General features: G+C 33.8%; 5 protein-coding genes and 2 pseudogenes across 8 annotated transcripts in view; 4 read left to right on the top strand and 3 right to left on the bottom strand.

The window, feature by feature from the left end:
• Positions 1 to 3,696, top strand: part of LOC132609912 (1-aminocyclopropane-1-carboxylate synthase-like) — a 4,090-nt gene extending 394 nt beyond the window's left edge. Inside the window, exons 2-4 of the mRNA XM_060324119.1 lie at positions 361 to 492; positions 954 to 1,114; positions 2,291 to 3,696. Of these exons, the coding sequence (XP_060180102.1) occupies positions 361 to 492; positions 954 to 1,114; positions 2,291 to 3,290 (1,293 nt within the window). The 3' untranslated portion in view covers positions 3,291 to 3,696. The remainder of the gene's footprint in view (positions 1 to 360; positions 493 to 953; positions 1,115 to 2,290) is intronic.
• A 15,776-nt stretch (positions 3,697 to 19,472) lies between these two features.
• On the top strand, positions 19,473 to 25,469 carry LOC132609910 (1-aminocyclopropane-1-carboxylate synthase-like). Its single transcript, XM_060324117.1, has 4 exons — positions 19,473 to 19,763; positions 20,225 to 20,356; positions 20,809 to 20,969; positions 24,122 to 25,469. Exons 1-4 carry the CDS (start codon positions 19,593 to 19,595, stop codon positions 25,119 to 25,121), a joined length of 1,464 nt encoding a protein of 487 aa, XP_060180100.1. The 5' UTR covers positions 19,473 to 19,592; the 3' UTR covers positions 25,122 to 25,469.
• Positions 25,470 to 26,412: 943 nt separating this feature from the next.
• On the bottom strand, positions 26,413 to 27,666 carry LOC132608772 (heavy metal-associated isoprenylated plant protein 39-like; annotated as a pseudogene).
• An 8,921-nt stretch (positions 27,667 to 36,587) lies between these two features.
• On the top strand, positions 36,588 to 40,598 carry LOC132609909 (1-aminocyclopropane-1-carboxylate synthase-like). Its single transcript, XM_060324116.1, has 4 exons — positions 36,588 to 36,878; positions 37,335 to 37,466; positions 37,921 to 38,081; positions 39,186 to 40,598. Exons 1-4 carry the CDS (start codon positions 36,708 to 36,710, stop codon positions 40,183 to 40,185), a joined length of 1,464 nt encoding a protein of 487 aa, XP_060180099.1. The 5' UTR covers positions 36,588 to 36,707; the 3' UTR covers positions 40,186 to 40,598.
• Positions 40,599 to 41,493: 895 nt separating this feature from the next.
• Positions 41,494 to 42,564, bottom strand: LOC132608771 (heavy metal-associated isoprenylated plant protein 39-like). The gene is made up of 3 exons (XM_060322513.1): positions 42,413 to 42,564; positions 42,193 to 42,268; positions 41,494 to 41,923 (listed from the first exon to the last, which is right to left on the bottom strand). The coding sequence occupies exons 1-3, from the start codon at positions 42,416 to 42,418 to the stop codon at positions 41,616 to 41,618; spliced, it is 390 nt and encodes a 129-aa protein (XP_060178496.1). The 5' UTR covers positions 42,419 to 42,564; the 3' UTR covers positions 41,494 to 41,615.
• A 7,504-nt stretch (positions 42,565 to 50,068) lies between these two features.
• On the top strand, positions 50,069 to 58,721 carry LOC132609908 (uncharacterized). 4 transcript variants are annotated; one of them, XM_060324112.1, is made up of 4 exons: positions 50,069 to 50,209; positions 53,855 to 54,297; positions 55,195 to 57,060; positions 58,377 to 58,721. In XM_060324112.1, the coding sequence occupies exons 2-4, from the start codon at positions 53,948 to 53,950 to the stop codon at positions 58,453 to 58,455; spliced, it is 2,295 nt and encodes a 764-aa protein (XP_060180095.1). In that variant the 5' UTR covers positions 50,069 to 50,209; positions 53,855 to 53,947; the 3' UTR covers positions 58,456 to 58,721. The 4 variants fall into 4 exon arrangements, with proteins under 4 accessions (XP_060180095.1, XP_060180098.1, XP_060180097.1 ...); XM_060324115.1 differs by having other exon boundaries at positions 58,356 to 58,721; XM_060324114.1 differs by having other exon boundaries at positions 50,080 to 50,209; positions 53,904 to 54,297.
• Positions 58,722 to 59,777: 1,056 nt separating this feature from the next.
• On the bottom strand, positions 59,778 to 63,017 carry LOC132608770 (heat shock protein 82-like; annotated as a pseudogene).
• Between the last annotated feature and the right edge of the window lie 9,072 nt (positions 63,018 to 72,089).

The following is a 72,089-nucleotide window of genomic DNA, read 5'->3' as shown; positions in this document are numbered from 1 at the left end:
CGACACAAAATATACACAACTAAAAAAAAGCACGAATTTCCAAAGAACGTCCCCGTTGAAACATCAACGTTTTCGACCAGCCAATTTCAGACGGACTCGTTGGAATTCGCTATTTTATTTTTTATTTTTGACAAGTATACAAAAAATCTATAAAATTTAAACATATATTTCATTCAACCAAAGTTTCAAAAATATAATTTGTTCAAGCTAAGAATCTGAGAGGTTGGACTTGTTAAGTTTAAATTTTGGCTCTGCCTCATCGTTGTCTCTTTCCTTTTCTTGTTTAGATAGATATTTCTACACAATACAATCCTTGATCACACACTAAACAATTTGTGTTTTCTTGTGATGTTTTTGCAGCTTTGCTTTGATTTAATCCAAGAATGGGTAGTCAATAACCCAAAAGCTTCCATTTGCACATCTGAAGGAGCTCAAGATTTTAAGGATATTGCTATTTTTCAAGACTATCATGGCTTGCTAGAATTCACGAAGGTATGAGAAACATGAAATCTAGTCGTGATCAAATCCAGCATTTAAAGTCAGTCATTTAATTCTTTATGTATAAATCACAAGTAAAAACATGCGAATTTCCGAGGGAAATTTTTGAAGGAGGCCATCGGAAATTGGCTCGTCGGAAGCTTTTCCAACGGAAATTCCATATACTATTTGGTAATTTTTCTTCAGACACACATAAGCTGAGCTAGACACGGTCTAACTGCCCGACTCTAGTCTAGATTCGCCGAGGGCGGATTCAAAGCATATGGTAGGGGTTCGGCAGAATCCAGTAGCAATTTGGCTAAAATCCTATATCTATGTTGAGAAATTCACTAAATATGTATATATAATAAACTGTGAATTTAGTAGCATAAATAAGTCGTGAGTTCAATGGCGAGCAAAAAAGCGTCATACTCGTATACTTCAAATTCTAAATCCATTACTTTGTAAATGTTCAGGCTGTTTCAAGATTCATGGAGAAAGTGAGAGGAGATAGAGTGACATTTGATCCAGAAAGAATAGTTATGAGTGGAGGAGCAACTGGAGCTCATGAAACTCTGGCATTTTGTTTGGCTGATCCTGGTGATGCATTTCTAGTTCCTACACCATATTATCCAGGGTAAGAATTCACTTTTTTTAAAAAGAATTAATTATTCTAGAAGAATATTAAGTCTAGCATGTCATAATAAAAGATAGCCATCCATAATTAGTGAAATTACTAACTGCTGCCGCAACAAGTTAAATTATACTGCCATACGATAGGTAGCAGTTTACAAAAAGTGAAATTAATAACCTAAAAAATAAGATAACGATCTGCCACAACACAGACTTTAAGAATGATTATAAGATTCTCTTCTCTTCTTTAAATTAAAATTAAATTTGCAGTTATTTTGGTACTTGGACCAAGTAAATTATTGGTGTGGGACATGAACACAACGACTTCTGTTCAAGAAACAAAAAAGTAGGTCCTATAATAGCAACCTAAATGACTATCGGGCTCTAAGTGACAAAGACCATAAACAAAAGACAGATCTGATACATCTACCTTTTATTAGATTGGACCTTAATGAATTATTTATTATTTTCCCGCAAAAGCAGCCATAATTATAGAAACATAGACCCAAAATTAAAGTCAAAGAAAACTCAAGAGATCTAGAGAGAAAGTTGACTTTTGATTAATTTTCCACCATAGTGAATTATTTATCATTTGTTCCCAAAGCCATCTGTAACTATATTTAGACTAGAAGACTTTTAATTAAATAACATATTAGAAGACTTTACTGGCCTCCTTAGCAATAGTCCAGTCAAAAGATTTTTTAGATCATAGTTCTATTAAACATGACGCCCATATAAAGCAATGTTTTCTAAGCTAAGGAAAACATTAAGAAATGGGAGGGGAAAAAAATAGAAAAGTTGAATAATGAATAATTAAGTTGGATTTACAACTTATATATATCATGATGTAAATAATATTTATGTTATCAGTGTATTTTAATCTGTTATAGTAGGTTACCTGCTTTATTTTCTAGGTTACTTATCTCACTTATCATGAACGGACACTTACAGACTTACAACTATCTTTTAAGTTACCAGATAATGTAACAAAATCTTTTACTACATTTTCGTCACTAAAAAAAAGATAGACAAACAACTTCAGTAGCTAAACAACAAAAAATCGTCGCTAATCTATGAATTAGCGACGGATTATTAAAAAACATGTTAGCTACTTACTAGTTATTTAGTGATAGCTTAATTAGCGATGAATTTTGTAACTAATTCTTGTTATGTATTGCAGATTTGACAGAGATTTGAGGTGGAGAACAGGAGTACAACTTTTTCCTGTTGTTTGTGAGAGTTCTAACAATTTCAAGGTTACAAAAGAAGCTTTAGAAGATGCATATGAGAAAGCTCAAGAATCTAACATCAGAGTCAAAGGATTACTCATAAACAATCCATCAAATCCATTGGGCACAGTTTTGGACAGGGAAACATTAAAAGACATACTAAGATTCATCAATGACAAAAACATCCACCTAGTATGCGACGAAATCTATGCTGCTACCGCGTTTAGCCAGCCCTCCTTCATCAGTATCGCGGAAGTTAAAGAGGAAGTTGTTGGATGCAACGAAAATTTAGTGCACATCGTTTATAGCCTGTCGAAAGATCTAGGGTTCCCTGGATTCAGAGTCGGAATCATTTACTCATACAATGATGTTGTGGTGAATATTGCGCGAAAAATGTCAAGTTTTGGGCTCGTTTCAACACAAACGCAACGATTGATTGCTTCCATGTTATCGGATGACATCTTCGTTGAAAATTTTATCGCGAAGAGCTCAGTTAGGTTATCACAAAGGCATGGTTTGTTCACTAAGGGACTAGCTCAAGTTGGAATTAGCACATTGAAGAGTAATGCAGGACTATTTTTCTGGATGGATTTGAGAAGGCTTCTTAAAGAGCCAACATTTGAAGATGAATTGGATCTTTGGCATATAATTATTAATGAAGTGAAACTCAATGTCTCTCCTGGTTGTTCATTTCATTGCTCTGAGCCTGGTTGGTTTAGAGTTTGTTTTGCTAATATGGATGATGAAACTATGAGAGTTGCGTTGAGAAGAATTAGGCACTTTGTGCTTAAAGAAAATAAGGGACTTGAAGTTGCATCCAAGAAACAATGCAGGAGGAACAAACTTGAAATTAGTTTATCTTTTAGAAGATTGGATGATTTCATGAACTCTCCTTTCATGAATTCTCCTCACTCTCCAATGTCTTCTCCTATGGTCCAAGCTAGGACTTGAAAAAAGGAAGAGCTCATCATCAATATTAGTTTTTGTCGATAACGGTGCATCTAGATCAGCTTGCGCACAAATCGACTGTTTCACCGAGTACCTGATAGGCGTTCAGTTTAGCATCTGGGCACACAAGAATTTCACCAAGTACCTGATACGACTGTCTAATTGAAGGAGGGTAAATTATTTAATTGTAGTTGTTGGTAAGTCTAGTTACATAACATAGAATGGAAGTTCATAGAGATTCTTTGAATTTTTTAATTAAGACTTTTTGCCTATACTCTGATTGCAAAAAGCAATCAAATATGCTCCTATATATTGTTGAATAATTTTGTTCTTGGGTTTTTTGTATACCTTCTTGTAATGAAGGAGATCAGTTGTAACTTGTTTTTAAGAAGCAAGTGTATTTCTCAGATGTTTACATTTTGTTTTTTTATTTGGTTAGACTGTCATCCAATAGATTAAGAAATAGTGATACACCAGAGGTTTGTGACTTTGTCAAAGATAATCTTTACACCATTATATCATTACCTAAAAGATGATGACAAACCAGTATAATGATTGGATGTGATTCTTCTATTCTTAACCCAAGACTCCGGATAAACTTTTCGTAAGGATTTGAATTAGTTGGGTCAATGAATTTCGGATATCAGATGCTTAAAGCAAAAAAAAAAAAAAAAAGTACAAATAGTTGTCCATAATGTATGAGATTAGTACTCCCTCGTCTCAATTTATGTGATACTTTTCACGTTTGAGAGTCAATTTAACCAAATTTTGAAGCTAAATTTGATTAGATTAACTCAATATAAAAGTTATATATATGAAAATTACATGAAAAGTTAAGTTACAACTTTTCTCATATCAATTTAATGAAAAATACATCTGAAAATTTGCTATGTTTAAGCAAAAACATAGCACACGTGTTCAAGAAGATGACAACCACTAGTTTCATTGTTCGTTCCCACAAGTCAGTGGTAATTATTTTAAACTAGTTTAAATTTAGTATACTGATATGGTATAAAAAAAAAATTCATAACAAACCTAATAAGATAATTTGAGAAATAGAGTAATACTCTTCCGTCTTATAATAAATGTCATCTTAGCCAAAAACATGCATATTAAGAAACCAATAATGTAATGTGAAGTTTATCAAATTACCCCATATAGTAAAAACAAATTATTTTGCCTCTTGATTAGAGCATGCACAAGAAGTAAACCTTTTGACATTAGGAATCCAACAATACCAAGTTACTATGTGGCTTTTCCAATCATCACTTAGATGTTACTTTATTGTCCAAGGGTAGAATTGAAAAAGAAATAGACTATTTATGTCTTGGTTTCCTAAGGTGACACTTATTATGGGTTAAAAAAAGTTGGCTCAGGTGACACTTATTATGGGACGGAGGGAGAATATCGCTCACGAAAAAAACTAATTTTAACGTCAGACTTTGATGAGTTTAACTATGGACATATTACCAACGTAATAACAACGAAAATAGATAGTTAGAATGGAATTAAGCAGTTTAGCGACGAAAATGTTCTCATTAGCTAATTTTAGTGTTTTTCGTAGTGATAATCTCCTATAACGAATTAAATTGCATTAATGATATAAATTTTCTTTACATCATCAATGTATAACTAAAATCTCATTTTCTTTATATCTGTTGGGGTGTTAGTGACATATTAAGTATTTTTCTCTAGACTTAAATATTCAGGTATACCGTTACATGTATGTTGCAAATTTAATTTGGATAGAACCAAATTATTTTCTGTATCATCGTCATAGATGCAGTATTAAATTGGAGATAAGGTACGATTTTCCTACTAATTCTCTTTTAATTCAAAATAAGAAATTATAAAAATATACATATCCGATCCCACAACAGTGTGACGAAAACCTAGAATGTAGTTTTTGTCAAAAAAAAATAAAATGCAATCAAACAGCCCAGAATATACTTATATTATACTTTATATTTTTGTTGGCATGCAATGGTCATATCCTCGACATGTTATTACACATTTAATGTCGTTCATGATTCAATCCAATTTCCGAGTTAAAATATTCTGATATACTAAGTTGCAAGCTCCTTTTCACTCAAACGTAATTAAATCAGCTTAAATGGAAAAGAGCGAGGCAGTAGAAGTCCTTTTTTGGCGTTGTAGTTATCTTTTAAATGATCTGATTGTGTAAATATTTTTAACACGGTGAGTGCACATGCATAAAACTTTAATTCTTTGTCATTGATTTACGCGAAGTCCCCTTTTTAGGTCAACATTTAGATTTTGTCTTTATTTTTAAAAATTATGAAAATACAGGCCTTGAAAAATTACATTTCCGCACAACTTTAGACTCACGTCTAATGTTTTCTCACATATTTCTCAACGTTACAAACAAAACATTGAATTGTTGTCTAACGATTGTAATAACTTATAAAATTGTAGACGGCGATCTAATATTTTTCTGGTAATATTTTCAATTTGCTTAAAAGAAATCTTTAAATATGATCTAAAAAGTCCATACATTACAAAAGAATTTAAATGAAGATCAGTTACTAAACAACTATCCGGAAAAGGGATAACCTGCAAAAATTTCACTAAACTCTTAGCTAGGAGAATAATTAAAGATGGGACGATTCCCAGTTCATCATTAGTGCGCTATTACCATATTGATTACGGACTAATTAATCAAGCAGTCATATACCTCCATAAAACAATTGTCCTGTTAAAGTCTAAGTACTCTATTTCATGGAAATTTCTTTACCACAAAATATCTATGGAGTCAGAAACAAAGTCTATAAATAGGCCATCACTTCGTCTCGATTCTACCAACTAACATCTCAAAGTCTTTTTAACTTCTACCAAAAAATTCTCTAGCAAGTTATCCTCCCAAAAAAAAAAAACACTTCATTTTTTCTTGATAAACTTTGAGTTTTACTAAGAAGATGGGATTCATTTCAGGCAATAATAAGAAACTTCTTTCAAAGATAGCAACTAATGATGGACATGGAGAAAACTCAGCATATTTTGATGGTTGGAAAGCTTATGAAAATGATCCTTTTCATCTAACACAAAATCCTAATGGTGTTATTCAGAACGTCATAAAAAGAATACCCCCATGTATCATAAGTTACGTGTCATAATTTTCTTTGTAATCTGCCCCTAAAAAATTGTCATACTTCTTTATTTGGAAATACTATAACCTTAAACTTTTCATTTTATCCTTGATGCAATAATTTATAAGCACACAAATGTCTATAGCTTATTTTAAACTACAAGTTTTTATATTTTTTTCTTAAACTTTGTGCCAATTCAAATACCGCCCCACAAATTATGAGCGGCAGAGTTTTAATTTGTATACGCCCTATAACGACTAACATTTTAAATGATCGTAAAAAGTCAAACTTGCTAGGGGGGGGGGGGGGGGTTAATTTATTTCCAACTTAGGCATAATATATTATATTTAACATATATTAATTTTGAACAACAATTCAAAGAAGACTCAGTCAATTTGTTTGAAGATCAGAGGCATAATATTTCTGATCTGTTTCCCATTGGCTGTGAACTATTTGCCTATGATATTAGCTAATTAATTAAGCTACCTTTCCCTTTCCACACACATATGTTCCTATAATTTTTCTTAATCAACAAATTTCCCGTCTAGTGACTAGTCTTCATGTTGAATAATGGCCAAGTCTGCTAGCCAAGAGTAGAAACGTGGCCTTAAAAATTGAACAAAAAATTAAGTATAAGCTCCAGCTTTGATTAATCCTAGTTGAAGTTTCTTTTTTAGGTTACCATATGGTCTTGTTTGCCTAGTATTTGGACATTTCCTTATCTATCGTTTGGCTGGATGGATTAGGAAATAAAATCTCATCATAAAATTTCGCATATAAAACAATTAATATGATGTTTGGCAGCTCGATGCACAAAACATTCCGCGTTAGCAGGGTCCGGGGAAGAACCGCATTTCAAGGGTATGATGTAGGCAATCTATCCTAATACAAGCATTAATACGATGTTTAGTTAGAGATATTAGGACAAATAAGTTTCGCATAACTAAGACGTACGACGGTTACTTGATTGCACAAGAAAAAAATAATCCCCAGGTAACTAACAGTACAATGTCTGGTTGGCGACGTTAAATAATATTCACATTAAGTTACGCATGAATATATACATTATTTCATTCGAGATAAAATGTGAAATATGAGTAAGTGTATCAGTAATTATACGGAAATAAAAGTACTGAAAGTCAAAAATGCTACACTACAAAAAAAAAATTAGCTATTGAGTATTCGTCGCTATCTATCGTCAAATAACCAATAGTTAACATGTTTTTGTGATAATTCATTACTAATTCATCGTTAAATAGGATTTAACAACAAATTTTGCTATTTGCTGATAAAAGTTGTCAGTCCCTAATTGCTTTTCTGGTGAGGTAAATTATATATACAAAATATTAATTCCCTTATCTTGTATTATTACTTACCGTATAACATTCCTTTCTACTTTTTCGGTTTTTCCATTTACGGTTCGGTATCCATTTTTTTGTGTGGATTGATCTTCAAACGCACTGGTCTTTAATTTTTGGCCTTCGCTTAAAAAAGTGACCAAAAATACCCGAGGTTTTGGGTTCGAACCTCGCTCAGTAAAAAAAAAAAAATCGCAAGGCAAGGCTTTCGCGAAACCTCTGCCTTAAGGCCTTATATTTGCCCAAAATTAGGCCTATTCGGGCAAAAGTTAGTCTTAATGCAAACCTCTATCTTAAGGCCTAACTTTTGCCCGAATAGGCCTAATTTTGCTACGAAATTCTGCCTTGCACCTTTTTTTTTTACTAAGCCGGAGTTCCAAACCAGAACCTCGAGGTATTAGGCGAAGGGCAAAAATTAAAGACCAGCAATTTGAGGGACAAAAATTAAAGACCACCCCCGAATAAGGGAACTCGTGCAAATTGCCCATCAATATCTTCATTGGGGCCCGATTAAATTCGAATATATGTCCGAAAGTCCCACGGTGGGAACCAAATGACTCCTTAACATGCAGGTTTTTGGAGGAGAATGACAGGAAGTGGAGACCCAATATGTGACATGTCATGTGAAGGATTTGACCAAAGAATGGTTCTGGAAATGGAGACTCAATTCTTGAAAGTAATATATCATGTGAGGAATTGACCGAGAATTATTTAAATGCAGTGCTAAAATAAGTCCAACATTGCCCAAAATAGTTAAATTTCTGACTGAGATTTTACGAAGGTTGATTGTCTACTTTCAGCACAAAGTATGACTGCATTTCTAGCTAGATCTATATTGACCTGTCTAGAAAACCAATGTTGAAACTAAAATGTGTATCTTCTTTTAACTATTCAGCATCACATAAGCGATTCGACTAATTCAGATTCTCGCCAGATGCTTCTTACTAAGAATTTCTCCATTTCAAAGAGTTGGAAATATATTAGGTCGGGTCCACCAATAAATGGTGCTAGACTATATCCTAACTGATTGCCTCACTACAAGAAAAAATATATATGGCAACAATTTTTTTTTTTGTTGCCATAGATTGATTATTATTGCAAAAAGTACTTTTGGCACAAAAAAATATATTTTGTTGCATGAACTTTTCCTAACGGCTGTTATTGCAACAACGTGGAACAATTTTTTTTTTGTTGTCAAAAGTACTTTTTGCAACAATAATTAATACTATGGCAACAAAATTAAATTCTTTGGCAACAAAAAAATCATTTGCCAACAATAAAACTAAGTTATTGCTAAATATAAAAAAAATTGTTGCGATTTCTATACTTTCTTGTAGTGCCTGTAGATACACTATTATACATGGGAGCAGAAAATAAGATATTCTTAACATTTCTTGTGAGAAACAAACGACAGGGTTATCTATACAAAAGTATTCATTGCATCACTGAGGATATTTAGGTTGTCAAAATAAGGGAATTCATTAGTTTTGTGAGAATTTCAATGACCGTTGATTCAAATTGTTATTGCAATATACCTACTTTTCCAAGTAGAAACCGTAATTCTTTTGACCTTGTATTTACATTAAAATACTATATCAAAACTCTAACCAGAATTAAAAGTGGAAAAATATCCCAACTATCCCACCACACCCCTTCGCGGTCAAATTTTGTATATTAGAAAGTCAGAGCCAAGCAATTCAATTTGACTATTGGAAATTATCATAACAAAAGTCATCCACATGATGTTTAACCATTTTATCCTCTTATTTTACTTTACTTGTTTTTTTCTTTTCAGTTTTTGGTACAAGTTCAATTCATGTTCAATGTACGAACCAATGCCTTTCTTTCTTATGAATCACATGTTTCACTTTTTCCCTCACTTGCGTAGTCTTCAAATATTCCTCTTACTTTTAACCAAAATAGACTAAACATTTAAATCGATTTTTTCTCACGTTGTTTATTTATGAGAATATTGACCAAATATTTTTCTTCGTAGAGCTTTGGACTATGGTAGTTTTGAGCAGACTATTTGATTCTTCAGAAAGAAAAAATTTCACTTAATTAAATCGTGTGCACACTGAGTGGATATAATTTAAATTCTCATAATTTCCAGGAATACTGATGATAATATAATTAACCACTATAGAGAAGCAAACGAAACTAATTCAAGTACAGTAAATGAATGAAAAATTAACATACACCAAAATACAAAGAATTTATTATTAATCAATAAACGGTTATTAACACCATCTGTGCGATCTAAGGCCTCATTTGTTTTCATTAAGATTAAGACGTCTGAATCTGAATGCACATCTCAATGATTAAGATGTTGTCTCTAGATCTGAACACTGAATGATTAAGACTGTTTGTTTTTCAACATCTGAATGTGCAGAACATATTTATTTAAACAAAATAAATATACAATTCAAATAAAAAAGTAACTAAATAAAAATTTAATAAAATAAAAATATTATTTGACAAAAAAATGAAACATTTATGTTCGCTAGTGATGGTGGAGATGCTTTGTAGTGATGGTGGGTAGGGTAAGTGTGTGGTGGTGGGTTAGGTGGGGTATGGGTGGTGGTGTCGTGGGTCTGGGGTAAGGGGGTGGTTGGAGGTAAGGTAGGTGGGTGGTGGGGGGGTTAGGATGGTGTTGGTGGTGAGTAGGGGGGGAGGGATGGTGGTGGTGGTGGGGTGAGTCGTGGTGGTGTGTTGGTGAGGGTGGTGATGGTGGGTGGGTTGTTGGGGTGGGTGGGTGGGTTGTTGGGGGTTGGGGTGGTGTTGCTGGTGAGTGGAGGTGTTGGGGTGGAGCCGGTGGTAAAAATTATTCATAAAAAAAGTACCTCTTAATCAGGGGCGGAGCTACTTGGTCCCGAGGGGTGTCAAGCGACACCCCTTCGCTGAAAAATTACGTTGTATAAATATGTGAAATTCTGATTTTATACATATATGTACTACTATTGACACCTCTTGTAATAAGTTGAGGGCTTAGCCGAGTGGTTAAGGGGTGTCAAAGGTTCAGGCTAACAAGGTTGCGTGTTCGATCCCAGTTCTGATGTGGCTTATGTTTTTGTTGGCTTTTTCGCGTGTTTACTTCTTTATATTTTGACACCCCTTAATAAAATTCCTGGCTCCGCCACTGCTCTTAATGATGTTCAGACTTTGTTCAAGATCTTAATAATTAAGACCTATTCAGACCAAATAAGTTGTTAGATCTTAATGCAAACAAATGCACTTAATGGTATAAGGTCTGAACCATTCAGATTCAGACCTCCATTAAGTGCAAACAAATGAGGCCTAAATGTGTTATAGTATATTAGTTATCATTTACTCAAGATTATTAATTAATTTTTTATTTTATTTTTGGCTTCTCATCATGTGTTCGGTATTCATATTGGACCCGAGTAAATACGAATTTGCATCGGAAAGTCTCAAATTGAGGTAAAACACTCCCTAACAAAGGTGACTCCACACCTAGAGCTCGGACCAAAGATTTCTGATTAAGAGTGAAGGTATACTTACCACTCCACCAAAACCCTTGTTGATCGATTGTTAATCAATTCTTATCAAATAAAGTAATCTGTAATTACTACTAATTTTATATAATCTGATGGTGTAAATATTTTTTATACTGTCAGTAGAGAGTCTTAATTTGATTCGACCAATGGTTGCTTAAGGCTAGAGCTGTCAATATGGGCTTGGCCCGCGAGGCCGGCCCAACCCAACCCTTCATTTAAGTAGGGTTGGGCTAGGATTTCTTTGGCCCATATAGAAGTGAGGCTCAAAAGCCCAGCCTTTCTTGGCCCGCCGGCCTCAAGGGTTGGGCTGAGGCCAGCCCTTGAGGCCAGAAAAGAATAATAAATTAATTAATTTTTAAAAAAAATATAAGTAAATTAAAAAAAAAGATAAAAGTAATGATTAAAAAAGAATGTACTTACTACTAAGTAGTAAATTAGAAAATAAAGTAATACTTTTTAGTCTTAGAATTTATATTATGTTTAATTTCTTTTGAACGTGATCTGAATTAGTGATCAAAAATAATAATTTATATTTGTTCTCTTAAATTTTTTTCTTCTATGATATGATTTTGCTTAAGAATGGTGTGGTAGAAGATTCTATTTCATATTGCATAAGTTTCATGTTCAAATTGTACCAAAAATCACTTAGAAAATATTATTTCGGAAGACGAAAAAATTTAAAGGGTTGACCCGTCCTAACCCGCGGCCCGCTTAGGGCTGGGTTGGGCTGCCATTTTGTAGGCCCTTCAATTAAAAGGGCCAGCCCGTCCTAGCCCATTTAATTCTTTGGTCCTTTAGGGCTGGGTTGGGTTGGGCTGGGCTGGGCCAGCCCATATTGACACCTCTACTTAAGGCTAGTGGACCGAGAAAAACCAACCACCACATGTAGTTCACTGTTTGAATTTACATAAGTCAAAAGCCTATACTTGTTACTTCTTGTAGCAAAAAAGTTTCATAGGGAACGCACTACGATCTTGCTGAAATATAGTGCATGCATGATTTCAGGAACAAGTTATTCTTCGCTGTCCTTATTTTAGATTCTTTCGCTATCTGCTTGGTCTGATATTCGCTTTGGAGCCTGATTAATTCAAATTTACCTAGAAAAGTCTTACTTGTGGAGTTAACATATTTCATAATAAAGGTGACTTCATATCCAAAACTCGAATACGAGACCTCTAATTAATAACGAAGGAGTACTTACTACTTACCATTCCACCATAACCTTTCATGGTTAGTTTAGATATATGAATAATGCAACCCTTGTAAGAGTGATTTAATTGTTTGAAACAAGTTTTTCAACCCATCACCGCCAGGATCACATGCATGCCAATTTTATAATATGTCGTGGTTGTGTGATGGTGACCAATGGTGATAGTTGTGCATAGTGACAGAGCCACTTGCAATCAAGGGATTTGGATCTCTTTTGAATAAAGTTTGTGCGTGTATATATATATATATATATATATATATATATATATATATATATATATATATGTGTGTGTGTGTGTGTGAAGTTGAGAAGATATTCAAGCCATTTTCTACTCAAAAGCGGAAAGAAATAAAAAGAAACTTTTTTCTTTCTTGGTTTTCAAGTGTTATTAGGATTTAGATCCTTTCTAGGAAAGGATTAGACCTAGTAGTATAAATACATGCTAGCTAAGATTTATTAAGTAGGACAGAACATAGAACCTAAGAGTATTCAATCTTGTAACTTACTTTTTCCCTTGATATTAATAAAAGTGTCGGCCGTTCTCCGTGGACTAGGATCATATCGATCCGAACCACGTTAATTACTGTGTTTTTATCGTTTCAGCGCTAACAATTAGTATCAGAAGCCTACAGGTCGTGAGATCTAGAAGGCGAGGAGACTATGGCATCTATGAAGTTTGAGGTAGCGAATTTTGATGGACGAAGTAATAACTTCAACATCTGGAAGATCAAGATCATGACGTTGTTACGGAGAGAAGGATCAGTCTATGCTTTGGACGACTCATATCCCGAAAATACGAAAGAGGCCGAGAAGCAGAAGATTGAGATGGATGCATTTAGCTCAATTCAATTATCCTTATCAGACAGTGTGTTATGTGAAGTCAGTACCGAGAAAACAGCTGCGAGTTTATTGAAGAAACTTGAAGATCTCTATCAGAAGAAATCAGTAACAACTAGAATGTTGTTAAGGCAGCGTTTACACACCTTCAAGATGAAGACAGGTACACCTTTACAGGATCAACTTGATGCTTTAAATAAATTGGCTATGGATCTTGCCCATACTGATATTAAAATGGGAGATGAATAACTAATGTGCACTCTAATGTTTTTATTATCACCGGCGTACAAAGACGTAGTTAATTCAATGATGTATAGTAAGGAGATGGTCACGTTACAGATGGTAAGACATGCATTGAATTCGGATGAATTAAGAAACCATATCAACAATGGTGAGAAAGAGGACCATGGTGAGGGTTTGACGGTTAGAGGTTGCTCGAGCCAAAGTGGGAGAGGCAAATCAGTTGCTAGGTCAAAGTCTAGGAAAAGGGTGAATAGGAAGAATGCTAAATGTTGGGATTGTCATCAAAAAGGTCACTTTGAGAGGGATTTCCTGAATAAGAAGATTGATAAAACAACAGCCAATGCATCTACGGTTCAGGTAGCTCAGTCATCTGGAGAAGATTATGTGCTAATTGCTTCAACAGATGACATTCAGACACACAAGTGGATTTTAGATTCAGCTTGTACCTTTCACATGTGCTTCAGAAAAGATTGGTTTACTAGCTACGAGCAGACGAGCGGGACTGTACTTATGGATAATGATGCAGTATGTGAAATAACAGGCATTGGTTCAGACCGTACATGGTGTCATAACGGCATCATAAGAACATTGTCTAATATTCAATATGTTCCTGATATGAAAAAGAATTTGATCTCTCTTGGTACTATTGATAAGCTCGGATATAAGTATGTGGGTGAAGGTGAAATCTGCAAGGTGACCAAGGGTTCTCTGGTCATGTTAAAGGACAAATTGGAGGGTGGTCTTTATGTACTTATGGGCAGCACCATTCTAGGTACTGCGAATGCTGCAACCTCAAAGTTATCAGATGATGATAAGGCTAAGATATAGCATATGAGATTAGGTCACATGAGCGAGAGGGGGTTGGCAAGTTTGAGCAATCGAAACCTTTTAAAAGGTAAGAAGATTAACACACTTGATTTTTGTGAGCATTGTGTCCTTGGAAAGCAGAAACAGGCCAGCTTTAGCACGGGCAAGCACAAAACCGAAGGGGTACTTGACTACATTCATTCAGATTTATAGGTCTATCTAAGGTTCTATCCAAGGGTGGAAAGAGGTATCTTCTTACTTTCATTGATGATTTTTCACGCAAGGTTTGGGTATACTTCTTAAAGGCTAAAAGTGATGCCTTTGAGAATTTCAAAAACTGGAAGACATTAATTGAAAATCAGTGTGACAGAAAGATTAAGTGTCTTCGAACAGATAATGTCTTGGAGTTTTGCAATGAAGAGTTTGACAATTTCTGCAAGATTCATGGTGTATTGAGACATAGAACTGTTAGTCATACACCACAACAGAATGCACTGAAAGGATGAACCTCACTGTTCTTAAGAAAGCACGACGTATGCTCTCTAATGCTAAGGTGCCTAAGGAGTTCTGGGCGGAAGCAGCAAATACTGCTTGTTATGTTGTTAATCGTTCTCCAGCGTCGGCGATTGACTTCAAAACTCCAAATGAGGTATGGACAGGTAAACCGTCTGATTACTCGTACTTAGGAATCTTTGGATGTCCCGCATATTATCATGTAAGTGATGGAAAACTAGAACGTAGATCTCGAAAAGGTTTATTTATGGGATATGCTGAAGAGGTAAAAGGATATAGAATATGGAGTTTAGATCCTCTTAAGTTTGTAATCAGTAGAGATGTTACTTTCGATGAGGCCTCTATGCTTGATCCTGGAAAGATTTTTATTGAGTTTACAGGGCAGAAAGTTCTTACAACAGAAACGGTGGAGGAAAATGTGAAACTCACCGAGCAGGAGGATCAAGTGAGTAAGGTGGAGTCCGATAATGAAACTCAAACAGTAGTACCTGAAGGTGAACCATACAGTATAGCTACTGGAAGGGGCAAATGAACTCCGAAGCCTAATCCAAAATATTATCGTCAGCCTTCGCAAGCTAATCTTGTGGCCTATGTATTAGCTACTGCCGAGGAGGAAATAAAGGATCTAGAACCCTCAAGCTATACAGAAGCTGCTATGTGTGGTGAAGCTGATCAACGGCGTTTAGCCATGACCGAAGAGATGGAGTCTCTGCACAAGAACCAGACATGGGATTTAGTGAGTCTACCAAAGGGTAAGAGAACTGTTGGTTGCAAATAGATTTTCAGAAAAAAGGATGGCATTTCGGGTGTAGAAGATGATAGATACAAAGCAAGATTGGTTGCTAAGAGCTTTTGTCAGAAGGAGGGAATCGACTACAATGAGATTTTCTCACCAGTCGTGAAGCATAGCTCAATTCGTTTGTTGCTAGCTTTGGTTGCCCATTATGACTTGAAGCTTCATCAGCTTGATGTCAGGATTGTATTCTTACATAGTGAACTTGAAGAGGTGATCTTCATGAATCAGCCCGATGGTTTCCTTATTGAAGGAAAGAAAGACCAGGTTTGTCAATTGAAAAAATCTTTGTATGGTTTGAAACAGTCACCATGATAGTGGTACAAGAGATTTGATGCGTTCATGATTACTAAAGGTTTCTCGAGAATTGCATTTGATAGCTGTGTATATCACATGACGGTATCTGGTGATTCAAATAGTTATTTACTGTTATATGTTGATAATATGCTTATTGCTGCTAATAGTATGACAAAGATGAATGATTTGAAGAAACTTCTAAGTAAGAAGTTTGACATGAAATATTTAGGTAAAGCTAAGAAAATCCTTGGAATGGAGATTCACAGGAAGAACGTTGAGGTACATCTCTCACAAAAAAGTATATTGAGAAGGTAGTTCAGATGTTTAGCATGAATAAATGTAAACTCGTTACTTTACCGTTAGCACAATATTTCAGACTTTCTTCTTTGATGGCACCGCAATCAAAGGAAGAGGTGGAGTACATGTCAAAAGTTCCTTATTCTAGTGTAGTTGGTAGCATTATGTATGCTATGGTTTGCACTCGGCCTGATATTGCTCAAGCAATGAGTATGGTAAGTCGATTCATGTTTAATCCGAGTAAGACACATTGGGAAGAAATTAAGTGGATATTGAGATATCTTAAAGGCTCTTCGAATGTTGGTCTAACTTTCTGTGGGATAAGACATAAAGGCTTCTCGGTCCTTGGTTACGTGCATTCAGATTTTGCAGGTGATCTTGTTAGAAGGAGATCAACAACGGGCTATATCTTTACTCTTGCAGGTAGTGCCATAAGTTGGAAGGCAACTCTCCAGTCTATAGTTGCTTTGTCCACAACAGAAGCTGAATATATAGCAGCAGTAGAAGCAGTAAAGGAGGCTATATGGTTGAAAGGTTTGGTCTCAGAATTGAGTAGGGTTCAACATAAACCAACTCTAAAATGTGATAGCCAGAGTGCTATTCACTTGATAAAAAATTAGAGATTTCATGATCGCACCAAACATTGATACCAGATTCCATTTTATTCGTGATGTTTTTGAACAAGGCACAATTAAGGTCTTGAAGGTTGACACAAAGGACAACGCAGCAGATATGTTGACCAAGGTGGTTCCTCTTGTCAAGTTCAGTCATTGTATGAATTTGGCGGGAGTTCGCATCAACTGATACGACAGGATGGAGAACGGCAGGGCAAGGTAGAGCTACTAGTATGTACAAGGTTTCGGTTAGTGTCTCTTGTTTCCTACACGGAGTTAGCTCACGTAGGCTTAGAGACATTGGACTGAATGACGTTCATATGGAAGCTCGAAATTCATCTCAAGGTGGAGATTGTGAAGTTGAGAAGATATTCAAGCCAATTCCTACTCAAAAGTGGAAAGAAATAAAAGAAAACTTTTTTCTTTGTTGGTTTTCGGTTATTATTGGGATTTAGATCCTTTCTAGGAAAGGAATAGACCTAGTAGTATAAATACATGTTAGCTAGGATTTATTAAGTAGAACAGAACATAGAACCTATGAGTATTCAATCTTGTAACTTACTTTCTCCCTTAATATTAACAAAAGTGCCGGTCGTTCTCCGTGGATTAGGATCACATAGATCCGAACTACGTTAATTATTGTGTTTTTATATCTTCAGTGCTGGCAATATATATATATATATAATTCCCATAACATAAGAAAAATATGAGTTCGAATTCCCCGAGGGACACACTTGGACTTTATTAATCGTCTTGTCACAATTCTTGATTTCACCACTATTTATACGCGCGGTAATAATGGACATAATGTCGTGAAATATCACATTTGCCGGGATCTTTAAGCCATGAGCAACATCTTAATAGTTTTAAGACGACAATACAAAATGTGAGTGAATCAGACCTACTCACAAAAAAAAGTGACAATAAGAAATAGATGCACTTAATTGACTGAAATTTGAACGGTTCAAATTCAAACCCCTCAAAATTACAAACGGACCCTAACTACTTCAGGAATCTGGATCGAAAATTCTTCACTATATTTATTTTGGAGAAAAAGTGGATAAAGTTTGATAAATCCATACAGTAATGAGTAGTATAATGAATTTAGTGAATTACCTTTGTAGTTGATTGATTGATATGTTGAGAAGAATTTGAACGAAAAGATTGTCCCACCGCATATCCTATAACTATTAGAGAGTTTGCAAACGAGTTAAATGAAAAATGGATTAATCATATTTCTTTTCTATTTTTGAAGATACCCTTGGCCTTCAACATGTAACGTGTGGGTCCAATTAATTCAATTTCTAACTCTATGTTTAAGCAAAAACATAGCACGTGCTCAAGAAGATGACAACCACGAATTAAATTGCATTAATGATATAAAATTTCTTTACATCATCAATGTATAACTAAAATCTCATTTTCTTTATATCTGTTGGGGGTGTTAGTGACATATTAAGTATTTTTCTCTAGACTTAAATATTCAGGTATACCGTTACATGTATGTTGCAAATTTAATTTGGATAGAACCAAATTATTTTCTGTATCATCGTCATAGATGCAGTATTAAATTGGAGATAAGGTACGATTTTCCTACTAATTCTCTTTTAATTCAAAATAAGAAATTATAAAATATACATATCCGATCCCACAAGAGTGTGACGAAAACCTAGCATGTAGTTTTTATCAAAAAAAAAAAAAAAATGCAATCAAACTGCCCAGAATATACTTATATTATACTTTATATTTTTGTTGGCATGCAATGGTCATATCCTCGACATGTTATTACACATTTAATGTCGTTCATGATTCAATCCAATTTCCGAGTTAAAATACTCTGATATACTAAGTTGCAAGCTCTTTTTCACTCAAACGTAATTAAATCAGCTTAAATGGAAAAGAGCGAGGCAGTAGAAGTCCTTTTTTGGTGTTGTAGTTATTTTTTAAATGATCTAATTATGTAAATATTTTTAACACGATGAGTGCACGTGCATAAAACTTTAATTCTTTGTCATTGATTTACGCGAAATCCCCTTTTCAGGTCAACATTTAGATTTTGTCTTTATTTTTAAAAATTATGGAAATACAGGCCTTGAAAAATTACATTTCCGCACAACTTTAGACTCACGTTTAATGTTTTCTCACATATTTCTCAACGTTACAAATAAAACATTGAATTGTTATCTAACGATTGTAATAACTTATAAAATTTTAGACGGCAATCTAATATTTTTCTCGTAATATTTTTAATTTGCTTAAAAGAGATCTTTAAATATGATCTAAAAAGTTCATACCTTACAAAAGAATTTAAATGAAGATCAGTTACCAAACAACTATCCGGAAAAGGGATAACCTGCGAAAATTTCACTAAACTCTTAGCTAGGAGAATAATTAAAGATGGGACGATTCCCAGTTCATCATTAGTGCGCTATTACCATATTGATTACGGACTAATTAATCAAGCAGTCATATACCTCCAAAAAACAATTGTCCTGTTAAAGTCTAAGTACTCTATTTCATGGAAATTTCTTTACCACAAAATATCTATGGAGTCAGAAACAAAGTCTATAAATAGGCCATCACTTCGTCTCGATTCTACCAACTAACATCTCAAAGACTTTTTAACTTCTACCAAAAAATTCTCTAGCAAATTATCCTCCCAAAAAAAACACTTCATTTTTTCTTGATAAACTTTGAGTTTTACTAAGAAGATGGGGTTCATTTCAGGCAATAATAAGAAACTTCTTTCAAAGATAGCAACTAATGATGGACATGGAGAAAACTCAGCATATTTTGATGGTTGGAAAGCTTATGAAAATGATCCTTTTCATCTAACACAAAATCCTAAAGGTGTTATTCAGATGGGTCTTGCTGAAAATCAGGTATGTGAAACAGTACTTACACTGAACTTCGAATCCGCTTAGCCGGAAAACTGCACTATATACAAACCTCTTTTCATGGATTCAGCTAAACCTAGTATTTTCGACACAAAATATACACAACTAAAAAAAAGCACGAATTTCCAAAGAACGTTCCCGTTGAAACATCAACGTTTTCGACCAGCCAATTTCAGACGGACTCGTTGGAATTCGCTATTTTTTTTTTTATTTTTGACAAGTATACAAAAAATCTATAAAATTTAAACATATATTTCATTCAACCAAAGTTTCAAAAATATAATTTGTTCAAGCTAAGAATCTGAGAGGTTGGACTTGTTAAGTTTAAATTTTGGCTCTGCCTCATCGTTGTCTCTTCCCTTTTCTTGTTTAGATAGATATTTCTACACAATACAATCCTTGATCACACACTAAACAATTTGTGTTTTCTTGTGATGTTTTTGCAGCTTTGCTTTGATTTAATCCAAGAATGGGTAGTCAATAACCCAAAAGCTTCCATTTGCACATCTGAAGGAGCTCAAGATTTTAAGGATATTGCTATTTTTCAAGACTATCATGGCTTGCTAGAATTCACGAAGGTATGAGAAACATGAAATCAAGTCGTGATCAAATCCAGCATTTAAAGTCAGTCATTTAATTCTTTATGTATAAATCACAAGTAAAAACATGCGAATTTCCGAGGGAAATTTTTGAAGGAGGCCATCGGAAATTGGCTCGTCGGAAGCTTTTCCAACGGAAATTCCATATACTATTTGGTAATTTTTCTTCAGACACACATAAACTGAGCTAGACACGGTCGAACTGCCCACTATAGTCTAGATTCGCCGAGTGCGGATTTGATAGGGGTTCGACAGAATCCAATAGCAATTTGGCTAAAATTCTACATCTATGTTGAGAAATCCACTAAATATGTATATATAATAAACTGTGAATTTAGTGGTATATAAATAAGTCGTGAGTTCAATGGCGAGCAAGAAGTATCATATTCATAAACTTCAAATTCTGAATCTACTAATTTGTAAATGTGCAGGCTGTTTCAAGATTCATGGAGAAAGTGAGAGGAGATAGAGTGACATTTGATCCAGAAAGAATAGTCATGAGTGGAGGAGCAACTGGAGCCATTGAAACTCTGACATTTTGTTTGGCTGATCCTGGTGATGCATTTCTAGTTCCTACACCATATTATCCAGGGTAAGAATTCACTTTTTTAAAAAAGAATTAATTATTCTCAAAGAATGTAAAAGATAGCCGTCAATAATAAGTGAAATTACTAACCTAAAAGAAATAAGACAGACGACCAGTTGATTGCCTCAACAAGTTAAATTATACTGCCATACTATAAAATAAGACAAGACGATCTGCCACAACACAGATAAGATTCTCTTCTTTAAAATACTTGGACCAAGTAAATTATTGGTGTGGGACATGAATACAACGACTTCTGTTCAAGAAACAAAAAAGTAGGTCCTATAATAGCAACCTAAATGACTATCTGGCCCTAAGTGACAAAGACCATAAACAAAAGACTGATCAGATACATCTACCTTTTATTAGATTGGACTAGTACTGTCAACCGGTTGGAACCGGAACCGGTTATGGAACCGGTTAGAAAACCGGCCGGTTCCGGTTCCAAAACCGGAACCGCCTAACCGGTTCCGGTTTAACCGGTTCCGGTTTACCGGTTTTAAACCTCAAACCGGAACCGGTCCGGTTTGGAGTGATTAAAATCTATTTTATTTTTGTTTTTTGTATTATATATATATATTATAGTATTTATTTGTATATTGTAGCTATATTTTCATATGTTATACAACTTTATAATTAAAGTTTAAATATTTACTGACTAACAGCCTAACAGCAAGTCACCAATACAGAATAGTGCTTTTCGTATACATATATATGTATAACTTACATATACTTATATATAAATATGTACTATATACTATATATACTTATATATATGTATAACTTAATATATATACTATACATACTTATATATATGTACTATATACTATATATACTTATATATATATGTATAACTTATTATATATACTATATATATGTATAACTTAATATATATACTAAATATATGTATAACTTAATATATATACTATATATATGTATAACTTAATATATATACTACTTAATATATATGTACTATATACTCTATATACTTATATATATGTATAACTTAATATATATACTAAATATATGTATATATATGTACTATATACTAAATATATGCATAACTTAATATATATACTATATATATGTATAACTTACATATACTTATATATAAATATGTACTATATACTATATATACTTATATATATGTATAACTTAATATATATACTATACATACTTATATATATGTACTATATACTATATATACTTATATATATATGTATAACTTATTATATATACTATATATATGTATAACTTAATATATATACTAAATATATGTATAACTTAATATATATACTAAATATATGTATAACTTAATATATATACTATATATATGTATAACTTAATATATATACTACTTAATATATATGTACTATATACTCTATATACTTATATATATGTATAACTTAATATATATACTAAATATATGTATAACTTAATATATATACTATATATATGTACTATATACTATATATAGGTATAGCTTAATATATATACTAAATATATGTATAACTTAATATATATACTATATATATGTACTATATACTATATATAGGTATAGCTTAATATATATATATATATAGATATAACTTAATATATATACTATATATATGTATATATATGTACTATATACTAAATATATGCATAACTTAATATATATACTATATATATGTATATATATGTACTATATACTATATATACTAAATATATGCATAACTTAATATATATACTATATATATGTATATATGTACTATATACTATATATAGGTATAGCTTAATATATATATATATATATAGGTATAACTTAATATATATACTATATATACATATCTACTATATATACAATATATACTTAATATATATACTATATATACAATATATACTTAATATATATACTATATATACAATATATAACTTAATATATATACTATATATATGTATAACTTAATATATATACTATATATACATATCTACTATATATACAATATATACTTAATATATATACTATATATACAATATATACTTAATATATATACTATATATATGTATAACTTAATATATATACTAAATATATGCATAACTTAATATATATATATATATATATATATATATATATATATATAAGTATAACTTAATATATATACTATGTATACATATCTACTATATATACAATATATACTTAATATATATACTATTTTTTTTTTAATTTTAACCGGTTTAACCGGTTTAACCGGTTCCGGTTCCGGTTTAACCGGTTTAACCGGTTCCGGTTAAAAAAAATTTGGAACCGGACCGGTAAATTAATATCCGGTTAACCGGAACCGGTTAACCGGTATAACCGGTTCCGGTTCGGTTCCGGTTTAACCGGTTCCGGTTACCGGTTAAACCGGTTACAGTTTAACCGGTTGACACCTTTAGATTGGACCTTAATGAATTATTTATTATTTTCCCCCAAAAGCAGCCATAATTATAGAAACATAGACCCAAAATTAAAGTCAAAGAAAACTCAAGAGATCTGGAGAGAAAGTTAACTTTTGATTATTTTTCCACCATAGTGAATTATTTATCATTTGTTCCCAAAGCCATCTGTAACTATATTTAGATAAGAAGACTTTTAATTAAATAGCATATTAGAAGACTTTACTGGCCTCCATAGCAATATTCAAGTCAAAAGACTGTTTAGATCATAGTTCTATTAAACATGATGCCCATATAAAGCAATGTTTTCTAAGCTAAGGAAAACATTAAGAAATGCGAGGGGAAAAAAATAGAAAAGTTGAATAATGAATAATTAAGTTGGATTTACAACTGATATATATCATAATGTAAATAATATTTATGTTATCAGTGTATTTTAATCTGTTATAGTAGGTTACTTGCTTTATTTTCTAGGTTACTTATCTCGCTTATCATGAACGGGCACTTACAGACTTACAACTATCTTTTAAGTTACCAGATAATGTAACAAAATCTTTTACTACATTTTCGTCACTAAAAAACAGATAGACAAACTACTTCAATAGCTAAACAACAAAAAATCGTCGCTAATCTATGAATTAGCGACGGATTATTAAAAAACATGTTAGCTACTTACTAGTTATTTAGTGATAGCTTAATTAGCGATGAATTTTGTAACTAATTCTTGTTATGTATTGCAGATTTGACAGAGATTTGAGGTGGAGAACAGGAGTACAACTTTATCCTGTTGTTTGTGAGAGTTCTAACAATTTCAAGGTTACAAAAGAAGCCTTAGAAGATGCATATGAGAAAGCTCAAGAATCTAACATCAGAGTCAAAGGATTACTCATAAACAATCCATCAAATCCATTGGGCACAGTTTTGGACAGGGAAACATTAAAAGACATACTAAGATTCATCAATGACAAAAACATCCACCTAGTATGCGACGAAATCTATGCTGCTACCGCGTTTAGCCAGCCCTCCTTCATTAGTATCGCGGAAGTTAAAGAGGAAGTTGTTGGATGCAACGAAAATTTAGTGCACATCATTTATAGCCTGTCGAAAGATCTAGGGTTCCCTGGATTCAGAGTCGGAATCATTTACTCATACAATGATGTTGTTGTGAATATTGCGCGAAAAATGTCAAGTTTTGGGCTCGTTTCAACACAAACACAACGATTGATTGCTTCCATGTTATCGGATGACATCTTCGTTGAAAATTTTATCGCAAAGAGCTCAGTGAGGTTATCACAAAGGCATGGTTTGTTCACTAAGGGACTAGCTCAAGTTGGAATTAGCACATTGAAGAGTAATGCAGGACTATTTTTCTGGATGGATTTGAGAAGGCTTCTTAAAGAGCCAACATTTGAAGATGAATTGGATCTTTGGCATTTAATTATTAATGAAGTGAAACTCAATGTCTCTCCTGGTTGTTCATTTCATTGCTCTGAGCCTGGTTGGTTTAGAGTTTGTTTTGCTAATATGGATGATGAAACTATGAGAGTTGCGTTGAGAAGAATTAGGCACTTTGTGCTTAAAGAAAATAAGGGACTTGAAGTTGCATCCAAGAAACAATGCAGGAGGAACAAACTTGAAATTAGTTTATCTTTTAGAAGATTGGATGATTTCATGAACTCTCCTTTCATGAATTCTCCTCACTCTCCAATGTCTTCTCCTATGGTCCAAGCTAGGACTTGAAAAAAGGAAGAGCTTATCATCAATATTAGTTTTTGTCGATAACGGTGCATCCAGATCAGCTTGCGCACAAATCGACTGTTTCACCGAGTACCTGATACGACTGTCTAATTGAAGGAGGGTAAATTCTTTAATTGTAGTTGTTGGTAAGTCTAGTTACATAACATAGAATGGAAGTTCATAGAGATTCTTTGAATTTTTTAATTAAGACTTTTTGCCTATACTATAATTGCAAAAAGCAATCAAATAGGCTTCTATATATTGTTGAATTCTTGGGTTTTTTGTATACCTTCTTGTAATTGAAGGAGATCAGTTGTAACTTGTTTTTAAGAAGCAAGTGTATTTCTCAGATGTTTACATTTTATTTTTTTATTTGGTTAGACTGTCATCCAATAGATTAAGAAATAGTGATACACCAGAGGTTTGTGACTTTGTCAAAGATAATCTTTACACTATTATATCATTACCTAAAAGATGATGACAAACCACCGATCAGTATAACGATTGGATGTGATTCTTCTATTTTTAACCCAAGACTCGAGATAAACTTTTGGTAAGGATTTGAATTAGTTGGGTCAATGAATTTCGGATATCGGATGCTTAAAGCAAAAAAAAAAAAAAGGGTACAAATAGTTGTCCATAATGTATGAGATTAGTACTCCCTCGTCTCAATTTATGTGATACTTTTCACGTTTGAGAGTCAATTTAACTAAATTTTGAAGCTAAATTTGATTAGATTAACTCAATATAAAAGTTATATATATGAAAACTACATGAAAAGTTGAGTAACAACTTTTCTCATATCAATTTGGTGAAAAATACATCTTAAAATATTGATCAAGTTTATACAGTTTGAATCTCGGAAAGCGAAAAGTATCATATAAATTGGGATAGAGATGGAGTAGTAACATACAAAGATTGATAATTCTTTTTTTCTTTTTTTGGATTTCCCACCCGATCGATGTTCGATATGCGCATTGAAGCCGGACTATACTAGGATGCACGTGTTGCGAGGCCCATTTCTGAGTGCAGCGCTCACAACGTGATTTTTTCCATTCCCAGGATTCGAACTCTCGTGGAGGGATCCTAAACCATCCCACACAACCCACATTGGTATAAACATTTAATCTGAGACTCGAAAAAAGCTTTTAGTAGGAGTGCTCTTCCCGTTTAGTGGATCCTTACGTTGGGCGGATTAAAATTAATTAGATCGGTGAGTTTTTGAGTTTAGGATACCAAATACACAAAACAAAAAATAATATATAAATAACTATCAGTAATATGTGATATTAATAACATATAAAAGATTGATCATACATTACATTATGTAATGAAACTGTCACTTTGTCAGCGTATATAATCTGGGAAATCCTTTTAAGAAATAACACAAGCATTTGGATTATTTTCCATACTATATACCCTATAGTTTTGTGTCATGTTAGGATTATAGCTCTTGTAAAGCTTTACAAGTTCATCAACTTTTTCATTATGATCTTTTTTGGCCCCTTCATTTTTTTTATTACACTTTCATCCTTTTTCTTCTCTGGCTTTTTCGCTGGTCCAACTGTTAATATTTCTGGATGCAATGTTTTCTTCAATTTCCCCACCACTTAAACTGGATCAATCTCTCCTACTACTGTTAATTTCTTCTCTTTTAGATCAATTGATAGAGTTTCAATCCCTGTTGAAAAAAAAAAACTGATATAAGTTAGTAATATTCGATGTTGCTTTGCTGAAAAATATAATTGAATGTAAGGTAAAAAATATTACCCCTAACATGTGGAAAATGGCTCACAAATACCCTTCTTTCACCTTTTGGTGTCTAAAACTACCCCTAACGTTTGTTTTTGGCTTAAGATTAAAATACCCCACAAACTAACAAATTAAACTTTGCAATTTAAAAAAAGTCACGTGACATATTTTGATTTGCCACATGTATTATTTAATTTTAAAAAATTAAACCTACTCATTTCTTAAAGCCAACTGAAATAGAAAAAATTTAGGAAATTATAATAATAGGTTGATACTACTTGCACGAAATTTTGTGTATGTGACTAATCACTATTACTACTAGAAATGCAAAAGGAATTAAGACGCATTGGACTGTGTGACCATTTCGTCTAAAAGTTTACAAAATTAGATAGAGCATGCTTTTATTTATATATTGATGTTTTAAAAAACAAACCCTTATGTGTGGGTCTGATTTTTTATTTTTATTTTTTTGTAAATGACCAAGAACGTGAAAATTCTTTCTTTATAATAGGCGGATGGAAAAAATAAAATTAAAAAATGAAGATGCAGTACCTGAGAGAGTAGAGACGGCTTTCATGGCCTTTTGTTTGTCTTTGTTATCATGCACCTCTAATTTCAAAACAACTTTCTGCAGAAAAATTAAACAAAAACAAATTAAAGCCTGAGAATGATCAAGAACTTTATGAAAAAACAATAACTAACGAAAACAGAAATAGAAACAAAGGAAAAGAAACTTTCATATAATTTTGTGAGTAAGAGGAGAAGGAACTTGTACCTTCATTTTTCATTAATATTGGACTGAATGACGTTCATATGGAAGCTCGAAATTCATCTCAAGGTGGATATTGTGAAGTTGAGAAGATATTCAAGTCAATTCCTACTCAAAAGTTGAAAGAAATAAAAGAAAACTTTTTTCTTTGTTGGTTTCGGTTGTTATTGGGATTTAGATCCTTTCTAGGAAAGGATTAGACCTAATAGTATAAATACATGTTTGCTAAGATTTATTAAGTATGACAGAACATAGAACCTATGAGTATTCAATCTTATAACTTACTTTCTCCCTTGATATTAATAAAAGTGTCGGCCGTTCTCTGTGGACTAGGATCACATAGATCCGAACTACGTTAATTACTGTGTTTTTATCGCTTCAGCGCTATCAATATATATATATTGAATTCCCATAACATAAGAAAAATATGAGTTCTAATTCCACGAGGGACATACTTGGACTTTTATCAATCGTCTTGTCACAATTCTTGATTTCACCCCTATTTATACGCGGGGTGATAATGGACATAATGTCGTGAAATATCGCATTTGCAGGGATATTTAAGCCATGAGCAACATCTTAATAATTTTAAGACCCAATACAAAAGAGTCCGGAGCCAAAATGAGTTATTTTTGCAGCCATTAGACAAAAATGGTATGCCTTTTTTTTTGGACCAAAATGGGCAGTTCGTGATCCATGCAACGAAATAGGTGTTTTTTTTTTTTATTTCGTGAATTAAATGAAGAAATTATTTTATTTATTTTTTCTTTGCATTTCGTGAATCAATTCACGAAATACCTTTTTTTTATTTTTTTATTTCCTGAATAAAAAAGAAAGTGATTTGTATTTTTATTTTTTATTTTTTTGCATTTCGTGACACAAATCACGAAATAGGTTTTTTTTTTTTTTTGGCATTTCGTTATGCAATTCACGAAATAGCCTTTTTTTTTTTTTTTGCAATTCTTGAAATTAAAGAAAGAAACCGTTTTTTTTTTTTTTTGCATTTCGTTGCCCAATTCACGAAATAGCCTTTTTATTTTTTTATTTCGTGAATATTAATTAACTTAACTGTTTTTTTTTTTTTTTTGCATTTCGTTGCCCAATTCACGAAATAGTTTTTTTTTTTTTTGCAATTCTTGAAATTAAAGAAAGAAACTATTTTTTTTTTTTGCATTTCGTGACACAATTCACGAAATAGCCTCTTTTTTTTAAATTTCGTGAATATTAATTAACTTAACTGTTTTTTTTTTTTTTTGCATTTCGTTGCCCAATTCACGAAATAGCCTCTTTTTTTTTTTTTGCAAATCGTGAAATTAATGAAAGAAGCTGTTTTTTTTTGTATTTCGTTGTGCAATTCACGAAATAGCCTTTTTTTTTTTTTTACAATTCATATAAAAACAAAATTGGAAAATATATATATATATTTGTATTTCGTTGATACATGAACGAAATAGGATAATTTTTTTTTTATATTTCGTTTATATAAAAACGAAATAGGATAATATAATTTTTTGTTTTTGGTATTTCGTTTATATAAAAACGAAATAGGATTTTTTATTTTTTTTTGCATTTCGTTTATGTTCCAACGAAATAGGAATTTTTTTTTTATTTCGTTCATATTCCCTTTTTCTGCTCCCCACTTTTACCCTATATTATTTTACCTTATCCTCTCCATTCTCCATTCTCCATTTTTCCTTCTCCATTCTCCATTCTCCCTTCTCCATTTTCCGTTCTTCCTCTAGCTCCATTCTTTCTCTTCTTCCGTTCTTGATTCTTTTCTTTTTTTTCTACTAATCCTATCAGAAGGATTCCTCAACTTTTGCTCCATAATCTTCTTCAAATTGAGGTAATTTATTAATTTTATAAGTTTTTACATATATTTTTTGATTTAGTCATTATAAATTAGTTCACATTTATTTATTTTGATTTATTTATATGTTATACTCAGTGTAGTAGACTATAATAAAGAAAACAAAAGTTACAAGTTTAATTAATCAATAGTTGGTAATTTCAGTCGTTGCTTCAATTAAAAAAAACTTTTAAAAAATGTTAGTAGAGTTTATCGGTCAACGAACTACAATTAAAATACTTAAAAAATCGTTGAAGCTACTGATTAAAAAGGTATAAATTTATATTATAAAATGCTCTTTTAGTTAGTCATTTTCATAGAACAACAGTTAAAAAAAAGATGAAGAAATTGTGAGGAAAGTAAGATTGTTAAATATAACATAAAGATATTTGTATCATTTGTTAGGTTATTTTCTATGTTCAAATTGTGACTAGTCGTTGGAGATTATTTTGAAGAATTTTTAATTTTTAAATTAAAAGTATAAGATCAAGAAACTGTGAGGAAGTTGGAGTTGTTTTTGAAGCTAATAGACAAAAATAGCATGTCCTTTTTTTTTTTAATACCAAAATGGGTATTTCGTTGGATAACTGACGAAATACTATTTCGATCCGTTAAAAAAAAAAATCCTTGCATCCCCTCTCCAGTCATATGCTTTGTTTTAAATAGAAAAGAAGTAGTTATATGTAATATGAATACTATTATGACAATTAATTATGAGCTTAACCAAAAGTTTAATTACATTTCGTTCACCACATAGGGAACTGCAATTATTTTTTGACAGTTGTACTCTTATTAATTTTTTTTTCTTTTCTCACGTGATAATATATCTTATAGTTTGACCTTTATTGACTTTCCTATTGAATTGAATATATAGTAAACAATTCTGTAATGTGTTGTTCATTATTCTAATAGCAGTGGCTTGGTGTTGCAATGTTATAGATATGGATCGCCCCAAAGTCACTGTACATCCAGGTCCAGAAAACTATGATTTATTAATACTCCAGCATGAGCATAGATCCCAGGCTGTGTGGGATGGAACATTGACTGGAAAGAACGCGTGTTTAACTATACGTCGTGCGGATCATGAATTCTGGAATCACGTGAGGCAATACCCTTTACATAATCGCATCCTTAATTACTTCGAGAGGTGTGGATTTGGGGGAGTTTTAGCAGTAGGTAATGTGCAGTATGATGAAGGAATCATCACTGCACTTATTGAGAGATGGCGTCCAGAGACGCATACATTTCATATGCGGACTGGCGAATGTACCATCACACTGCAGGATGTCGAGGTGTTATATGACATTTCTGTGGATGGCCACCCATTGGTGCAGAGAAATGTTAAAAATATAACTAAATCAAGGTGGCAGGAATTGATGTACGATCTTACAGGTTGGTTGCCCGGAGAAGAAGCAATTATATGTAATAGCTTGTTGGTAATAACACAATTATCTAATCATTTGGAAACCTTGATTGCCAATAATGATATTATTGATGAACACACTGATGAGGCTGAGGTACAAAAGAGGGCCAGGTTGTACCTGCTTTGGTTGATTGGTGGCAATATATTCCCTGATAATAGTGGTTCAAAGCTTAGTTTACACTTTTTGCTTGACATAATAGACCTTGATGCAATAGGCGGGAAAGCTTGAGGAGCAGCAGCATTATCATACTTGTATAGTTGTTTATACCGTGCTTCGATGGCCAATAGCCGTGATGTTTGTGGATTTATTGCTTTGTTGCAGGTTCGTGAATTTCAATAATATATTGCTCTACTTCAGTAGAAATAAGAGATCAAACAGCATTCTTATAACCACCATTACCCAAATTTTGAAAAATGAAATTAGGAATCGAAAGTCGAGCTTTATTATAAACACTAAATGTACCACTATATATAATGCAATATGGATTATTAATATTTGTGTATAATTCTAAATGTCAGCTAACCATATTTCCTTGAGTTGTCACGCTAACAATTTAAAAGTATTGCTTGATATACGTTTAAATAGTCAACTTCTCTGCTATCTTTTAAATGATATTTTAGATTTCCTAGTGTTATAATTTGTATAATAAATCATTAAAAATTATAATATTGTCGAATAGCTTGCACAATAATATTAACGCATTATCGGAACCCAACCATAACAACACAATTTTCATGTGTATTTTCGGGTTATTTTATTTAATACAAAAAATATTTATATAGTTAAATTTACTTATACAAGTTTGGACTTGGGAGCGAATAATCCCGATGCAGCCATTACTTCGTCCCCCAAGAGTAAACGAACGAGATATTGTATTAGCGCAGAAGTGGACTCGTCGTGGAGTTCGTGAAAGCGAGGCACGAGCTGTGCTAGTAGTGTACAATAAACCTACTAAATAGCTTCCTTTTTAGCTTCTTCTGAAGGATGCAATAATGCTTGGAGAAAATTAAATAAGTGTACAATAAACCTACTTTTTAGCTTCTTCTGAAGGATGCAATAATGCTTGGAGAAAATTAAATAAGTGTACAATGCTTCTGCCAAGATTCTTAAAATGAATTGAAACCTACTAAATAGCTTCCTTTTTAGCTTCTTCTGAACGGATGCAATAATGCTTGGACAAAATTAAATATAACAACAATGCTTCTGCCAAAATTCTTAAAATGAATTGAAAGCTACTAAATAGCTTCCTTTTTAGCTTCTTCTGAACGGATGCAATAATGCTTGGACAAAATTAAATATAACAACAATGCTTCTGCCAAGATTCTTAAAATGAATTGAAAGCTACTAATTAGCTTCCTTTTTAGCTTCTTCTGAACGGATGCAATAATGCTTGGAGAAAATTAAATAAGTGTACAATGCTTCTGCCAAGATTCTTAAAATGAATTGAAACCTACTAAATAGCTTCCTTTTTAGCTTCTGACTTGTCTAATTATTTAGATTTGCATTTCGCAAAGTATGCAACGAAATATAAAAGCTTGGAAAAAGATAACTGCAACAATGCTTTTGACAAGATTCTTAAAAAAAAATTGGATTTGACTTGTCCATGTAAAAAGAAAAGAAATAATTTCCAAGTAAAAAAAATAAAAAATTGAAAGCTATTGACAAGCTTCTGACAATTTTTTATCCTTGCATTTCGCAAAGTATGCAACATCATATAAAAAACTTAAATTTGACAAGTCCATGACGAAACGTTATTTATAAACTTGGATTACTCCAATTTTTTATTTTACATTTTCGGTGCATAGGCAACGAAATGCAACAAAATTTACATTATAAACAACTCTAACCGGTCATTGTTATCTTCGGGTGAGCGTTTACAAGCAAGAGCCTTTTTTTTTTATTTTGCATTTCGCAAATTATCCAAAATCTTCGACTGAGACTTAAAAATCCATGTACTATCCAAAAAATGTCGAACAAAAAAGAGAACACTCCTGGAAGCTCTTCCTCACCTTTTGCTTGGGCATTCCCGGAAAACAGAAATGATAGCTCCAGTTCAGAGTCACCCAACAGCGACTGGGGAACATGGGATCCGTAGATTTTGAGATGGACATGTACAACCCGCACATGCTTGACGAACGAGAGGATGATTTTCGGATGCTGAAAAAATCAAATCCATGTGAGTACTACTGCGGTTTACGCCGTGAATGGGAGCATAGGTACCATGAGTCAAATATGCTCATGAATGAGCTTGAGCAACTGGGGGCACCCAAGCCACGTCGATTCTCTGTGTGGATGGAATGCAGGGATATGGTAGAATATGAGATAGCTGTGAAACAAATTCGAAAGGAGAATAATAGGATGTTGGTGAGACGTTGTAGGTATTATATCCTTAAGCTCGCTGAAGAACAAGCTGCAGCAACAAATCGAACGCTAACAGAACATGAAAGAGCAAGTGTTTTAGCACACGAACTTTACAAATCGAATGATGACATGCCTAACGAACTCCCTTAGACCAACTATGTGTTATGTTTTTTAATTTTCAATTATAATGTAATTTTATGTTCATTCAATAAAGTGTTGTGTAAGTTCTATCCAACAATAACTGTTAAATTAAAGACAAAATTAAACTCTACAATACGAACCGTTTATATTTTAAAGTAAGGACGACAACATATTATTGAAGATTACATAAGATAACAAAGATTACATAAAATAACAATAACATAGAACTCATGAAAAAACTTAACAGTAAACAAGCAACAACAACTACTGAGTACGATTGGGGCAACGATTTTTGTTATGACCGGTTTGCCTGCAAGTTCCACACCTCCTAGCCATGCGAGTAGGAGCAATATCCATTTTATTCCTCCTTCTAGTTGTTCTCTGGGCTCCAGAAGTTTGCTCGTATGCAGTGTTTGCAATTAAACAGAAGGGACTTGCAGGCCAATATGCCTCATCACCCAAGGGAGAAAACTTTTCACTGTATGTTTGCTTGTAATACCTACAACTGTAGTACTTGCTAACATAGTCCTTAGGCTGAATTTTACGGATCCGACAGAATTTAATTGCATGGGAACATGGCATGTGGTAGTTTTTCCATTTCCCACACGAACATTTTTTTTCCATTGTCAGAGACTTTATGGGCATTTCCACCCTTACCTTCGTATGCAAATGTCAGAATCTCGAAGACCCCAGTGAATCAGACCAACTCACAAAAAAAAGTGACAATAAGAAATAGATGCACTTAATTGACTGAAATTTGAACGGTTCAAATTCAAACCCCTCAAAATTATAAACGGACCCTAACTACTTCAGGAATCTGGATCGAAAATTCTTCATTATATTTATTTTGGAGAAAAAGTGGATAAAGTTTGATAAATCCATCTAGTAATGAGTAGTATAATGAATTTAGTGAATTACCTTTGTAGTTGGTTGATTGATATGTAGAGAAGAATTTGAACAAAAAGATTCTTCCACCGTATATCCTATAACTATTAGAGAGTTTGCAAACGAGTTAAATGAAAATGGGATTAATCACATTTCTTGTCTATTTTTGAACATACCCTTGGCCTTTAACATGTAACGTGTGGGTCCAATTAATTCAATTTCTAACTCTATGTTTAAGCAAAAACATAGCACGTGTTCAAGAAGATAACAACCACTAGTTTCATTGTTCGTTCCCACAAGTCAGTGGTAATTATTTTAAACTAGTTTAAATTTAGTATACTGATATGGTATAAAAAAAATTCATAACAAACCTAATAAGATAATTTGAGAAATAGAGTAATACTTCCTCCGTCTCATAATAAATGTCACCTTAGCCAAAAACATGCATATTAAGAAACCAATAATATAATGTGAAGTTTATTAAATTACCCCCATAAAATAAAAATAAATTATTTTTGCCTCTTGATTAGAGCATGTACAAAAAGTGAACCTTTTGACATTGGGAATCCAACAATACCAAGTTACTATGTGGCTTTTCCAATCATCATTTAGATGTTACTTTATTGTCCAAGGGTAGAATTGAAAAAAAGTAGACAATTTATGTCTTGGTTTCCTACGGTGACACTTATTATGGGTCAAAAAAATTTGGCTCAGGTGACACTTATTATGGGACGGAAGGAGTATATCGCTCACGAAAAAAACTAATTTTAACGTCAGACTTTGATGAGTTTAACTATGGACATATTACCAACGTAATAACAACGAAAATAGATAGTTAGAATGGAATTAAGCAGGACGAAATTGTTCTCATTAGCTAATTTTAGTGTTTTTTGTAGTGATAATCTCCTATAACGAATTAAATTGCATTAATGATATAAAATTTCTTTACATCATCAATGTATAACTAAAATCTCATCGTCATAGATGCAGTATTAATTTGGAGATAAGGTACGATTTTCCTACTAATTCTCTTTTAATTCAAAATAAGAAATTATAAAATATACACATCCGATCCCACAAGAGTGTGACGAAAACCTAGAATGTAGTTTTTGTCAAAAAAAAAAAATGCAATCAAACAGCCCAGAATATACTTATATTTATACTTTATATTTTTGTTGGCATGCAATGGTCATATCCTCGACATGTTATTACACATTTAATGTCGTTCACGATTCAATCCAATTTCCGAGTTAAAATATTATGATATACTAAGTTGCAAGCTCCTTTTCACTCAAACATAATTAAATCAGCTTAAATGGAAAAGAGCGAGGCAATAGAAGTCCTTTTTTGGCGTTGTAGTTATCTTCTAAATGATCTGATTGTGTAAATATTTTTAACAGGGTCAGTGCACGTGCATAAAACTTTAATTCTTTGTCATTGATTTACGTGAAATTCCCTTTTTAGGTCAACATTTAGATTTTGTCTTTATTTTTAAAAATTATGGAAATACAAGCCTTGAAAAATTACATTTCCGCACAACTTTAGACTCACGTCTAATGTTTTCTCACATATTTCTCAACGTTACAAATAAAACATTGAATTGTTGTCTAACGATTGTAATAACTTATAAAATTTTAGACGGCGATCTAATATTTTTCTCGTAATATTTTCAATTTGTTTAAAAGAGATCTTTAGATATGATCTAAAAAATCCATACCTTACAAAAGAATTTAAATGAATATCAGTTACTAAAAAAAAACTATCCGGAAAAGGGATAACCTGCGAAAATTTCACTAAACTCCTAGCTAGGAGAATAATTAGCGATGGGACGATTCCCAGTTCATCATTAGTGCGCTATTACCACATTGATTACGTACTAATTAATCAAGCAGTCATATACCTCCAAAAAACAATTGTCCTGTTAAAGTCTAAGTGGTAGTTTGGAGCATAGCTAAAATTATCCCGGGACTAATTTATTCCATATCTTGACATTATTTTATACCATCTCCTAGATGTTATAAAATAGTCTCAGGATAAGTGGGATATACTGAGATATCCCAGCTTATACTATGAGATGCATTTTATACTTTATTTGGTATAAGATATAAATTTATTTTAAAATAAATTTATACATTTTATCTAACATAATATAAAAAAAAAAGTATTGGATATCCAACTTATACCATGCACCAACCGATCACTAAGTACTCTTTCATGGAAATTTCTTTACCACAAAATATCTATGGAGTCAAAAACAAAGTCTATAAAAAGGCCATCACTTCGTCTCGATTCTACCACCTAACATCTCAAAGTCTTTTTAACTTCTACCAAAAAATTCTCTAGCAAATTATCCTCCCAAAAAAAAACACTTCAATTTTTCTTGATAAACTTTGAGTTTTACTAAGAAGATGGGGTTCATTTCAGGCAATAATAAGAAACTTCTTTCAAAGATAGCAACTAATGATGGACATGGAGAAAACTCAGCATATTTTGATGGTTGGAAAGCTTATGAAAATGATCCTTTTCATCTAACACAAAATCCTAATGGTGTTATTCAGATGGGTCTTGCTGAAAATCAGGTATGTGAAACAGTACTTACACTGAACTCCGAATCCGCTTCGCCGGAAAACTGCACTATATACAAAACTTCTTTTCATGGATTCAACTGAACCTAATATTTTCGACACAGAATATACACAACTAAAAAAAACACGAATTTCCAAGAAACGTTCCCGTTGAAACATCATCGAAAATATGGGATTTTCAACGGAAAGTCCGTTGGAATTCGCTATTTTTTTAGTTTTGACAAGTATACAAAAAATTTATAAAATTTAAACATATATTTCATTCAATCAAAATTTCAAAAATATAATTTGTTCAAGCTAAGAATCTGAGAGGTTGGACTTGTCAAGTTTAAATTTTGGCTCTGCCTCATCGTTGTCTCTTTCCTTTTCTTGTTTAGATAGATATTTCTACACAATACAATCCTTGATCACACACTAAACAATTTGTGTTTTCTTGTGATGTTTTTGCAGCTTTGCTTTGATTTAATCCAAGAATGGGTAGTCAATAACCCAAAAGCTTCCATTTGCACATCTGAAGGAGCTCAAGATTTTAAGGATATTGCTATTTTTCAAGACTATCATGGCTTGCCAGAATTCAGAAAGGTATGAGAAACATGAAATCAAGTCGTGATCAAATCCAGCAGTTAGAGTCAGTTAATTCTTTATGTATAAATCACAAGTGAAAAAATGCGAATTTCCGAGGGAAATTTTTGAAGGAGGCCATCGGAAATTGGCTGGTCGGAAGCTTTTCCAACGGAAATTCCATATACTATTTGGTAATTTCTTTTCAGACACACATAAACTGAGCTAGACACGGTCGTACCGCCTGACTAGTCTAAATTCGCCGAGGCGGATTTAAAGCATATGACAGGGGTTTGGCAGAATTCAGTAGCAATTTGGCTAAAATTCTACATTTATGTTGAGAAATTCACAAAATATGTATATGTAATAAACTGTGAATTCAGTAGCATAAATAAGTCGTGAGTTCGATGGCGAGCAAGAAAGCATCATACTCATAAACTTTAAATTCTGAATTCACTATTTTGTAAATGTGCAGGCTGTTTCAAGATTCATGGAGAAAGTGAGAGGAGATAGAGTGACATTTGATCCAGAAAGAATAGTCATGAGTGGAGGAGCAACTGGAGCCATTGAAACTCTGACATTTTGTTTGGCTGATCCTGGCGATGCATTTCTAGTTCCTACACCATATTATCCAGCGTAAGAATTCAGTTTTTTAAAAAAGAATTAATTATTCTCGAAGAACGTAAAAAATAGCTTACTAACCTAAAAGAAATAAGACAGACGAGGCAGCAGTCCACAAAAAGTGGAATTAATAACCAAAAATATAAGACAGTCGATCTGCCACAACACAGATAAGATTCTCTTCTTTAAATTAAAATTTAATTTGCAGTTATTTTGGTACTTGGACCAAGTAAATTATTGGTGTGGGACATGAATACAACGACTTCTGTTCAAGAAACAAAAAAGTAGGTCCTATAATAGCAACCTAAATGACTATCTGGCCCTAAGTGACAAAGACCATAAACAAAAGACAGATCTGATACATCTACCTTTTATTAGATTGGACCTTAATGAATTATTTATAATTTCCCCCCCAAAGCAGCCATAATTATAGAAACATAGACCCAAAATTAAAGTCAAAGAAAACTCAAGAGATCTGGAGAGACAGTTTGACTTTTGATTATTTTTCCACCATAGTGAATTATTTATCATTTGTCCCAAAGCCATCTGTAACTATATTTAGATAAGAAGACTTTTAATTAAATAGCATATTAGAAGACTTTACTGGCCTCCATAGCAATAGTCAAGTCAAAAGACTGTTTAGATCATAGTTCTATTAAACATGATGCCCATATAAAGCAATGTTTTCTAAGCTAAGGAAAACATTAAGAAATGGGAGGGGGAAAAAATAGAAAAGTTGAATAATGAATAATTAAGTTGGATTTACAACTTATATATATCATGATGTAAACAATATTTATGTTATCAGTGTATTTTAATCTGTTATAGTATGTTACCTGCTTTTTTTTCTAGGTTACTTGTCTCACTTATCATGAACGGACACTTACAGACTTACAACTATCTTTTAAGTTACCAGATAATGTAACAAAATCTTTTACTACATTTTCGTCACTAAAAAAAAAGATAGACAAACTACTTCAGTAGCTAAACAACAAAAAATCGTCGCTAATCTATGAATTAGCGACGGATTATTAAAAAACATGTTAGCTACTTACTAGTTATTTAGTGATAGCTTAATTAGCGATGAATTTTGTAACTAATTCTTGTTATGTATTGCAGATTTGACAGAGATTTGAGGTGGAGAACAAGAGTACAACTTTATCCTGTTGTTTGTGAGAGCTCTAACAATTTTAAGGTTACAAAAGAAGCCTTAGAAGATGCATATGAGAAAGCTCAAGAATCTAACATCAGAGTCAAAGGATTACTCATAAACAATCCATCAAATCCATTGGGCACAGTTTTGGACAGGGAAACATTAAAAGACATACTAAGATTCATCAATGACAAAAACATCCACCTAGTATGCGACGAAATCTATGCTGCTACCGCGTTTAGCCAGCCCTCCTTCATCAGTATCGCGGAAGTTAAAGAGGAAGTTGTTGGATGCAACGAAAATTTAGTGCACATCATTTATAGCCTGTCGAAAGATCTAGGGTTCCCTGGATTCAGAGTCGGAATCATTTACTCATACAATGATGTTGTTGTGAATATTGCGCGAAAAATGTCAAGTTTTGGGCTCGTTTCAACACAAACGCAACGATTGATTGCTTCCATGTTATCGGATGACATCTTCGTTGAAAATTTTATCGCGAAGAGCTCAGTGAGGTTATCACAAAGGCATGGTTTGTTCACTAAGGGACTAGCTCAAGTTGGAATTAACACATTGAAGAGTAATGCAGGATTATTTTTCTGGATGGATTTGAGAAGGCTTCTTAAAGAGCCAACATTTGAAGATGAATTGGATCTTTGGCATATAATTATTAATGAAGTGAAACTCAATGTCTCTCCTGGTTGTTCATTTCATTGCTCTGAGCCTGGTTGGTTTAGAGTTTGTTTTGCTAATATGGATGATGAAACTATGAGAGTTGCGTTGAGAAGAATTAGGCACTTTGTGCTTAAAGAAAATAAGGGACTTGAAGTTGCATCCAAGAAACAATGCAGGAGGAACAAACTTGAAATTAGTTTATCTTTTAGAAGATTGGATGATTTCATGAACTCTCCTTTCATGAATTCTCCTCACTCTCCAATGTCTTCTCCTATGGTCCAAGCTAGGACTTGAAAAAAGGAAGAGCTTATCATCAATATTAGTTTTTGTCGATAACGGTGCATCCAGATCAGCTTGCGCACAAATCGACTGTTTCACCGAGTACCTGATAGGCGTTCAGTTCAGCATCTGGGCACACAACAATTTCACCAAGTACCTGATACGACTGTCTAATTGAAGGAGGGTAAATTATTTAATTGTAGTTGTTGGTAAGTCTAGTTACATAACATAGAATGGAAGTTCATAGAGATTCTTTGAATTTTTTAATTAAGACTTTTTGCCTATACTATGATTGCAAAAAGCAATCAAATAGGCTTCTATATATTGTTGAATAATTTTGTTCTTGGGTTTTTTGTATACCTTCTTGTAATTGAAGGAGATCAGTTGTAACTTGTTTTTAAGAAGCAAGTGTATTTCTCAGATGTTTACATTTTATTTTTTTATTTGGTTAGACTGTCATCCAATAGATTAAGAAATAGTGACACACCAGAGGTTTGTGACTTTGTCAAAGATAATCTTTACACTATTATATCATTACCTAAAAGATGATGACAAACCACCGATCAGTATAACGATTGGATGTGATTCTTCTATTCTTAACCTAAGACTCGAGATAAACTTTTGGTAAGGATTTGAATGAGTTGGGTCAATGAATTTCGAATACCTGATGCTTAAAGCAAAAAAAAAAAAAAAGGGTACAAATAGTTGTCCATAATGTATGAGATTAGCACTCCCTCGTCTCAATTTATGTGATACTTTTCATGTTTGAGAATCAATTTAACTAAATTTTAAAGCTAAATTTGATTAGATTAACTCAATATAAAAGTTATATTTATGAAAACTACATGAAAAGTTAAGTTACAACTTTTCTCATATCAATTTGGTGAAAAATACATCTTAAAATATTGATCAAGTTTATACAGTTTGAATCTCGGAAAGCGAAAAGTATCATATAAATTGGGACAGAGATGGAGTAGTAACATACAAAGATTGATAATTCTTTTTTTCTTTTTTTGGATTTCCCACCCGATCGATGTTCGATATGCGCATTGAAGCCGGACTATACTAGGATGCGCGTGTTGCGAGGCCCATTTATGAGTGCAGCGCTCACAACGTGATTTTTTCCATTCCCAAAACTCGAACTCTCGTGGAGGGATCCTAAACCATCCCACACAACCCACGTTGGCATAAAAACTTAATCTGAGACTCGAAAAAAACTTTTAGTAGGAGCGCTCTTCCTGTTTAGTGGATCCTTATGTTGGGCGGATTAAACTTAATTAGATCGGTGAGTTTTTGAGTTTCGGATACCAAATACATAAAACAAAAAAAATATATAAATAACTATCCGTAATATGTGATATTAATAACATATAAAAGATTGATCATACATTACATTATGTAATGAAACTGTCACTTTGTCAGCGTATATAATCTGGGAAATCCTTTTAAGAAATAACACAAGCATTTGGATTATCTTCCATACTATAAACCCTATAGTTTTGTGTCATGTTAGGATTATAGCTCTTGTAAAGCTTTACAAGTTCATCAACTTTTTCATTATGATCTTTTTTGGCCCCTTCATTTTTTTTTATTACACTTTCATCCTTTTTCTTCTCTGGCTCTTTTGCTGGTCCAACTGTTAATATTTCTGGATGCAATGTTTTCTTCAATTTCCCCACCACTTGAACTGGATCAATCTCTCCTACTACTGTTAATTTCTTCTCTTTTAGATCAATTGATAGAGTTTCAATCCCTGTTGAAAAAAAAAATTGATATAAGTTAGTAATATTCGATGTTGCTTTAAGACGCATCGGACTGTGTGACCATTTCGTCTGAAAGTGTACAAAATTAGATAGAGCATGCTTTTATTTATATATTGATGTTTTAAAGAACAAACCCTTATGTGTGGGTCTGATTTTTTTTATTTTTTTTGTTTTGTAAATGAGCAAGAACGTGAAAATTCTTTCTTTATAATAGGCGGATGGAAAAAATTAATAAAATTAAAAAATGAAGATGCAGTACCTGAGAGAGTAGAGACGGCTTTCATGGCCTTTTGTTTGTCTTTGTTATCATGCACCTCTAATTTCAAAACAACTTTCTGCAGAAAAATTAAACAAAAACAAATTAAAGCCTGAGAATGATCAAGAACATTATGAAAAAACAATAACTAACGAAAACAGAAATAGAAACAAAGGAAAAGAAACTTTCATATAATTTTGTGAGTAAGAGAAGGAATTTGTACCTTCATTTTTCATTAATATTGTTTCTAGACCAGAAGTAGTTTGGAATTTGTATGATATCAACAAATAAATTATATGGCTTGGAGATGAGGATTAGAATGCAGAAACAATTTATACAAGTAATGTTTTTGATTATTGGTTGGTTGGGTGGGTGTGGGGTGGGGGGGGGGGGGGGGTTGTGTAGTTAGAAGAAGAAATTCCTTGTAGAACAAGGAGAGAAAGAGGACCAACGTGGTCAATAAAATATAAGAAAATAATAATTCCAAGAAGGACAACGTTTAGAGAGGAAGAAAAATTGGTACATTTCTAGAGAGGCTGATAGAGACTTGGACATATATAGTTTGATGAGAAATGAAAAATCAAGTTAGGAAGTATTTTTTCCTTAGCCAGACCTACATGAGGTGAATGATCCAAAATTAGTCAGACAAGTAGGTGGATCATAAATTTTTTCCTGACAATTATTTAGTAAATGATCGTTTTTTTTATTTCTCTTCCAACTTAGAAATCTTTTAGATTATGATCTAAAAATTTCTCTTGAGCAAACTCATAATTTTATGAAAAAACGAGCAGAGACATTCACATAGATAATAATACATTCACATAATATAGGACGGATATGGGGTGTAAAAGTCGTATTATTTTTATTATGATTAGGGATGTCAAATGCTTTTCAGTGGGTCAAATGGCGCAAAGATGATATAAGCCGCTACATACTAAAAATGCTTTGTGTACAACCTTACCTACCTATGTCATGTTCAAACGACAAGGGGAATTCAAGAAAATATGAAAATGTCACACCTAAAATTTGATCTATTTGGACATATATTTTTCTTGTGTTAAGGGATACAAACGTTTATACACTACTAGAAAAAGAGATTTTTTTTCCGCCGACATTCTGTGGGAAATTTATGCTATAAAATATGATTTTCATACCTCATTCCGATTGAACCAGCTCACTGGAAAAACGCATGATGGGAACAAGTTCTCATTAAAACGCTGGGAAACTTTCTAATTTTGCCGTGTGAAAACACTAGTAGATTTTTTCCACTCACATTCAGTAAAAAATAACCATTGAATATTTGTCAGTGAGAAATTCAATGGAAAAATAGAAATATTTTAGTAATGATATATACAAAAGTATTTGTTCTTTAGCGTCTTTGATGATATAAATTTTTCAAAAACTAGAATCCAATTGCATCCTTTTCATTGCATATAGCCACTGATCATGTCCAATAATCAACTAGAAATTACCAGCCTATATATGCTCTAATTAGGGGTGAGAATAGTTGCCCATGAAAAACATGACTCTTCAATCCGTCTATTCATTCATTTTATCGGTTCAGTTCATCTCATCTAAAAATTGGCTGATATATTTATATTGACACATGAGAAATCTTGTCAATTTTTTTTTTTTTACTTAGTATGTTATATATCATTATAATAAAAATTACAATAATTTTTTTCAGGTCCTTACACAAATTATAAAAAAAGAAAATTTAGTAAAAATTGAGCAGGTTGGTTACATCCACTTGTTAGCCCATTTTAAATCGATTCATTTAAGCTCAAGTAACTTTTAAGCAAGCCAACCAATTTTAACTTGCTCAAATTTAGCTCAACTTGTCATTTGACATTTCTAGCTCTAATCATAGCCATAATCATGATAATCTTTTAAGTTTTGAATGTGAGTGTTTTTTTTTTTTTTTTCGGTCATCACTCATAATCAACGGTGAGTCAGTCAAAAGGCTAATTCCCGCCCGTGGTTTTAACGAATATCATTTTTTTTTTTGTTTGGTCAAATGGTTTCTTTTAACAATGTAAGCGTCTAGAGTCGTTTGGAGTTTTGTGAAAATAATTAATTTGTGTAAGGATAAGATTGCTGGCAACAACTCATCTAACAAAAGATTATGGGATTTATCTAATGGAGTATTAAACTCTCACTTGAAGTTTCGGGTTTGAGTTTTAAAAATAAATAAATTGGTGAAAAATATTTTTCCTTTACGGTCTTATGTTGTATGTAACCACAATTCCAAAGCGAGGGTCGAATACTAAATGAAAAACAAGATAAAAAACTTAAAATTTAAATGAACGTTTACATAAACAGTGCAATTTAATTAACATGCTTCTCTTGAACGTTACTAATTCACTTGTTAAAATAATTACCTATAATTAATTTTAAGATGACATGATAGTATACATTTTTTTAATTACTAGTGTATAGAAGTTAAACCCTGATATTTTGAAGAAAAAAAAAAGGCAAACTTACTCAAATGACTACCTTATTGTAGTTTCCTACCATTTGTAGCTATCCTTTTAAATATTACCATTTGTAGCTACATTTTGGCAAAATAATGTATGTTTTCGTGTGTATTTGTTGCCAACAAATACATAAGAACAAGGTAAAAAAATAAAAAAAACATGATCCTTGATTTTAGCCTTTAATGGTGGAACTATTAAATTAGATATTAATATATATTTTTTTGATGTATTTTAGTGATTTTTTTTTTTTGCCATAATGTATTTCCGTGTCTTTTTTTTTTATGTATTTCAGTGATTTTTTTAATGTATTTTACTGATTTATTTTTTGATGTATTTCAGTGGCTTTTTTTGATGTATTTCAAATACATTGTGTACATTCCAACTACTATGAAGACAAATATATTCAAATTTTCATTTATTTGAATGGATTTCAACATATACATTCAGATACAAGACCAAAAAATTCAAATACATGACAAATACATTAAAAAAAATAATGTGTTTGGCTATTAACAAAATGCACTAAAAAATACAAAGACAAATACATTAAAAAACAGTGTATTTGTGAGATGTAGATTTTTGAATGTATTTGTATTTGGCTTTTAACAAATACACATGGCCAAGTCTGAGACACTACCACCACCAAAAAACTCTAATCTCTCCAACACCACCAAAATCCTAATCTGAGACACCACCACCATAAAAAACCCAAATCTGAGACACCACCACCACAAAAAACCCCTAATCTTTCCATCACCAACAAAACCCTAATCTCTCCACCTCCACGTCATCTTATCCGCCGCCATCTCAAAATTAGTCCATCACCGCCGCCACCAACAATGCACACGGCCAGATCTGCAGAGTGAAAAGAGAGAGAGAGGGGCGGCGGAGAGAGAGAGAGAGGAGTGAGCACAGAGGGAGAGGGAGAAGAGAGAGGGGCGGTGCTGCCATGGTGGTGGTGGTTGAGAGAAGGGGAGATAGATTTTTTAGGGTTTTGAGAAATGAAAAATTTGAAATGGGTAGTGATTGAGAAAAAAGAAAGATATATGTGTTTGGGTATGTATTTTTTGATATAGCTACCTGTCACGACCCAAACCCCGTGGGCCGCGACTGGTACCCTAACTGGGTACCCATACATACCTACCTGATCGAATTCGAACCATACAGATTTTTTTTTTTTTCGTTTCAAAACAGAAGTACGGAAATAGGCCGATACAAATACGGCACGCGCGCAACCATACGTATATATACATATATACCTGAACACACAGACATTTACAAGTAAGCCGATAAGGCTAACATACAGACGAAACCCGTAACCCACACATCTATCTACAGGCCTCTACAGACATACAGAATCATATGGCGGGACAGGGCCCCGCCGTACCCAGAATATACACACATACGGAGTACACAGAAGACAGAAGATATATACCAAAAAGATATGCTCCGAGTCAAGGGAGCTCTTCAGATAGCAGAGTCGGAAACCTACGCTGGCGGCGTATCACTTGGCGCGTCTGTACCTGCGGGCATGTAGCGTAGCCCCCGAAGAACGGGGGTCAGTACGGAAAATGTACCGAGTATGTAAAGCAAAAACGTAACAGATATAAACATAGTCCGAACTAGAGTCACAGAAATATAACGGGCAGAATCATAAGTCAAACTGACGGACAGAGTTATGATCTAGACAGACACACAGAATCGGTCACACACAAATGAACAGAATTATAGTTCGGGCAGACAGACGGAATCATAATGCGGACAGACGAGCAGAATCTTAATTCATACGGACATACAGAAGCAGAAGCCATACGGACATACAGAAATAGTCGTACCACAGACGGACAGACAGTAGTATGTCGGACAGAATTATGCATGCAGAGTAGCACAGAGTCATACAAAATCATACAGAGGCGTGTGCTTTATAAATACAGATGGCACACACATATATTCATACAGATCCCGGCCCTGTCTGGGGGCGCGGTAACAGAACCCGGCCCTCTTAGTACGGGACGCGGTGGACAGACAGAATCAAATCAGATCATATGCCATCCTGGCCGCCATCCCCATACACAGATCATATAGACATACAGATCCCGGCCCGTACGCCGAGGGACGCGGTGAACAATGCAGAGAAATATGCACGATAACAGAACCTGGCCCGGGTCGCAGTGAAAGAATGCATTGAGACAGACACGAACCGATAAATGAGAAACCACCTACCTACAGACTCAACATACAGACTCAATCAAACTGAAGGGTGCCAAACGGCGAGCCAAAATCAGAATATCCAGATAGTATGCATAGCACGCGCCTATATCCTAGTTGGGAAGGCACGACAGATTATTACCAGAATGGGATTCTCAGATGTTCAGAGATCATAATGTATAAATTACACAAAAATAGCCATAATATACATAAAATAATAGTTCAGAAGTTTTTGGAGAAAATCGAACCAAAACAGATGTATTTTAAAATCGTACCGGAAGTATCGGGCCTTGTGGGCCCACCTCGGACCAACCCGAGGCTACATACGTAAATTATTGATAGTTGACCTTATGAGGTCACCCATACTCAATCGGAAGTGTTCCGACTCCGTTTGGGGAAATTTTGTGCAAAATCTCACTTTAAGGGCAATTTGTAAGAAAATAGGTTCATTTGAATTGAAGGAATTGGAGCGGTTTTCCGTCTCGAATTCCAGGGAGCGGAGTCGGACTTAAGGCTCGCGGCCGAGCCTACCACATCCAGAACATGCCTAGGAACGTAGAGAAGTGCTTCACATACCTTGATGGCGCCTTATGCTCGCTTGGCGTCAATCCAAATTTCGTCCAAAATCTGGAAATGGTCAAGTTTACCATTTGGTTAGTTCCATTCTTTCAATACTCTAACTTTACACATAATTGCCTACCGAAATTTTGGCAGCATTTCCTCTGTATATACGACATCCCCGAGACTTAGCTCGGCTCAATTTAGCAACACAACAACCCAGAGGAGACATCCAAACAACAACAAACATCAATAAACACTAAATCATACGCTATGGCATTATTAGCCACCTTTCGACACGATGAATCATCTTTCGTTTCAAGCTTACATTTCCAACCAAAACTTATTATTTTCATATCCATTATCCATCAAAATCATTACGACACACATCGGAGGAATCCATAACATGTTCACATAATATTCATAAGATATTCATAAAATTCACAAACATTCAACTTTCCATCAAGTCACTACTTTTCCAATCCCTTCCTAACTTTCAACAACTTAATAACCAATCTTCCATAACAACACAATTAACATGCTAACAAGATTCAATTCACCTTCCAACACCAACACACACCACACGGCCACACCTCAAAATTCTCAACTTTCCTTAATTCATTCAACTTTCATTTCTAATACAATTCCTACCACACTACAACTAGATTTCAACATAGTTTCAAGTCACCATAGACATGCAATATACATATATGCATTTCGGCCACACACCCCAAATTCCAACACACCAAATTTCCATATTTTTCATTCATTCACACATACTACAACATACATACATCATTTTTAACACAACAAAAGCATGAAATCCTTACCTTTCTTCAAGTTCTACACTTGGAAGATGAAATTGTTTTCTTGCCACAATCTTTATATCAACTTGTAGAGAATCTTGTGCTTAGCAATAATCTCTCAAGAGATGAACTTTTTAAACCAAAGAATTGGCTCCAAAAATTTTCTTTCTTTTCTTTCTTTTTTTTCTCTCCAAACCCGAAATGCTCTCTCTTGCTCTCTACTCTTTCTCTTTGATTTTTTTCTTGAATGTTCTAAAGGATATGGATGATATATATTTAGCACATGGAAATTAATTAATTCCATGGGCCTTGGGTTGGTCTTGGCCGAATGGGCCTCTTAAAATTGGGCCTCACTTCACTTATTTTTTTTTTTTGAGCCCAAAATGGTTGGTTACATATGGTAATTCATGGAACAAGTTTCCAAAATTCCAATTTTGCCCTTGGCCACCTTTCGTAATTCCACCCCATTGAATTCATAACCTACACATGCATACCAAGTAAGGTCCAATTGTGGCCTTATTCATCACAAGTCAATTTATCTTGAATGTTTTTGAATAAGCGAAAATGTCGGATGTAACACTACCATTTGTAATTTAGAAAAGTTAATTAGCTACTAAATATAATTAAATAAAAGGATAGTTAATATTAATAATTAGGTTTTAAAAGAAGCTATAATGAGTAAAAATTCCAAAAAAAAATTCTAGCTTAGAGTGCATCTTTAGAAGCTGATTTGTATCTTACCTTTATCAAGAGTTGATGTATCATTACTGAGTGTTGATTCAAGTAAGTCTTTCTTCACTGATATAATCATTTAGGATTTGATATTTACTTGTTCGATCAATTTAGATTCTTGGTATATATATAGGCCACTAAAGTGAAATTGCTTCACACGAAGATTTTTTTTTATTTTATTTTTACATTTTCAGCGCTCGAGCTTCTTAAGATTCTAAAAAGGAAGTCAAGGAGAAAAAATTTGTGTCCTTCAAATATTGATATGCGAAATGTGTATATAAGAGTTTATCTAACTGGCCATAAAGGTAACTTGAAATCCTCAAACTCTCCTAAATACGTTTTCTCGAGATTTTGGCTTTTATTAGGGTGGAATCAGAGCTACATTCTGAAGATTACATATAGAATAGTTCCTCTGACGATTCGTCGTAATTATTTATTTATAATCAGATTAGAATTTACTGGTTAATCGTGAAATTAATGTTAATAATAAATAAGAAGGTGAGACCTAACGAGCATTCCACAAGAATCTTGAAATATTCCCTTTTTCAAAGACGCCCAAAATGCACTATAAACGTGCGATGTTAGATGTCCATCTTTACTTACATGTATAATAGTCTTACTATGTCACATAACATGATAATAATCGTAAGAAGTTTTGTCATAATATAACATTCTTATAGTGAACAACCATTAAAACTTAATATCATTTTTTGTCCCATAATAATTCATAAATTTTTATTAGTCCTTGTGATTTGACTAAGCATATTGAACCTTCAACTGAATGAATTGTGCACTTTTAATCCCTTGCTTATGAATATTCACAAATTTACCATAATTATTAACCGTTCCATCACTTAGTTACTCATGCATCATGGTAAATATGCATTGTTACTCCATATTTGACAGTAATACAATTTTATAAATAGTCAAATATTCAAGGACCAAAAATAGAATTTACCAATAATGTAGGGACCAAATATGCTATTATTCCATATTTTAATGAGACAAGAAGTTAACCAATAAACAAAGAGGGGAAGAGATGTTTGGCATGTATGGTTGAGGGTGAAGTTTGACATTTTCTTCAAACTTTTGAGGGCTAAAGTGGTCAAATATAATCTTTTTAGGGTTAATTACGTTCATCTCTCTCAACCTCAAGTGCCAAAGTAGACGCCATTCACATCTCCAAGAATTGAATTTTATGCAAATCTCTCCTATCTGTTCTTGAAATAACAATAACAGGTAAAAAAAAAAAAAAAACTAAAATCCCACTTAGTATTTATCATTTTAAATTTACTAATTTCATTTTTTTAATCCCAATTCTTGAAAAAAAATAAAATACAAAATGTCCTATGATGTTTTCTTGAATTAACGTTGACCAAGAACTTAGGTGATGAACCCCATGTTGTTGTTTTTTTCACTAGTCTCTCTTATTGTTATAAAATAAGTTAATATTTTTATCTTCATGGGTGTTCTTGATTAAGTGTTACTTATTTGTTTAGTGTTTTTTTTTTTTTTTTTTGGTTTTATGCTTGTGGTTACTTGATTAATGCTTCTTAATATTCTAAAGACTTCAATTTTAATTGTTAATTTTAGAAATGTAGCTTGATTTTATGCCTGGGGTTTTGTTTTTTTGCTTGATTATGCTATTGGTGACTTGATTATCCCTTCTTAACATACCAAAGACTTAAACTTTATGTGTTAAACTTGATTTTCATGAACCCATATTGTTTTTTTTGTTATTCAATAGTCTCTGTTATTGTTTTAGAATAAGTTGTTTTTATGTTGATATGTGTTATTTGATAACTTTTTATTTTTATTTTTTTATGCCTGTGGTTACTTGATTATTGCTTCTTAATATTCTAAAGTATTAAACTTTAATTGTTAAATTTAGAAATGTGGCTTGATTTTATGCCTGGGGTTTTTGTTTTTAGCTTAATTATGCTTTTGGTGACTTGATTATCCCTTCTTAACATACCAAAGACTTAAACTTATTTGAGAAATGGACAATGTAGCTTGATTTTCATGAACCCATGCTGTTGCTTTTTTCACTAGTCTCTGATATGTGTTCTTGATTAAGTATAATTTGTTTAGGGTTTTTTTTGTTGGCTTTAAACTGTCCTTGTTTTAATTATGCTTCTGTTTACTGGATTATTGCTTCTTAATGTTCCAAAGACTTGAACTTTATGTGTTAAATTGGAAATGTAGCTTGAAATTCTTGGTCCAATAACAACAACATAGCTTGTGAAATTCATGGTCCATTTAGCAAATTTTCTTCTGGGGTTTTTGTTTTCAGCTTAATTATGCTTTTGGTAACTTGATTACAACAACAACAACCCCTGTATGATCCCACACGTGGGGTTTGGGGAAGGTAGGATGTACGCAGACCTTATCCCTACCTTTGTTGGGTAGGAAGGCTGTTTCTGGGAGACCTTCGGCTCAGAAAAGGTACCTGACACAGTAATGTTAGAAAAAAAGAAAGCAAAATAACAAGATACAAACTACTAGTGGTAATAGATGGTAATAAACATTAAGGAATAGAAAACTACGCGATAGCTGAATATTACTGCAAAAGGACTTTTGGTAACTTGATTATCCCTTCTTAACATTCCAAAGACTTAAACTTTATTTGAGAAATGGGGAATGTAGTTTGATTTTCATGAACCCATGTTGTTGTTTTTTTCAATAGTCTCTTTCATGTTTTAGAATAAGTTGTTTTTATGTTGATATGTGTTCTTGATTAAGTGTTATTTTATTAGGGGTTTTTTGGTTTTATGCCTGTGGTTACTTGATTAGTGCTTCTTAATATTCCAAAGAATTAAACTTCATGTGTTAAATTGGGAATGTAGCTAGATTTTCATGGTCCCATTAAGCAAATTTTCTAAAGGGGTTTCTGTTTTAAGTTTAATTTTAATTATGGTTTTGGTGACTTGATTATCCCTTCTTATCATACCAAAGACTTAAACTTTATATGTATCTTGATTTTCATGAACCCCTTGTTGTTGTTTTTTTCACTAGTCTCTTTCATGTTATAGAATAAGTTGTCTTTTATGTTGATTTGTGTTCTTGATTAAGTGTTATTTGATTAGGTTTTTTTGTTTTTGTTTTATGTCTGTGGTTACTTGATTATTGCTTCTTAATATTCTAAAGATTTAAAATTTAATTGTTAAATTTAGAAATGTAGCTTGATTTTATGCATGGGATTTTTGTTTTTAGCTTAATTATGCTTTTGGTGACTTGATTATCCCTAAAATTTCAAAGACTAAAACTTTATTTGAGAAATGGGGAATGTAGCTTGATTTTTCATGAACCCATGTTGTTGTTTTGTTCACTGGTCTCTGTTATTGTTTTAGCATAAGTTATTTTTATGTTGATAAGTGTTCTTGTTTGAGTGTTATTTGATTAGGGTTTTCTGTTTTGTTTTTGGCTTTGAACTTTCCCTGTTTGATTATTCCTATGTTTGTGATTAGTGCTGCTTAATAGACCAAAGATTTCAACTTTATGTGTTAAATTGGAAATGTAACTTGATTTTCATGGTTCATTTAGCAAATTATCTTCTGGGGTTTTTGTTTTTAGCTTAATTATGCTTTTGGTGACTTGATTGTACCTTCTTAACATTCCAAAGACTTCAACTTTATGTGTTCAATTGGGAATGTAGCTTGATTTTCATGGTCCTATTAAGCAGATTTTCTTCTGGGGTTTTTGTTTTTAGCTTAAATGAATAATTAGGGATTCATATAGCCGACCCAACTTGTTTGAGACTGACGCGTAGTTGTTGTTGTATGCATTTGGTGACTTGGTTATCGCTTCTTAACATTCCAAAGACTTCAACTTTATTTGTTCAATTGGGAATGTAGCTTGAATTTATGAACCCATATTGTTGTTTTTTTCACTAGTCTCTTTCATGATTTAGAATAAGTTGTTTTTATGTTGATATGTATTCTTGATTGAGTGTTATTTAATTAGGGTTTTTTTTGGCCTTGAACTTTGCTTGTTTGATTATGCCTGTGTTTATAATTAGTGCTGCTTAATAGGCTAAAGACTTCAACTTTATGTGTTAAATTGGAAATGTAGCTTGATTTTCATGGTCCCATTAAACAATTTTTCTTCTGGGGTTTTTGTTTTTAGCTTAATTATGCTTTTGATGACTTGATTATGGCTTCTTCATACTCCAAAGATTTCAACTTTGTTTGTTAAATTGGGAATGTAGCTTGATTTTTCATGAACCCTTGTTGTTATTTTTTCCATAATCTCTTTCATGTTTCAGAATAAGTTGTTTTTATGTTGATATGTAGTCTTGATTAAGTATAGTTTGATTAGATTTTTTTTTTTGGCGATAAACTGTCCTTGTTTTAATTATGCTTGTGTTTACTGGATTATTGCTTCTTAATGTTCCAAAGACTTCAACTGTATTTGTTAGATTGGGAATGTAGCTTGAGTTTCATGGTCCTCATTAAACAAATTTTCTTGTGGGGTTCTTGCTTTTAGCTTCATTATGCTTTTGGTGACTTGATTATTACCTTCTTAACAGTCCAAAGAGTTAAACTTTATTTGTTAAATTGGGAATGTAGCTTAATTTTCATGGTCCATTAGACAAATTTTCTTTTTCATTTTAGCTTGCTTGTTCATTTGATGACTTGATTATTGCTTTTTAATGTTCCAAGAGTTAAAACTTTATTTGTTAAATTGGGAATGTAGCTTATTTTCATGGTCCCATTGATTTACTTTGCTGGTGCATTCTATTATCTGCCCTGCATAGCAAGATTTTTTTTTCTTGTAGCTTTAAACTTTTCTGTTTGATTATGCCTATGGTTACTTGCCTCTTGCTTCTCAATATTCCAATATAATTCAACTTTATTAATTGAATTCGAATATTTTCTTTTGCAGTTGCAATATCTTTTTTTTTGGGTTGTATGACCAATATATGTTTGTTTAGCTGGTGCAATTTATTTGGTTGAAGTTTTTATGCCGACCTAAGTGATGGCCTCCAAGAAAATAATTGCCATTTGTCAATCTGGAGGAGAATTTGTTACCAACAATGAAGACGGGTCTTTGACATATGTTGGCGGGGAAGCATATGCACTAGACCTCGATAACCAGACACTTCTGAACGATTTTAAGAAAGAAGTAGCAGAAAACTTTGAGTGTGGGACCAATGGAATGACGATAAAGTATTTTCTCCCTGGGAATAAGAAGACTCTCATTACAATATCTAAAGATAAGGACCTCAAGCGTATGATCAACTTCTTCAAGGATTCTGAACAAGTAGAGGTGTTTATAATTGTAGAAGAAGTTGTTGCTCGAAGTACTCCGAATGTGTCTGCCAGTAGGTATTTACTATTTCTATTTAGAGATTCTGTTCTGTTTGCTTCTTTTGTTTCCTCATGCATATGTCACACCTTGAGTATTTCTTTGAATCTTATAACCTGTTTCGCGATACTTCTAAAACCATCTTACTTTGAAAAGTGCTTTTCAAAAGTACTTTTGGTGAGAAGCAATTTGTGTTCGGCTAATTAATTTGAAAAACACTTTTGAGCACCAATAAGTGTTTGGCCAAGCTTTTAAAAAGTGCTTCTAAGGGGTCGTTTGGTAGGAGGTATTGGAGAAAATAATACTAGTATTAGCGTTGGTATTATTTAATCCCTTGTTTGGTAGTGTTTTCAACCTATGAATAATTAATACCTGTTAGTTATACACCGTATTCAGTACTATGCTTATACATATTAAACCATGACACTGACATTACCAGTACTATTCCTATTCTAATACACCTTATTTAGTCTATTTAGGAATTATGCAATGCATGTTTTAATACAACAAACCAAACAGTCGATAAAAAATAATGCCAGTATAGTTAATCCCAACATTACTAGGACATCCTATTCAGTACTATTTTTATACATCCTTCAAACGACCCCTAAGTGTATTTTCTCAAAGAGCTTTTAATAAAAGTACTTTTAGGGAGAAGCTTCTTTTTTTCAGTTTCTCAAAGACAACTTTTGCTTCTACTCAAAAGCACTTTTCTTCTCCTGAAAGCTTGGCCAAACACCTCAACTTTAAAAAGAAAACACTTTTGGCCTTGGAGAAGCTTGGCCAGACAGGCTATAAGTTTCTTTCGTTCGGATTGTAGTGGGTTTTGCTATGCAATGCGTTCCAGTGAGCGCTTGTTTTGTTACATTTGTTTGTTGATGACCTAAATATCTTTTTTAACTTGTTTAACTCTGAAGGTCGAGCAGGACCAACATATCAGAGCCTGCACATACTCCTGCTATCCCTGTGGATATGATCCATCCTGATGATCTGTTTCAATCACCCGTTGATACTAGTCCCGTAGGTGTTTATCCGAGTAGCAATGATGAGAAGCATCGCAGAGCAGCTATGCAGTGGGAGAATGCCATTACTGGCGTGGGGCAAAGATTTAACAGCTTTTCCGAATTCCGTGAAGCTTTACATAAATATTCAATTGCCCATGGATTCACTTATAAATACAAGAAAAATGAAAGTCGCAGAGTAACTGCTAAATGCAAGTCAGAAGGTTGTGCTTGGTCGATATACGCATCAAAGTTGCCTACCACCGAGCTAATATGTATTAAGACGATGAACTCAAAGCATACATGTGATGGAGCTGCAGTAAAAGCTGGATACCGGTCCACAAGGGGTTGGATGGGAAATATAATAAAGGAAAAGTTGAAGGTTGCTCCTAATTACAAGCCTAAGGATATCGCAAATGATATCGAGCGTGAATATGGCATTCAGTTGAACTATTCTCAGGCAAGACGTGCGAAAGAGAAGGCAAGAGAGCAGCTTCAAGGTTCTTACAGAGAGGCATATAGTCAGTTACCTTTATTGTGTGAGAAAATTAAAGAAACTAATCCTGGTAGTGTTGCTATAGTTTCCGCAAAGGAGGACTCGAGCTTCCATCGTTTATTTATCTCGTTTCATGCCTCGATATCTGGTTTTCGACAAGGTTGCCGCCCTCTTCTATTCCTTGACAGCACGCTTCTCTATGCAAAATATCAAGGAACATTATTGGCTGCCGTTGGTGTGGATGGGAATGATGGTGTCTTTCCTTTAGCCTTTGCGGTTGTAGATGAAGAGACAAACGACAACTGGCATTGGTTTCTTTCGGAACTTAAATCTGCTGTCCAAATGTCCTGTCCAATAACATTTGTGTGTGATTTCCAAAGGGGCATAAGAGAGTCGTTGCATGATATATTTAATGAAGAGTGTCACCACGGTTATTGCCTGCGCTATCTTGCGGAAAAACTGAATAACGACTTGCAAGGACAGTTTTCTCATGAAGCTAGACGTCTTATGATCCAAGATTTATATACTGCTGCTTGCGCCCCGACACTCGAGAGTTTTGAGCGCTGTGCTGAGAATATACGAGCAATCTCTCCCGATGCATACGATTGGGTCACTGGAAGTGAGCCCGACCATTGGGCGAATGCTCTTTTCGGTGGAGCAAGGTATGGTTTATTGACATCCAATTTCGGGCAGCTTTTTTATGATTGGGTGATGGAGGTGAATGAGCTGCCGATAACACAAATGGTTGACGTATTACGAGGAAAGATAATGGAATTGATCTATACTAGGCGTGTTGAGTCCGATCAGTGGGCTACGAGATTGACACCATTGATGGAAGAAAAGCTTCAGAGCGAAACCTCAAAAGCGAGGTCACTTCAAGTATTACCCTCACATGGGAGCACGTTCGAAGTTCGTGGCGAGTCTGTTGACGTTGTTGATATTGATCAATGGGATTGTAGTTGCAAAGGTTGGCAATTAAACGGGATGCCTTGCTGCCATGCTATTGCTGTTCTCGAATTGATAGGAAGGAGTCCATATGATTATTGTTCCAGATACTTCACAACCGAGAGTTACCATGTAACATATGTTGAATCAATTAACCCCGTCCCTAATCTGGAAAGCCCAGCAAATGGTGAAGTCGATGCGGCAGTTATTATTACTCCCCCACCATCCAAACGCCCACCTGGCAGACCAAAGATGAAAAAGGTCGACGCTTTTGACATTGTTAAACGGCAGATGCAGTGTAGCAGGTGTAAGGGCCTAGGTCACAATAAGAAAACATGCGGGTAAGTTTACTAAACTCTTCTCTGATGAATGTATATTGAAAATAAATTTCTTCTAAAGTAGCGTTATCATTCATATGTTGACTAGTAAAATGTGATTCTTGTCTCGTCCAGATTCTTTGTATTCCCGGATGTTACACTTTCCTTCCCTAATTTCTTATGTAGAAAGATCTATGGTTATGAAACTATTTTAATGATATTAAAGAAATGGATGCATTGCTTGTATATTAATTAATACATAAACGTTACCCTGTGTATGATGCTTAATTATTTGACGCTGGCATATCTTACGGACCATCTATAAACATCTTTGCTTGTTTCTTCATTTTCCTTGGGAAAGGGGTGTGAGAATGGATTGGCATATAACTGATCAAGACCGACACTTTTGTCTTATAGCCTGTCTGTCCAAGCTATTGAGAAGTCAAAAGGGCTTATTTTAGAAAGATGAGGTATTTGGCCAATCTTTTAGGAAAAATAAGTGCCTTTGAGTAGTAGCAGAAGCTGTTTTCAGGAGCTAAAAAAATAATTTTCCCCAGAGGCACTTTTAGAACATTGTCCAAGCACAAAGCGCTACTTTAACATTGGCACAAGTGTTTTTCAAATTTGATTAGCGAAACACAAATTGCTACTCTCCAAAACTTTTTCAAAAAGTATGTCCGACAAAAAAAAACTTTTCAAAATAAGCAGATTTTGGAAGCTTTGCCAAACAAGTCTATATTCTGGGATAGTCAGACGGTGTTTTTCCATGTCAGTGGGCAGCCCGGTGCACAAAGCATCTCGTGTTTTGCCATGTCAGTGTTATGATTAGTAACAAGCTTCCACTAATAGGGAATTGCTACAGTTTGATATGGCGCTTAACGCAACATTTACCAGTGAAAAGTAAGGACTCATTTGGCTGAGCTACAATGGATTTTTACTTAAAATGAATTTGCTGTAGAATTACTTGGAATTGCTTTCATTATAGTGTTGTTTAATTTACACAACGGGTGAAGATTGAATAATTGTCTGAATCGAACTTGAAACCTGCAGCTTGGTTACACCGAAACTATTTCCTTAATGGAACAGTCACTTTCAGCTTCACAGCAATTGTAACTCTTGTTGCTTTCCAAATCGTCCAAAGTTGTACATACTCTTGCTGCCTTTATAAAGTAGCAAGAAATGCATTCTTCCATTAAATAAGTATTTGCCTGCACAGTGTAGATCATAATTTCTAGATTTCTCTTTTATAGTTGTTCGATCTGATCATGTTTTTATTTTTGATAACATGTGTGCAAATATTGCTGTCTACGGCTGAACAGTGCTTCGTATTCTTGAAACAGGAAGGTAAATAGGTTCGACGAATCAGATCCTCTACTCCTTACGGGCTTGGTAACCGAAGACCTTGAAGGCACAGAGTGATTTTCGGTACCCTGTCCGCTAGTGTTAAAAGTTAAATTGCTTAGATACTTGCTGATGGAAAACCTTTAGTTAGATCTTGAGTCCATTAATAGAAACATATGTCAATTCTTGAAGTTGGTTTCATTAGTCAGAACTTGTCCGTTAAAGTCGTGCGCTCTGGTTTTATTATCGTCCCTCTCCCTTGAACATGAAAAATAAAATGTTGAATATTATTAAAAACAGGAAGAGTGGATATAACAGTAGTGTCAAAGTGAAGGCGTTTGATACTGTCAAGAGTATACTTTGTTGATGAGAAAGAAAAGGCCTTAACTCATACTACGAATCCATAGAATTCTGATGGGAGCTACCCAGTGGATTAGTTGAGGTGCGTGCAGGCTGGCATGACTATCGTTATCCAAAATATATATCGGTTTTGGACTTGTTTCCTTGCTGCTTCGGCCTTAATTGCTATCCTCTCTCTTCTTTTGTGTGCGGTCCGTGATGTTTTGAGCCTTTTTTTCTTGCTCTATCGCTTTTTTTGGAGGCCTTCGGGACCCCATTGTCAATGCTAGCTTACTAAGATAGTTTACTTTTTGAAAAAAGTAAGTGAATACATTTTTCCTTGATTGCACGAGCTAGCCAGCAAACAATTCATTTCATAATAATAAGGTAAGCGTCTAGCTCTCGATGAGCTACCGCTTTAAAAAGCAATTGAGCTGACGAAGTCAGGTTAAGACGTCAACTTTGACAAGGGAGACATATGGGTGCCTCAACTTACAGGTTGCTTTGTAAATACCTATGTTTTCTTTGATTGCAATATCTTGTCTGTGATCGACCAAGTCAGGTTGTATACAATTAGACTATTTCACCCGATATCGTGCATCCACACAAGGCCACAAGTGTAGGTGAAGAAAATCATATATGTTTTCTGTCTAAGATGAACTGTGAAACCTAGTTTATATCGTCTTTGTTTCAACTCCATCGACTATTAGGCGACACCCTTTGTACCTAATTTGATCTTTAACCAAACATAGGCATCGATCTGAAACAAAACAGACCAGCCTTTAACATCATCTACTCTCCGCAAAAGGAATCAATTGTACGATAACAAAAACTCACGTTAGATAATCCCTTCATAACGATAATTAACTAAACACGAAACTTGAAACTCTCTGAAGCTTCTATAAGTTTATGACTTGACAAAGTTAATTTTCCTCCCAAAAGATGTGATGTTATAGTCACTTCAGCTGCACTCTCCATTTAGATTGAGATATTTGTTACTTCCCGAACTCAACTATTTTTCTTGGATTTTGTGGTTCACCAGAATTCAGAATAAAATAAAATGTTTTAAAAAAATTCGAGTCAAATGATAAATATGAAAGAATGGACAGAAAATGGATGGGGAGTTTGACAGCCAAAAGCTACATCAGACACATGAAAAACAGCCAGATACACAAAGCATTCTGCGTTCACACGGAATTTGAGGAAATACCGCACTGGGCAACAGAGCCAACCAAAAACAAAGAAAAAAAAAAAGGAAAAAAGAGAAAAAGAAAAGGCAAACAGCTAAATAAAAACCCAGATACACGAAATACTTCTACATTCACACAGAATCCGGGAAAATACCGCTATCAGAGGAGCTATGATATAGGTAGCCTATACTGATGCAAGTATGAATAACAGAGCTAACAGAAAAGAAAACGCAAACAGTTAAATAGAAACCCACAAAAACCAACTAGCCAACCTAAAATAATATATACCTAAACATACTTCTACCAGTTGATGTTAAATTTCTTCAGCCAACTTTCTCCATCTTACTCTCTTCATTACCCTCTTCTTCTTCTAGTGCAGGCATTTCATCATCATATCCACCAACCTCATCATCTTCCTCGGTACTAAGTCCCAACTTCAACATCCTATAAATCCTTCCTGCAAACATATTCGGATCATCAAGGCTGAAACCGGATGTCAACAGTGCAGTTTCATAGAGAAGTAGTACCAAATCCTTAACAGACTTATCATTCTTGTCAACCTCAGCTCTCTTTCTCAGCTCCTCCATTAAGCCATTGTCCAGATTGACCTCCACCGTCTTCTTGCTCGACAAGTCGACATATATTCGCTCATGCTGCTGTCCCGTAACGCCTGTTGTTGAAAGAATAATTCAAACTTAGAGTAGGAAACCAAATTGGTTTAGATTTCATATCTAAATAGGATATGCAGTCAAAATAATATAGGAATAGGTTTTCTAGTTCCTAGCTAAATTAGGTTTTGCGATATTATACTTAGGGGTGTTACTAGTTATTTTCATGTAGTAGAAAAGTAGCAGAGATAAAGTAGATGTTATAAGATTGTTATTAATCTGTATTGAAAAAAAACGTTAAACCAGTAACAATAATTTCTGGAAATATAAAACAGAAACTGGAAAACTAAGAACAGTGTCTGGAAAATATGTAAGAACAAAAATCGAGCCCACTGAATGCACAGTGTGTCCTTAAGGAAATTATCCCCCTCAATGTATCCGAGATTTTGGAATCTTTCCTCCCAGGATAGAACGATTTACTCACCAAAATAGCGGTACAACAAATTAAGGTGACTGCGAACCACTCGAAGGTAGTATATCACACGAGATTTTTAAGAAGTGCAGAAAGAAGAATATGAATATCAGAAATTTTTCGTAAGGAACAATTCTGAGGATCAACAGAAATATATAGCCTGTTTGGGAAAAGGTTTGCAACTTTTCAGAAAAGGTTGCAACCTAATCCGGGAAAGAAAGAAACGGGTCGGGTCACGGGTCAGGATTTTCAATTAATTAATTAATTAAAATTAAAGGAAATTTGGTCAAAAATCCAAATCCGAAGCCGAAGGACGACGACGGCACGAGGGGAGACCCTCTTCTTGACCCTTTAGCAACACAAAGGAGTGCTTTCTACTTTTAAGTAGGAGAACTTTTCTTTCCACCACCTATGAGGGACAAATGCTTATTTCATAAAGCAAGAGGGAACAACTCATTTTTTTTTCCCTCCACTTTTTTTTTCCCTCCATTTCCCATTCAACTTATCATTAAACCCAACAGTAGAGAAAGTAGTAATTTTTTTTTTAATTTTTTTTTCTTTTTGAGATTTTGAATGAATATTTTCCTTTACCTGTGCTTTCATAATCCTCTCCATGTTAGCCGTCCAGCCGTACTCTCCGGTCACTGAGACACAAGGAGAATCCACAATTCTATCAGAAACAACCACTTTTTCTACCTTGTCTCCAAGAATGTCTTTGATGACTTTGCATAAGTTCTCAAAGGACTTCTTTTTTCCTTCCTTTTTCTGCTTCTCTTCTTCCGTCTCTTCCAGTTTCAACCCTTCTTTCGTGGGCGGATACAAGTTTCTTCGCGTCATATTCTTTCAATTGCCAGACCATGTACTCGTCGATTGCATCGACCACGAAGAGGACCTCGTATCCTCTTTTCTTGAGCTTTTCGAGGAATGGAGAGTTTTCAACTGCTTTCTTGCTTTCGCCCGCGATGTAGTAGATATCCTTTTGTCCCTCTTTCATCCTCGTGACGTAGTCCTTCAAGCTAGTCATTTCATCTCCTCTCTTTGTCGAGGGAACCGGAGGAGATCAGCAAATTTAGCTCTGTTTTGGCTGTCTTCATGGATGCCTAGCTTGATGTTCTTGGAGAATGCCTCATAAAGTTTGTTGTAATCCTCTTTGTTCTCGGAGATTTCAAAGAACATCTCGATGCACTTCTTCACGAGATTCTTCCTTATGACTTTCAAGATCTTGCTCTGTTGAAGCATCTCGCGCGAAATGTTAAGCGGCAGATCATGAGAATCCACCACGCCCTTGACGAATCCGAGGTACTCGGGCATGAGTTCTTCGCAGTTGTCCATGATAAAGACTCTCCTGACATAGAGCTTAATGTTGTTGAGCGTCTTCCTCGTATCAAAAAGATCAAAAGGAGCTCGCTTCGGAACAAAAAGGATCGCCCTGAACTCGAGCTGACCCTCGACGGAGAAATGTTTCCAGTGCAACGGGTCCTCCCAATCGTTCGTTAGGCTCTTGTAGAAAGAGCAATACTCTTCTTCAGTAACTTCTTCGGGCTTGCGGAGCCAAATGGGGCTTTTTGCTTGTTGATTAGCTCCCATTCGTGAGTCACTGCCTTAATCTTCTCCTTCTTTTTGTCCTTCTCTTTATCCTTGTCCACCACTTCTAGGTCGCCTTCTTCTTCCTTTTTGCCTTCCTTGTCTTCATCATCACTTACCTCCTTCTCAGTTGTCTTCTCGGTCCATAGGTAAATCGGATAGCTAATGAACTCGGAGTGTTTCTTCACAAGATCCTTTATTCTCCTCTCTTCCAAATATTCCACCTGCATAAAGTACAAAAACACATATTTGCTTGAGAAAAATGATCTCAACACACCAAAAGCCAACAAATTTCATGGACTATTCAGAACCAAGACTCACTATCTACTAAGCTTTATATTGATTCAAATTCAATCGTGACCAACTGGAAATTTTCCTATATAACGAGTAGTACATGTTAAGCATATAGGTCCCTCTACGACGCGAAAAGCTATAGGAAGAATCAGCATTTACACCAGAAACAACAAAAAAAATAAAAAATGCTGTCGCATATAGGTACCTGATCTATCTTGGTACCTCTCCCAAGTGGCTTTCCATTGATATTGCGAGTGACGGTGGACGGTTCACCAGCCTGTGACTCCCACACATACTGCTCATCGTCATTGTGCTTGGTCGTCACCACGACTTTCTCAGCCACAAGATAGGAGGAGTAGAAACCAACACCGAACTGTCCAATCATATTTTGAAGAATATTAGTATGTTAAGTATTTTCATCTACTCAAGGTTATGAATGATGCAATTTAATAAAGTTTTTTTTTTTTTTTTGTATGAATGTTGCCATTTTGACTAACTTTTGATTAATTATTAATGAACAAATTTAAGTATTCGTAAAGAACTTCAAGCTAATGTCACCGAGCCTTTAAACGAAAATGACGTTCGAGCACTTTTTAACCACTAAAACGGTCATCCGAATTTTTGTGTATCCTTGATGTATTGATCCTACCTTATTAATCGCACAAAAATAAGTAGGGTTCTATATAAAATATTCAAGTTTCGGGGTCCCGAAGTATGATTAATCTATGGTCAAAGTACGTTAAAAAGTGTAATGGAAGAAGGGTTAACCAAAAGAGTTGAAAAAAAAATGGGAGACACTATAGCGCAGTAAATTACTGCGCTATAGTAGTTAACGAAGCCGTCCCCGTTAACTGCTTTAGCGCAGTAAATTACTGCGCTAAAGGTATTTTGCTAACATTTTTTTTTGTTGGGGTATTTTGGTTCAAAATGTTTTTTTTGGGGCATTTTGGTTCCGAACTCGTAGGGGAAGGGGAAATGGGGGAGGGCCTATAACGTGGGAATTCGAACCCTCACCAACAAGGCGAAAGTTCAGGTAGCCAACCAACTGAGCTACTAAATCCCTATTGTTTGAGTTGATTCAAGAAGAATATGGAGACATTTAGAAATATGGTGCATGTTAATCTCTAATTTCTGGATTTCTCTATTATTCTCTTTTTAATTCTCGCGGTTTTTTCCCTGTTTTGATGCTTTAACTGTTTTACCCTTTCATTATGCTTAGTTGTTTTTGTTATTCTGACTTAATTGTTTGTGTTTATTCGGGGGTCATTTGCACGATTATCCTTTAAAGGCACTGCTCTTTCATTTTTGCCTCTCAAATTGGTGGTCTTTAATTTTTTTCCATTCGCCTAATACCATGAGGTTTGGGTTTGGTAGGAATCTAGTAACTCAGTTGGTTGGCTACCTGAACTCTCACATTGTTGGTGAGGGTTCGAATCCCCACATTGTAATCCCCTTCCTCGTTTCCCCTTCCCCTACCCCTATGTAATAAAAAAAAAAAAAAAAAGTTTGGATTTGAACGCCGACTCAGTCAACAAAAAAAAATCTCAAGGCAGAGTTTCGTAGCAAAGTTAGGCCTATTCGGACCAAAGTTAGGCTTGAGGCATATTTTTGAATGCAAAATTCTACCTCAGGCAGAGTTGGTTCGAATCCGGAACCTCGAAGTATTAGGCGAAGGACAAAAATTAAAGACCACCAACTTGAGGGGCAAAAATTAAAGACCAGTGCCTTTGAAGGGCAATCCGCACAAAAACATGTTATTTATTTAGCTTACTTTTTAATTTTGTTCATGTTAATTCAGTGGGTTAAATTTTGCCTGAAGAAATAGTTGGAATTTTTATTTACGGGCAAATATGACCCATTGAGCTAATTTTAAATCGTTACTTCAATTCTCGAGGCACATATTTATACTGTTCCAATTTGTTTGTATGTGCCTCATATACCACGATGAGCTTTTGGACAATTCGATAAGAGCGAACTTCAAAAGCATCAGACCATTTATAATGGCTCGTCCCTAGTGTCTTTGATCGAACTGAAAGGTCTCTCTTCAATTCCTTCCGAGGTTTGAACTGCCAACCAACTCTTATCTCGAAGCACATGTTTATACTCTTCCAATTTGTTGTACGTGCCCCAGACACAACTAATTAAAATGAGCGGTTTTAATAGTCAAAACTCCTAAGAATAGCACCTTTTTGGTATTGAACCAAAAAAATCAAATTCTGTTGCTACTCTAAAAGCAAAAAAAAATCAAATTCTGTTGCTACTCTAAAAGCAAAAAAAATTCAATTAGTAGAGTATATTTTATTAGAATCAGTGTTTTAAAGGCGAGGGCGTAAGGCGGGGCGTTTTACGTCTGCCTCAGTGAGGTGTAAGCCCCATGGGGTTTTAATTTTTAATATTTTATAAAATGATATAATTATAATAAATACTTTTAAATATGTGAAATAGCGTAAAAAATTGAAGAAAATTATAAATAAGTGATATATATATATATATGCTCCACCCCCCCACCCCCAAAAAAAACTAATTAGAACAATGTATTATATGCTACTTACAAGTACAAGTAACTGCTCGTTACTCTTTTGAGATAGTAGAAGACAAGATAAATAATTGAAAAAGAATATATATATATATATATATATATATATATATATATATATATATATATAGGCTCCACCCCCACAAAAAAACTAATTAGAACAATCTATTATACGCTACTTACAAGTACAAGTGACTACTCGTTACTTTTTTGAGATAGTAGAAGACAAGATAAATAATTGGAAAAGAATATATATTAGGCATTCTAACAATAAAAAAAGGTCTTGACTTTTAAATTTAATGTTTCAGTTCCTTTTTAAAACATTTGAGTAATTACATGTTGACTTTTGAGAATTTGGGCATTATATTAAGGACTTATTTAACAAATTTCGTTTTAGTTCGAAGAAGTTTTCTGGACTTACGCCCCAACAAAAAAAAAACTCGCCCCAAACGCCTGGGCGTATGCCCCGAATTGCTGGGTGTACGCCTTTGGAGACTTTCGCTCCGACCCATCGCCCCGGGACATTTTTGGTACGCCCCGCCCCAGGGCTCGCCCCGAAAACGCCCTTTAAAACACTGGTTAGAATATCGACTTCATTAAGTCTCTGAAATTCAATTGAACTTCAGCAAATGCATTATTACATCACTTAATTTGAACTAAATCAAATAATCGGGTAAATCATTTTTTACAATAGAGAAGACGTATCATTATAACATGAAACTCAAACAAAGCAGACATTTTATCTCAGTAAAAGTTAAATAAAACAAAAAGTTGACAGCAGAAAAAGCTATACAGTGACAGAATATCTAAAAATTATACTGTAGGTGGTCGTTTGGTAGATAGTCAAAATTATCCCGGGATTGTAATCCCAGGACTAATTTAGCCCAAGAGTATGGGATAAAATAATCCCAGTATAAGTGGGATAAGATGGGATATCCCATCTTTTATCCCAGGATGCATTTTGTGCTTTGTTTGGTATAAAGTATAAATTTATACCTCCTACCAAACATGATACAAAAAATTAGTGTTGAGATATTCCAATTTATACCATGCACCAAACGACCCCTAGGTGTTTTGCTAAAATTAAAGGGATAGAGCAGGTGGCTGAGTAAGTGAGGTCCACTAAAAGTGGCATCTCTTAATAATCTCTTAACATAAAGTTTCTCAAAATTTGTAAATTATTATAGTTATTATCGATAGACGATAATCTAATGTTTTATCCGAAAGGTTGAGCAATATATATACTAGTCTAACAAACATGACTCGAGTCTAAAGTTGTTGGAAAGAATAGTTTTGAAGACTATATTTGTATAACCTTTAAAAATAGAGACAAAATCTAGGTGGTTTCCTAAAAATGGGACATTTATGTAAATCAACCCAGAGTTCTCCTGAAACAAGTTTAGCAACAAACTAGGCCCAATGTTTGCTGGTCTAGGCTGGTAAAACGAATGGGCCTGTCTTGCTTCTCCTACATTTCTATTAGTTTATCGGACCGGCTTTGGGCTTTTATACATTGCTATTCATTTGCATTTTTTCCACGGATTGACCTTCAAAGGCGTTGGTCTTTAATTTTTGTCCTTCATTTAAAAAAGTGACCGAAATTTGTTTGAAGTTCTGGCTTCGAATCCCGACTCAGTAAAAAAGAAACTAATTTCGTAAGGCAAGGCTTTGCGAAAAGTCTGCCTTCTAAGGCAAAATTTTTAATGCACATTCTGCCTTAAGGCAAAAGTTTGCAAGACAGATTTTTTTTTTTTACTTTGCTGGAATTCTACAAGGCCTAACTTTTGCCCAAATAGGCCTAATTTTGCTACGAAAATCTTCCTTGAGATTTTTTTTGACTTAGATTGAGTTCTACCCAAACCTCGATATATTTTAGGCGAAGAGCAAAAATTATAGACCAGCAATTTGAGGGGCAAAATTAAAGACCAGCTCCGAATAAGGACAATCGTGCAAATTGCCCCTTCATTTGGATCCTTCTTGGGGCTTGCTTTCTGACTCAATACTAACACAGTTATATTTAGTCAAAACTATATCTTTGAAATGCGTCCTAACTACATCTTTGAAATGCATCCTCATGTGCGAGCTTGATTTTTTTACGATGAGCTAAGCATGTGAAAAATCTTTTTTGATAAGCATATGTCTACTCATTTAGTAGTATCTTGAAATGTGTGATCACCTTATCTCAAAGTTTAAATTGATAGAGAATTAGAGATGACACACTTATATTTACTTAATTATGTTTTCAACATATCTCCTTACATGCGAGCTTAATTCCTTTACTAGCGTTGTGAAGTGTGTGATCATTTAATGTAAAAACTTAAAATTGTTAGAAATAGTACATTTGAAATAATAATAAATTAAAGTAATTAAGCTGTTTGGTGGTCAAAGGAAGCATGTGAGTTCCATAATTTGAAAGTTAATGCATGAGAATGCTAATTACATTAGTTTACTTGCACTTTTTTGGACAGGTGTACGACATGCATGATAATCATCAAAATAACATCTCACATGATAATATGACCCACAGCTGTTGACCGTAAAAATTACGCGTACTCAAATATTACATCAAGTCAATAAGTATAAAATATAGGTCTTGCATATATGCTTATTAACAATTTGCGATAGTTAAGTGATATGCATTTTCTTTTTAATCTATCGATTCTTAATATTAAATATTTAATTTGGTGTAAACATCTGGTGAATTTTTATCAAACTCTTAGCTAATGTTCTTCGTTAATATTGGAAAGAAAGTTAAATCATGTCCATGATTAGGGAGCATGCTTTTTTGGGGTAAAAAAAACTTCCTACATGAGGCATAGACTTAGACAAGCCTTATTTAGCATTTTAAAACTTACTTTAAGCAAAAGATAAAAGAGTTAATTAAGTTATATAAACTGTCGGTATAAGGAATGTTTACATCATATGATTATCGTTAATTACTTATTGCAATAGGTAATTTGTCTTACTTATAAATCTCATAAGGAAAAAATTATTTATATCCGTTGGGCAACTTTATGATATAAGAAATTATCTACATTGTCGATGTATATAATTGAAACACGACAAAAAGGAGGAGGAGGTTTAGATTAGATGAGATAGCCAGCTTCCAAGAAAAGAAAATCCAAATTAAGGGTCAATAAGACTACAAAATTCACATGGAAAATGATAATGATTTTTCATAGTTGTTAAGGCGCATTTAACTGAATGACTTAAGGACAAGACCATTTTTCTCTTGTGGGGGAGATGTAGGAGTAAACAAACCAAACATAATCACATTTGGATAAGTAATTTATTGATTAATTTAAATTACACGATGGGTCCATGACTAAATCCTAGAAATGATTCTATTCCATTTTCATGTGCTTATCTAGTAGTAGTCATTTGTTATATATAGTAACACTTCATAGTTCACATAGTCTTATATTATCAGTGTATAGAACATAAAGCACGCGCGAGGGAACAAATTTATATTATGTGCACTGATAATATAAAGAATGTAAACGATATTAGGTTAAGTAGCCTATAATAGATAACTTTTCTTATCAAATTTGGTGTGATAACCTGAAAATAATGTATTAATATATGTGTCCACTGTAAGAGTTTATTTGGTTGTTGGAAAAAGAAATTTAATCACCGCATAAAACTTCGTACTGTTATATACATTGTTTGGATTTTTTTAAAATTTTGCGTAATTTATGTAGGAATTGATGTATTATTGTATGTATAATTGAATGTGAAATAAGAATACGGGTACTAATAATAAATATATGGATCAAGATAAAATAACAAAAATGGCCTGACATTGTTCAAGTTTATTATTTTCGTTTTCTGGAGGGTAAAGACATAAATTGACCTTTAAACTATACCCAAAAGTCATTTTCACAATTAAACTATACGGGTGACCTATTACACACCTAATATATGAAAAAGTGATATTATTTAACCCCTGAGAGCTGATGTGGCATAAAATATAAAAATAATTTTAAAAGGGGCGCGTTTTATTGATTTTTTTTTTTTGGCTAAATATACATATTTTAGGCTCCCCGCCCCTCTTCTTCATCTTCACAACATCACTGCCACCAGCCAAAACCTTCATATTTTTCATTTAACCACCACATCCCAACCCCTCCTCCACCCTCACGCCACCTCCACCTCCAGCGCCTTCATATTAAATATACATATTTCACCACCGCCATGCCCCTCGTTTTCTTCTTCACTTCCACCTACGTCGGAGCTCCGACGAGCTCGTCTCCGGCATTTACTGTTTCTGTTTTTTTTTTCACCATGAACATTCTAAGAGAAAGAAGATTAGAATGAGAGATTGGAATATGGTAGAAGATTGACGGTGGGTGGTCTGGGGGCTGGCGGGCAGTAGTGCGGCGGTGCAGAAATGAAGAAGGAGGATTTAGGGGTTGGGGGTGGGGGCGGTGCAGAAATGAAGAAGGAGGATTTGGGGGTTGGGGGTGGGGGCTACGTGACGGTGGGGGCATAAAAGAAGAAGAAGAAGAAGAAGAAGAGGGGTCTGGGGGTGGGGGCGGGGGCTGCGTGACGGTGGGGGCATAAAAAATGAAGAAGAAGAAGAAGAAAAAGAAGAGGGGTCTGGGGGTGGGGGCGGCGTGGTGCTGGTGGTGTGAAGGATTTAGGGGGTGGGGGTAGCGTGAAGGTGGAAGGGAAGGGCGGGGTGGGGCGGGGGGGGGGGGGGTTGTGGTGAAATGGAAAAGAAGAGGGAAAATTAGTTTTTAAATTTTTTAATTTTGTTAATAAAGTAAAAAAAAGCAAAATTGTGAAAGAATAAATAAAATAAATAAATAAATAAAAATTGTGAAAGAATAAATGACGTGTCGATGACGTTTCGCGCGCGTGTGATACATTTCCACACCTGAGACTGGTTATATGTGCGTTAGGGATTAAATAATATCACTTTTTCATATATTAGGTGTGTAATAGGTCTCCCGTATAGTTTAAATGTGAAAATGACTTTTGGGGTATAGTTTAAGGATCAATTTATGTCTTTTGCCTTTTCTGGAAAATATTCAACATAACATCTGCATTATAATCTATGCATAACTTGTCTTCAAACCAAAGGACCCCTTAGTGTAACACTGTAACTCTTACCAAACAAAACATTTATATAAGCTCATTTACACAAATAAAAGGTGGACAACTACAGTGTGGTTTGTCTACATTTTTCTCTTTTAGACTAAGGGGTCACAAACACAATGTTGTTGCAGTATTTGCATATGAATATGCACATGCTATGATTTCTATTTTATTTTTTGGTTTGTCTCATTCTTCGTTGGTACCTGTTTTGAGATCCGACTAATTTTGATTTATGTCATAAAATTGCACTTTAAAGTTTTCTATCAAAGGTGATTTCCTTTCCAGGACTCGAACTCGAGATCTCTGGCTAAGGATGAAAGAGTATATACCTACTACCCTACCACAGTCTTTTGATGGTGATTTGGTTTAATTTTCGGGTTCGTATCATGAAGTCTCATTTTATAGAGGTTAAACGTTCTCTAATAAAAGTGACTTTATTTTCAGAATTTGAATCCGAAACTTCTGATTAAAGATAGAAAAATATACTTACCGCCCACTGTAACGGTTGGTAGTGATTTAATTTTTAATTTATGGAGTCGACAATGAAGGAGCCAACTAACACTGTAACACAACTGTAATTCCATATTGACATGTTATAACATGCCAGCGAAACAACTTACCTTTTTTTTTCAAGAACATAGTACACATGAAAGATTTGAGCTCATCCTTAATCCATGTGTTAATCATACTTTATTTGTCTTAAGCTGTTTAAAGCGTGAACGCCATTATCTGCGAAAATCTAGTTAGAATCATGACTTTCTATTACCATATCTCTGCTGTCTATGAATTTTCTTGAAACCACAAGAAAGAAAAAACAGAAAATACTTGTATACTAAAAGGTTTAATTTTTTACTTCTATACATTAATCGTTGCATTTCAGCTTGTTGAGTTGTAGGCAGTAACAGATTTAGGGTTTAAATTTGATGTGGTTAATTATGTTTTTATGGACAGTTACTTGTAGTTATCTTTTAAGTAACATGATAATGTAAAAAATTATTTGTTTGGCAGTGAATGGAAGTAAGCTCAAAAGATTCTAATGCAAAAGATTTCGACAGACAACTTCTGTCGCTAAATGGCAAAAAACTGTCGTTAATTCTATATGACGAAGGATTATCAAAAGTTAAATCCTGTTAGCCCAAGAGTTATCTAGCGATATTGCTATACATTGTAAAATCTTGATTCAAAAATCAGTGGTTTTATCCAAAGGGCCACGCCACTTTGGACATTAAATCTAGTGACAAGACAAAAGATAAAGGAAAAGAGAAGAAAGCGTACATGGAGATAAAGGAATTCTTTGATATGTAACGTGCATACATAATTTTAATAATTTCCATAAGTAGGTAAAAGTTGATAAAAAAGAATATTCTTCACGCATGCATTACAAAAAATAATTGAAAGGAGAGGTAGGTAACAAGGTAAGATCTAACAAGTTTCTCACCCTTAAAAAAAGTAATTAATTAACTCAAAAAAAATCTTAGGCTTAAAGGTCAAAGTGATCTTGAGATCAGTAAAGATTTCAAGTTGAATTAATAAGATTTCTTCCAATTATATATTGCTTAGCGCCTGTTTAGCCATTATGTCAAATCAAC

The sequence above is a fragment of the Lycium barbarum genome, chromosome 9, assembly GCF_019175385.1.
Source record: "Lycium barbarum isolate Lr01 chromosome 9, ASM1917538v2, whole genome shotgun sequence".
Taxonomy (NCBI): Eukaryota; Viridiplantae; Streptophyta; class Magnoliopsida; order Solanales; family Solanaceae; genus Lycium; species Lycium barbarum.
Note: the sequence above shows the minus strand (reverse complement) of the source record. Positions and strands in the feature narration are given on the sequence as shown.

Excerpts from the sequence above, each read along its gene's own strand:
- LOC132609909 (XM_060324116.1), top strand. The coding sequence starts at position 36,708 with ATGGGGTTCATTTCAGGCAATAATAAGAAACTTCTTTCAAAGATAGCA. Across the intron at positions 36,879-37,334 it reads TGGGTCTTGCTGAAAATCAG|CTTTGCTTTGATTTAATCCA; the intron begins GTATGTGAAACA and ends ATGTTTTTGCAG. Across the intron at positions 38,082-39,185 it reads CCTACACCATATTATCCAGC|ATTTGACAGAGATTTGAGGT; the intron begins GTAAGAATTCAG and ends TATGTATTGCAG.
- LOC132609908 (XM_060324112.1), top strand. The coding sequence starts at position 53,948 with ATGGCCTCCAAGAAAATAATTGCCATTTGTCAATCTGGAGGAGAATTT. Across the intron at positions 54,298-55,194 it reads CCGAATGTGTCTGCCAGTAG|GTCGAGCAGGACCAACATAT; the intron begins GTATTTACTATT and ends TTAACTCTGAAG. Across the intron at positions 57,061-58,376 it reads CACAATAAGAAAACATGCGG|GAAGGTAAATAGGTTCGACG; the intron begins GTAAGTTTACTA and ends TTCTTGAAACAG.
- LOC132608771 (XM_060322513.1), bottom strand. Across the intron at positions 41,924-42,192 it reads AGCCGTCTCTACTCTCTCAG|GGATTGAAACTCTATCAATT; the intron begins GTACTGCATCTT and ends TTTTTTCAACAG.
- LOC132609910 (XM_060324117.1), top strand. The coding sequence starts at position 19,593 with ATGGGGTTCATTTCAGGCAATAATAAGAAACTTCTTTCAAAGATAGCA. Across the intron at positions 19,764-20,224 it reads TGGGTCTTGCTGAAAATCAG|CTTTGCTTTGATTTAATCCA; the intron begins GTATGTGAAACA and ends ATGTTTTTGCAG. Across the intron at positions 20,357-20,808 it reads GCTTGCTAGAATTCACGAAG|GCTGTTTCAAGATTCATGGA; the intron begins GTATGAGAAACA and ends GTAAATGTGCAG.